The 72,089-nt window shown below is 33.7% G+C and overlaps 2 protein-coding genes and 1 non-coding gene across 18 annotated transcripts; 1 reads left to right on the forward strand and 2 right to left on the reverse strand.

Annotated features, from left to right (window-relative positions):
• Positions 1-1,285: 1,285 nt before the first annotated feature.
• Positions 1,286-11,690, reverse strand: LOC133172457 (ceramide glucosyltransferase-like). The gene is made up of 9 exons (XM_061307342.1): positions 11,500-11,690; positions 7,126-7,264; positions 6,265-6,367; positions 5,764-5,865; positions 5,240-5,352; positions 4,539-4,717; positions 4,278-4,364; positions 3,741-3,930; positions 1,286-3,263 (listed from the first exon to the last, which is right to left on the reverse strand). The coding sequence occupies exons 1-9, from the start codon at positions 11,673-11,675 to the stop codon at positions 3,099-3,101; spliced, it is 1,254 nt and encodes a 417-aa protein (XP_061163326.1). The 5' UTR covers positions 11,676-11,690; the 3' UTR covers positions 1,286-3,098.
• A 731-nt stretch (positions 11,691-12,421) lies between these two features.
• Positions 12,422-54,205, reverse strand: LOC133206432 (CAP-Gly domain-containing linker protein 1-like). 16 transcript variants are annotated; one of them, XM_061306216.1, is made up of 30 exons: positions 54,057-54,205; positions 51,586-51,667; positions 49,421-49,507; positions 46,770-47,379; positions 46,299-46,554; positions 43,967-44,005; positions 42,228-42,287; positions 41,320-41,418; positions 40,830-40,975; positions 40,556-40,616; positions 40,333-40,437; positions 40,027-40,179; positions 39,452-39,568; positions 38,378-38,398; positions 36,465-36,522; positions 35,997-36,080; positions 35,385-35,452; positions 34,029-34,117; positions 32,360-32,525; positions 31,713-31,928; positions 29,232-29,435; positions 27,735-27,872; positions 27,551-27,645; positions 26,801-26,921; positions 25,121-25,173; positions 23,219-23,336; positions 22,747-22,912; positions 22,244-22,421; positions 21,601-21,776; positions 12,422-13,401 (listed from the first exon to the last, which is right to left on the reverse strand). In XM_061306216.1, exons 2-30 carry the CDS (start codon positions 51,665-51,667, stop codon positions 13,016-13,018), a joined length of 4,152 nt encoding a protein of 1,383 aa, XP_061162200.1. In that variant the 5' UTR covers positions 54,057-54,205; the 3' UTR covers positions 12,422-13,015. The 16 variants fall into 16 exon arrangements, with proteins under 16 accessions (XP_061162200.1, XP_061162198.1, XP_061198401.1 ...); XM_061306214.1 differs by having other exon boundaries at positions 46,335-46,554; positions 51,544-51,667; XM_061342417.1 differs by having other exon boundaries at positions 23,219-23,330; positions 51,544-51,667.
• On the forward strand, positions 14,509-14,582 carry Trnai-aau (transfer RNA isoleucine (anticodon AAU)). Its single transcript has one exon. It is a non-coding gene; the product is annotated as a tRNA-Ile (tRNA).
• Positions 54,206-72,089: the final 17,884 nt, after the last annotated feature.

Genomic DNA, 72,089 nt, shown 5'->3' on the forward strand with positions numbered 1-72,089 from the left:
CCCTCTCTTTTTCTCTCTCCAGCAAAAAAGGAGAGTAATATATCAAAAAGCACAATGAAATGGAGGACAATATATTACATCGTATGTGTATATAAATAAATTGGCCCCAATCTAAAAAAAAAAAAAAAAGCGATTTCGAAATGTTGTGACACCTAACCTCGTATCTTTTTCAACAAGGTAGAATTCTAATCTTAGCCATCTAAATAATGTGCGATAACACATCTTCAGTCTGTAAACAAGATACGTCAATTTTGACCGAATAATTAAGTTGATACATTTTAAATCATTGACCTTGTGCAGAGTGAATAATAGTGATATAGAATTTTTTGTAACTAACAACCTTAGTTTCTCAAGAGCGCACCTTAAGTGGACGTTTCACCTAAAATATCAATTACACTTCAAATTCAAATTTCATTGCCAAACTCAAGTTCGAGTGACGAAATAGAACGATACTTTGAAAGAACATATCTATTTTTAACCATTGTAACGACAAATTTCAAAGGCATAGTGTAAACGTATGCACGATTTACACTGGATTCTTAAAACGTATCCCCTAATGAGTACAGAGAGAGAGAGAGAGAGAGAGAGAGAGAGAGAGAGAGAGAGAACACGAAATAAGGGTTAAGTAGGGTGACAATCTATAGGTAGTGGAAGTAGATATCGAAACGCCATGAAGAAAATATAGACGAGTCGAGTCAGCACTATTGTCTTTTTTTCAGTGCCTCAATAAATGTTGCATCGACATCCCAGATAACTTGCATCTTTCAGATGAATAATTCGCGTGCAGCCAACATCCCATCTAGAACTGTAGGTTAATTAATTATAGGGATGACATTAAATGTGTATACAAAACACAACCTCTCGCCATCTTACGTCATAGGAACGATCAATGTCTCCCGTCGGACAATTTCACACCTATCTCCAGAAAAATCTGACACAGTGCCCAATCTGACAATAATGATATACATACTTGAATATCATCTTTAAAAATATTTTTCTTCAGAGAACTCTCTGTAACACGTTTCACTGATTCAAAATGACAGCTGCAGAATGTCCCATTTACATACATGTATCAAAATAGTTAACTACATTTAGCCGAGTCTTCACTATAATTTTCTATATTAGATTAACAATTTCACACACTCCAGGATGCTTGTGATATAAATGCAACAAATAATATATCCGTATTCATAATCTTTAAATTTAATCCTCTTGTTCATTCTTTTCTGTATTTCGATGCCTAATTTTTCATATTATCCACATACAAAAATGAGAAAACAAGTGATTTGTTCAGTATAAAAATTCTTTTTTATTTCTTTTTTGTATAAAAAATGACATGAATAACAAAATTGAACTGCAATAACACATACCAAAGAGATGATCATTTTACCCACGGTTTATTGGTGGACCAGGGTAATTCATCACACAAAGTCATCAAAGCATGGGGGTATTACATGACAACGAATAAACTTAATAGTAGAATCAAACCTCTAGGAATTATTTTCTGTGGATACTAATTGATCAACACATATCTAATTCACAAAGAACAATTATGTATCTTAATTTTGATTCGAAACCAAGAAACAAGAACAAAAACATACATGAATACAATTTCTTAATGGTTAACATTTTTTCATTTATATTACCAAATCACACATTTTTAAGCATTAATTAAAGCATTGTAGAGTTTGTATTAATTAAAGCATTGTAAAGTTTGTGTGTACTAAATCATAGATCTGAGATAAGAGTTTGTAAGGCCTAGTCTTATTGATTTATTGATAATATTAAATACAATATAAAACTATTCTGTATTATAACTGCCCTGTGCAATAGGATGACAAAGGTGAACTCCTATCTCTTAATCATACACCTATAACTCCTCCTGCCATGTCAATCAATTCAAATCAGGTAACTGTGTTAAACACACATGCTTGACCAGACATAAATCAAAGGTTAAAATGTATTATTAGATTTATAAATTTGTACATGAATTATTATTAATTTTTTGCATCTCACAAGATAAAAAAGCAGTAGGGGCATGTTAAGAGTAAATGCATAATTTGAAAAACACATTTATGTTTTTGTCTTAAAAAATAAATACATTTTATCTAGGAAGTGTTTATTTCTGAATGTATTTTTATTTATTTATTTATCTATTTATTTATTTATTCATTTTTTTTTGCATGTGAGCAATTCACAAATATTTGATCACTTTCAATTTCAATGGCATCACTTCACTAAACTCCTGTAACACAGGAAGAACACATATGAAATGCATATTAAAACAAACAAACAAACAAAATGGAAACAACTTTTCCTAATGATGACATATGTAGTAAAAATTCCAGAGGACAAGCACTAAACAGCAGGCACTGAATCTGCCATAGCTTCTTCTCATTTGACAATTCATTTGTGTTAATAAAAAAAATCAGTACCCTGGGTACAGTGGACTGAACACTTAATTAACATAATTCTTGTAAATAATTAATATTTTTGGCAAATGTGAACTGAATATCATCAAATGCATGGCAAAACATTCTACCTGCAGAGTCTCTCCATTGCTAGAGGCCTCAATGCATGTAGTTATCAGTGCAACAACTTGAGTGCTTTAAAAATGAGTATTCAGATCTCACAAAAGATGTAACAATACTGTCGTCATTTAGGACTTTGTCCCCTGAAAAAGCCCCCGTCAGACAGGAATATGGGATTAATTTAAAATAATTTGCTTTTTTTTTTTGCTTTTAAACCACCCCCGTTCCACCCACAGAATTTTGTACTCATATTATGGAACAATTCACTCAAAAAATTCTGTTTATAAATTATCATAAAAATCAATAAATGATCAAAGATAAAATTATCTGTGCAAAGTTCACAAATACGGAAAATATCCAAAATTATTAATTTATTTTGGAATTGGATGAATGGTTGACAGATGTACACTTAAATATGCTCTGAGATTTCTTAGAGGGTCTTCTACTTCCTGTAACATCCCTGTACACGATGACAAATCCAGCCAAGTGTGTAAGAGTTTGGAACGGAAGAGACTGCACACTGTGGAACTTGTTTCTATCCTTCCTTTCTACATGATAAATCCATAATCACACAATTTCCTCAATAGTCCCACCCCACAGAACTTTATATTTCTTGTGTCGCCACTGCACTATTGAAGTCTTATGGCTCTGAATGGTCAACCAGATAGACAACACTTCACGAAGCATCCAGGCAACCAAGAATTCAAATTTGGAAAAAGGAAGTGGTCCATTCTGAAAATTGAGACATAAAAACTTTGAGCTTATACAGAAATATATTAATCATAAGACAAGCTCTACTTTCCCCGTCTTTATGCATGATCAACTTTTTTACCATATTAAAAAAGTCCACAGCTGAAGCAGTTTATTACAATATCATGATACTCAAATATTCGTTCAAATTTTTATAGTAGAAAACAGCAGAAAATTCTTTAAGATTTAAAGGAAAAGGAAAGTCTTTCAAAATGAAATGAAAAGTATTTTTATATTTCATTTATCAATTAAAGGTATCTGAAAATGCATTAGCTTTTTAGATTCCTTAAATGGTTATGTGATTCATTAACTAAATTGAAAGCTTTTTCTAAGAAACACTGTCTGTATCTTGAAGATATCCTTCAACATTTCTAATGAGCATTTTGTGAGTCACTATGCTTCACTAATAAGGGTATTTGTCCAAACATCCTGAATACTTGGTAACCGGTGTAAACTTACCTCGACACATGTGATAAGGGTGTAGTCAAATAGGAACCAGACTAGAACATGCATGAGGAAGAAACCCATAGAACTGATGCCAAAGATGTATTCAGCCGCCCAAGAGGCCACCACGCCCATCAACATACACTCGGACAGCGGTTCAAATAGGATGAGATGAGGTAACAAAGAGATGCGCAGCTGAGACCACCTGTACGATGAAAATAATCAAATTATAATTACAAGTCACAAATTCATGTTTACAACCTTTCAGGAAAATTTTTAAAGATGCTAGTAAACAGTTAAGAAGTCTGGTGTACATTTCAGTTCCTTATAATTCTTCATATCCATGAAAAAATTACATGATAGATGGGGAAAAGATATAGCTTTCTTATTATTAAGATTTCCTTCTTTCCATTTTCCTCATAAGCGAGTTTTTGTAAGCTTGAAACATATTACTTCTGAATTTGATTAATGATGGTTTTGAGTGTAGATTTCAGTTGCATGTTACTGTTGTGCATAGCATGATGAACACAGAATGATGAAATGTATCTGTACCTGATGAGTCTTTGATGAAAATGACTCATGCTGTAGTGTCCAGAATTCTGCTGTGCGGGTTGACTGCATAATACTGTTTTATATCCTCTGCAAAAGAAACATCAAAACTTAAAATGATTGAGTTCTCAACATCAATTATAAGCATAAATTGTTGATATTAAAAAGAATAAATTGTTGATAGCTTCAAGTAAATGTAATATTTTACATGCACAAAAAATTTCATTCTATATTAAATCAAACAATAGATACCAGGGTACTTACTCTTTTCTAATATTTTCAGAGATAAAATAATCCTCAGCTAAATATTTGCCCAGAGGAGCAAGTCCTCCAGATTTTTCTAAAACGTCTTTTCGGAAAAGGCATGACATGCCAGTTGAACAATTAATTCCTACAGAATTAGCACTAAGGCAGTTTCTGGACTGAAATGTTCCAAAGTAAACCTGCAACAGACAATATCAATCATTATTACAAGTGCAAACACCGCAAACATACGCATCAACAAGCAAACTTTCACAGGACCTGAAATTCTAATTGTCTGCTACAGCACAGTGTTAATCTGTTACTTATTTAAGATATTCTGACTAACATCCATCAGACTAATTTATAAAATAAACAGTTTTAATTATTGTAGTTATGTAATTGTTAACAGACTCTTTTACTGTATTGCATCAAAAGCACTTAAAATTTGTTTACTCTATTCTTTAAACAAATTTGTTCCCTGTTGCTTTTTTAAAAATATTTACAAAAATAAAAAGGAGCCAACACTTGTCCTTCATGAAGGTGAAAAGGATTTTCCACTATCTATTAGACACCATATATAATGGACTCAGTCAAGCTTTAAACAGGGCTTTTTTTAATACTGAAATACTATCACCGGGAAGATTCCTTGCAGCCATTCTATCTTTTGAACCTTTCTGCTTTATATGACGTACAATGCATTTTAATGCATGTTTCACACTTACTTTTTCATACACAGCGGCAAAACCTTTGCGATTACATGAATATGGCATCTGTAAAACCAACCCTACATCAGGTTTCATAAAAGACATCATGTCCATTAATGTATCAGGATTCACTGCAAAAGTAATAATAAGGAATCTCGTTAGTATTGATCCCTGCAAGGGAAACTACGAAATCTAATAACAATGATGCATGGGCTTTGCCTTCTCTGCAATCTGACATGAACAATTTGCTGTCCTTAACACGTTGAAAGTTGACCCCCCTTCATTAATCAGGGCTTGTTCCATGTCCATTACAATCATATCAACACAGAAAAATCCATCATTTTCTCACACAACATCACGACCACATTGGGTTGTCATGGTTATTTCACATTTTGTCTTTCCAAGAATCAGGAATTAATATCATTATTCTTTTTTTTTTCTTTGGAATCAATAACATCCAGATTAAAATTTTGTACAGTGTAGAATAGTTTTACATCATTACATTAACAAAAGTATTGAATCTTAATTATTGTAATACTTACTTAAAATACTACTATCAGATATAACTATTAAATCATATTTGGCTGCCTCGTATGCTTTGCACATGTTGTTGACTTTCCCGTTGGGGCCAACATATTTAACACCTGAAAAATAATGATAAGTGTAATGCATATGATAAAATAAATTGCATTCAATTCACTTTATCAAATTAAACCTTGCATATTTCCTTTATATGTAACGTTCCATTATACTTATCAATGAGTTTGTTAAACAACATAAAATCAAAGAAAACATTCCCCTTACATTTTAATCTATTTTACATTGTCAGCATTGTCTAAAAAATTTCTTCTATTAGCAACACCCCCCCCCCCTTTCCCTCCACTAAAGGAATAGCAAGTCTGCATTGATTCAATATATGGGAAAATAAGACTGCTTACAATACCAGTATATTGATTCAATATAGGGATAATGACATGGCTTACAACACATTGTGACAAAATACCCTCTACATTATAACCACTGTAGCATATGTACAACTTTACCTATGAAAATTTTAGCATCTACTTTTGGGTATTTTTCCATTAAGGCTTTAACAACCATAAGAGCAGGATCACTTTCATCTTGTAAGCAGAAAAGAAGTTCAAACTGAAAAAAGAAAAAACAAATGTGCAAGTAATTTGAATATGCAATCATAAAAACATTACTATCAACAGAGTGAATGCACATTCTGAAGATACTGAAAAGTAATGTCCATGTAATTTAAAAGAATATATCTACCAGTAAAATAAATTCACCAAGGTGTGATTTTAATGATCTTCACAGCAGTACAAGTTTTGAAGTCAATTAGACTGATTAATGGGAGGAGATGAAAGCATATACCATGATAAAATTTTTATCAATATCTTCCCCAAAAGACTTCTATGGGAAATAGTATCAGGGGCCCCAACATATGGTAACATATGTGTATTACTGAAGTTAATGGAGATGACTCAGAGTTCAAACATGTCCTGATGGCCAGCTAGTGGAATTTCCCCCCATTCATTTATCACCATGCTTATTCTGCATTTCCCTCCTACTGCATCTATTTATTTTGCAAACATTTCACCATTGAAAACATTCAATATTCAGGAAGCAATTTACTGTAGCCTGCTCTAAGAGCAGATGCATTCATGTCCCCATGGGTTGATATTTGCTTTAATGGAGGAAAATAATGCATCCAGTAGCCTGGAACACATTTTCCTGCAGTAAATGCATTTCTGGTTATAACTTCCCAATTATTACTTAAAGAATGTGAAAATAATTCATGTTACTCTAATCACTGTATTAGTCTGAGAATAAAAACACAAATAAAACCATGGTAAAATTGCTCTAACAATAAAGTTGAGTGTTAATTAAATACTTACAGAGGGATAGACAGTTGTAAAGAAAGACTCTAAATTGAAATAAAGGTTTGGATCCACCCCGACCAGAGGCTTAATGATGGACACGCCCTGGAGGTCTTCCGGGGAGGGAGGCGGAATAGGATGGTGAAGACGATATTTTCTGAAAATAAAAAGTATCATGCATTTCAGAAAGATTACTCAAGTCCATATGTATAAGCACTTCTTAATATATATATTTCCTCTCCTTGATTTGTAATTGTGAATTTATACATGTACAAAACACAAAAGCTAGGGAATTGTATTTTAGTTTTGTGTTAATTAAATGGGTTCATCCACAAACATTCCAGTCATGAATACTGTGTTTCATTCATGTTTGTTCAGTTCACCTAATTCTCATTTAAAGGAGAGGCATTTGGGTCAAGAATTTGACCTGGTTATGCAGCCATTAAATCTCTACTACAACATACATTTCTAACAGACTATCACTGACAAAAGCAATCATTTGTACAGCTATAGTCCTGTCATCCCTACATACGATGAAAACAAACTGTGTCTTATGTACTGCCACTCAAGTCCCAACATGATATTAAATATCACATATAAAGCCTAACAGACCTGTATTAACCAAATATCAATTGCATTTTTATTTTCTTAAGTCATAATTACATATTTCAATATTATATTTCCCCTGGTTCTAAAGCTTATTATTTAGAAATAAATTGGCAGTTTCCATGATCATATATATGTTTGTTGAAGATGGTTTCATTTATTAAATTCTAAAGCTGCAATAAACTGGATCCTATACCAGAGTCCCCATTGAGTAATCCCTTTTATTACTACAAGATATTAACAGAATATTCATTGTATGTCATTTAATATCGCCCACTTTGAAGGACTACATAGAGAGAAAACAAAGCAATGAAATAAGTTATTTAAGATTTCACTTTACTTTTTTTAAATGCCTGCACGGTGAACATGGTGAAGACAAAATGTGTATTCTGGGCATTTAATTCCAAATATCAACAATCTCCCTGTACTGTTTGGAAACCATAGAATGCGCTCCTTGAGTCTATAGCAACCAGAGTCCTTTAGGGTTAAAGACATTTATGCCTGCTCACAGTTCATAACATGACAGAGCCTCAGAGACTAAATGTATTAATCATGCACTAAGGTTTATCATGCAAGGTCAGGAATAATGAAAAATAGGTTTTAAATCGATCATTAAAGAAAAAATATGTTTAAATTTATCATGTTTATGTCACCAGAATTTTTGTTCCTTTTGATACTTCAGTCTTGTCATCTTGTTCTTCAATATACATGTATACCTTTAATAAAACAGAATTGTTTGGAAAAAGTTTTACAATAAGTATTTTTTCAATTTATCAATCTGACAATAATCTTTCGTGACATTTCAAACCCCATGATGAAATTTAACTATTATCCATTCCTTATCCTAATAATCAACTCAAAATATCTCAAATAACCATGTAGCTGTCAAAAGCATCTCGGTAATCAACTTTACCAGTACATGTATTTATCAACCCCTCCCATCTTCACCCTCTCTTACTACTTAATTGGCATCTGCCACTCCCTAACAGACATTGCATGTTCTATCAATTAGCTACTTTAAACCTTGACTGTGAAATGTCTCCCAGCTATCACAGCCCCTCTGATAAAGATCTACAGAAACCATTTGAGCAGATATGATAACCGGAGTACTATCTCTAGTTTAACATACCCAGTACTACCTGGTTTCATTTCATAGTACTAGATATACTATACTTCATACACATTGAGTAACTGATAACAATGCCCATTATCATGTTTATGTGGACAACACACTACATTCCAAAAAGTACTGAACTGATATATGTATAGGTTCAGAAGACGGTTTCCAACAAATTGAGTCCAGTGTGTAACTTCCTATTTAATTGTGTCCCCTGGTGAAAAAGGGGGTGAATGATAAGATTCTACAGAACTAGGAAGGGCTACTTCAATACAAGAAAAATTCACTTGATTTATTACAAACATTTTAGAATGGCACTGACTGTGGCCACAAGGGCTGCAGGGCTCCTTGTTACAATGTGTAAATCTGTTCTTTCATGCTGATCAATGATTCCTTGCCTGGGGACATAGTTTTACTCTAATGCCCTCTCAAATATGCATGATTCACAGTTGTCATGTTGTTGGAACATTCACTGTCACTTATATAAAAGTTTTGCATCATAAAATTTTTTTATGATATCACATTTCTGCAATTTTTCACACTAATGCCCCACAACTGCAGTTTATACATTAACATATTGGATGGAAAGATATTGTGAAAATGACCCATTTCAATATTTGCTCATTACTATCCAACACTTGGTAACATACCCTGGATAACAAAATATACAGACTTTTAGGTTTAATTTATGAGTAACACTCCCCCATTACTCAGGGCCACTTATGAATTTATAGTCCCTCGTACAAACCTTCCTATCTACATATAATCCTCCCAACAGAACGTTTTATTCCAAACACTTGATATACTTCCTACTTTGAACACTCTGTTAATTTATAAAACTGCCCACTTGAACATGTATCCATACTAATTTCCTGTATGTACTGGGTGTACCATGGTAATTCAACAGAATACTATTGTAATTCATGGGATGATAATCCTCTTTAACCTTGACATACGAAGGTATTGTCATCCACATGACAAAAACTGTCCAGAAACAGGTTTTACCTGGCGTCAATCAACTCCGTGTTTACACATTTCTTTTAGAACTTTGCAATAAGATATATACACACCACAACTATGCAGCAGGTTTACATTTATTTTGGTCATTGTCACAGAAATATTTTTCGCGTTACCTTCAATATCTTAATTATAAGGAAAGATAGATGAAGGTAGAGGTTTCTCTGTGTGAAAGCATTTTTAGATTTTGAATACATTAAAAAAAAGTCTATGAAAAGGAGGTTAAATAAACATGAAAATACTTGTCAACAACAGATTTTTCAGATATGCAAATTCTTTTTTCTGAATTATGTCATGAACATACACACTTGAACAGTCTGGTTAACTGAAGCTGTGTCACAATTATCTAGACACTGCTTCTCAGCAGTTAGCAAATAATTAGCAGTCACTTTTATGTAACATATGTGTGTACATCACATAGTATAGATATACATTTACTCAATATACATAAATTACTGATTGTGACATAATAATTTCCATAGTAAATCACCCTTGATTTATGAAAAATGTGTAAGAAGAGAAGTGAAAGAGGGGGGGGGGGGGGCTGTAAAATGAACAATGACCTGGCAAACTGTAGCTGGAAAAACCAACATGCTCATTGTATCTTGCTTTGATATCATTAATAGAAAGTATCACACTATACAAACTCTAGATTACCGGATACAGCCACTTCACATCACCCAATTACTCCACCAGAGTTAATCAAATGTAATATTTAATAATCTATAATTGTGATTTTCATTCCTGCTTACAAAGCTACATGTCTCACAGAAAAAACCCCTTTTAGGATCTCTAACAGTTTCACAAAAAATGTTTGACTCTCCATGATGTGTTTCCTTAGCAGATAAATTATTCTTTGGCTAGCAACCTCATATAATCAATATAAAAAACAGCACATTGAAAATCAACAGATACAGTTGCATTAAAAACTGATTACTGGTTGTGTGTCTTTGTTTTGTTTTCATGCATCTTTTTCTATACACTTCTCATCAAAGAGTATTCCATGTTCAAGGACTCTGGAATGGGGATAATAAACATCATATGACTACCCAAGTACAGGGTAACACTGATTGTAGGGTACTACTTCACTTATCCCCCACCCTTCCATCAGGTCAATAAGATCCAATGAATATTTCAACCAATTCTCAATCTAGACCTAATGAAAATTAAAACACGGGTTGAAAGAATGTGTGATTATCATTTACATCTCTGTCTTCCGGTTTGTAAAATAATAACTACCTCAGATTGTTAATCAAAACGCAGTTAATATATGTTATCTGGACCCTGTCTGAAGTCGATACAAATCAGTTTTTAGTCATACCGGTCATCTGTAATGAATATCTATTTCCAAGCATACCGATGTACGTATTCATACCCCAACACCCCGCCCATTTTTACCGGCATGTCGAAAATTCAGCATTCCTCCATGTTCTGGAGTTGTATAGTACTCAGGGATCATATAATTAATAATTCAATATACTCATCCAAACCTTTTAATCTAATTAATTAATATTGATGATTTATACGACACAATTTAAAGATATTAAACTTGATTATTTGATGTTTTCTCGTCACGACGGTGACATGCCTTGCTTGTCTTTTTTTAAAAAATACTAAAAATACCATTATTAATAAAACCATAATGTACTTACCCATAGATTATGGCCAAAATATGCATAAACCAAACGAAACACCATCCTCCTAAAATTATAATAGCAAGAGAGAAAGCAAAATAGTGAGCTACGCTCATATTATCATGGTGACTTTCGTGTGTTCGCCTCTCTAATGATATTGTAACTGTGACATCACGGACATGCGCAGTCGACATAGTGAAGAGTCTAGCTGTCGGTATCATCAACTTAGTCATTGTTTTATCAGGAAAATCATATTTAATGACCTTGCGTATGATGACTATATATAATTATTTTTTTGTTACTTATTCTCTTTACTAAATGTTAACTTTAAAATGACCACTGAGTATATTAACGTTGGCTTAACAACACTGGACATGTTTGTGTTTGTTTGGGTGTTTCTAAGTTTCAAGACACGTATTCTTATTAACATTGTACAAGTGCATATTAAAATAAAATGTTTGTTTGTGCTGTGCTGTACAGAAATATTGAACGATATCAAAATATGGTTGAACAACCGGCGTTCTTCTGTAGATTAATAATAGTAAATAATGATAGAACTTAACATAGATATTCGATGACACCCCCCCCCCCTTTCATTGAAAAAAAAAGTCAAATTATTTTGTGTTGAAAATTACCCCCCCCCCCTTTCTACAAATGGAACAAAATAATTTCATATATAATAAATTAAATAAAATTATTACATAAATAAATAAATAAATAAATAAATAAATAAATAAATAAATAAATAAATAAATAAATAAATAGAGAATGGTAGTTTTTTTTTAAAGCTATCCCAAAAACTTGCATAACGTCTTTAGATGCTAGATTCTTGCGTATTTATAGGGGAAAATACTATTTTACCGGAAATGATGTTCGTACACCATTTCTTAATTTGATAATGCAATTAACACAGTAGAAGTTTTTAAAACATCTACTACAGTTCAAGTTCAATATTTATTCAGTCAAACCAAAATACTTGTACATGTGTACATGAGGTACAATATTTTGAATAACATATAATATACCTTATATACAACTGAAACAGGGGGAAAAAAATAACAAATCGTAATTACGTGCAATTATTGTAAGAAGAATCTTAATTAACAATATAAACGATGATGAGCTCATGCTGCGAAAAAACCCCAAAACTTTCCAATCTTCTTGTTTATTGACATAACCAATGCATACATAAAAAAGAAAATTATTCCGCAATAAATGGAAAAGACCTGTGCAATATTCCAACAAGCAATGGACCACAGTCAGATAGGATTTAATTATTGTGCACTGCTTTTATAAATAATACCTAAAGTTGACTCTATATTTAGAACTGAAGATGTACATGTTATTGTAAATTACGATATATCTCTCATTAAATATAATCTACTAGTATATCATAATAAATTAATATTGAAATGAAACCTACCTCAGGTTTATTCAATACATACTTTATGTCTGCTAAATAGTATATTTACATGTGTATGGACTGTTATAGAGGTTTATATTGTGGATATTATGCAAAATGTGTGAATTTAAATTAGCTAACACGGCATGAATCGTCCATTTTACCGCCAGTTTCATTTCCAGTTTCACTTTCCAACGGACCTTGTTCTCCTTCCTCTGCAACGTCATCACTTAACATTTCTTCCCCAGGAGGTGCTTCATTCTCGTGACCTTTATCATTTTCTTCATTTTTGAGGTATTTGTAATTAGCCGGCAATCCTTCTGTTTTCGGGTCAGCAGCAGTTAATAAAGAAGTTTGATCACAACTATTCGTATTTTTTGGTGATTGTTTAGTATCGTTGAAGATAAAACTTGCCGAGTTTTCATCTGATATTTCCTCACGTGGTGATGGTATCGTGTTTGCTGGGCTCTCGTCATGTTCTCCTGAACCTGTTGGTGCTTCGCACGGATCATGAAATTCTGAGAGAAAGAAAAAAAAAATAAATTTGAAAAAAAAATAGCTTGTATTTTTTTTACTAAGCTACATTAAAAAATATCTGGTTAGTGTTTCGTTGCTTAAATTTCTACTGATTGATGATCAGTCAACGTATATCCCCAATTTAAACGTGTGTATTATAGGTGATATGAGTTAAAGAGTTCTTTTTAAATGTTTGAAGTTGATTCTTAATGGAATATATGTCTCAATATCGCAAATTGCGCGTATTATATAATACTTATCTGTAATATGTAGTTATCAGACTCAGCAATTTATTGCAAGGTGTATATACGTCTTTTGTAAAAATCAATATATCCCATATTTTCAGGAATTCTTGTTTATTTATTTAACTTGTATATTGAGGATATAACTTTATTGTTCTCTATTTGTGCATACAACAAAATTTTACAGACACTTAACTGGTTATCAATCAGATTGGTCTTATTTTTCCAAATATTATGAACATAATTAATTTATATAAAATTGATTTTGATTATTTAAAAAAAAAGTGCCAGCTCTTGAAGGGGTCAAATGAGAGGTAATGTACCACAGACACTTGTTTCTCTAGTACTTTTTAAACCTATAATATAATTCAGTCATCAAATAGTCAATTGAACAACATAATTCTCTGAATTGCTGGCTGAAGGACACACGTATAGTGCACTTGGGGGAAAAATGATCCCAAATATGGTATCGTACGGTTAACAGCTGGTTATTATTATTTTTTTCACAACCGTTTCGGTATACCCACGGTCATTAAGCAATGTTTTGGAAGTTTATGCTTTTATAGCAGAGACATAAATAATTTTTTATGTCTCTGATTTTTTTTTATCAGGTAATCGCTGGTAATATGCGAATGAGCATGTATAGATTAAAAAAAAAATCTTTTTTTTTTTTTTTTAAAGTTTTAATACAAGCACCTGTAATGTATTAAGAACAAAATGAGAAATTTATGTATGAAAGAAATGGAAGTAGATGAAAAAGTTCCAAGATCCGCACGCTTATATGAAAGAATGCGGTCATTGTTCTAATATAGATTTACGTTGTTAATAGTGAGCTTTATATACCTGTACAACACTTTTCTCTCTAACGGCCGGTTAGCTCAGTCGGTTAGAGCGTCGTGCTAATAACGCGAATGTCGTGGGTTCGACCCCCACACTGGCCAGAATTTTTTTCGCTTCTTTTTTTATTCGATAAGAACTACGAAAGCCTTTCGACCTCAGCAAGTGCTTCCATATATTTTTTTTAAGATCTTTTTTTAAAACGAAAATTTTTGCATGTTTTCATGCGTCTTTATTTTAATTCTTGAAAATAAATTCCTTTTTGTACAATACTCGGTGTCACTGGTAAGCTCTCACTTCATATTACATTATTCAACAAAATAGAAGTCCACCCAAAACATTTCACTGTATTTTGTTCACCCCCTTGATTTACAAAAGCTTTGATATGAATTTGTTTCAACAATTGTAATACCTGCAAAAAGGATTTTTTTTTCAAAGGAGGTGGTAAAAATATTTCAGTTTTCCATTGATTTCTATGATGAAATTCGTGAGTTTTACCAAAATACATGCAGTTGTATCTCATTCTTTTGAAAAATCAGAACGCCGAGCTGCGCGCAAAAGTCAAAGTCTCTTACAGCGCCGCAAAAAGTCGGTGGAATCTCCAAGTGACGTGGTTGGGTCGCCTATGTGAACGCCATGCGTTTCTAAAAGCATGACAAAGTACGCGCCGTGGTACACAGTGCGTACTGTTATGCATACAGGCAATAGAAACGCCGCATAGTCACCATAACATTGCGACAAGGTCTCCAACATCGCCACAAGAGCTGGCGCGCTCATGTGACGCATATACTAGTATATGATCGGAGTATGGACGCAGTGGTATAGTTGATGGCGCTTGCACAGAGACCTTGCGGTCACTGTTTCAAAGAACGCCTTGTGCAAGCACTCAGCCCGCGGTCTGTCATTAGTTAAAACTCCGAGGGAACGTAGTTGTACGCCGCTGGAGCTCCGTAGAAAGGCCTTGGTCGCCGTCATATGACGCCGTGACATCTTCAACTTTTAAAAATTTCATTGAATTTTCCCGATATTTCATGGCGATCCCTGAAATTTAACGCCATGCCAATTGGTACATGTACATGTATGTCTACAGGTAGTGCCATTTTATGATTTTATACAGGAAGTGAACCTTCCTCTTTTTAAAAATATTTGCTAAATAAAATTATGAACCTGAGTTTAGTATATTTGTGTACATATACCAAGCAAAGGTGGATGTAGAGCCTGTGCGCGCTCAGTCCCTCCCCCCCCCCCCTTGTGTGAATTTTTTGCATATAGAACTTATATAATTATGTCCATTATCCTAAAATCAAAGAAAAAACACCTCTTATTTGTAAGAAGTTGTCAGCCCCCAGGCCCCCACCAGGGCTTTATCCTGGACCCACTGAAGACTTCAAAGCAGCCCTAGACCCCCTGCCTTCTATGTGCCCCCTCCCCCCTTGTGAAGTTCCTGGATGTGCCACTGCCAAGTTTCATTGAAATCAGCCAAAAACAGACGTGGAGTAGCATTTTCAGAGAATTAACACATCACATTTGATTAAAAAACTGATATAATGTTACAGCACAGTATACCTTTATGTTGTTAATCTGTATTCCAAGTTTTATTGAAATTGGAACAAAAGTACAGGAGAATAAGTGTTTTGAAAGAATTCATCTTTTTAGTTACCAACATGGCTTGTTAAAATCAAACACTGATCGACAGATTTCTGTAACTTAGTGTATTCTACTCATGATCCAAGTTTTGAATTGAACCAAAATTGTGAGAGAAGTATCATTTTGAAACTATTTCTTAGAAATTTCTATTTTTAGTAACCATAAACACATTCAAAGAAATGACGATCCTATAAATAAATTTATTATCTTAGAGTAGTATCCTTGTGTACCAAGTTTCATTGAAATTGAACAAAAACTATTAGAATTAATATTTTTAAAGTATTTCTCAGAAATATCTTTTTTTTTCTTCTTTTTTTTAGGAAGTAGTGACCATGGTAATATTATTCAAATAAAAAGAGATCATCAAAATTATGTACTTTGATGAAGTCTACTTGTACAGTATATTTTATTGAAATCAGAACAAAACTGTATATGAGGTAGCATTTTGAAAAAAAAAATTGTTTACAGAAAGACAGATAACTGACATCTTACCAACACATAGGCTCAAAATTAAAAATGAAGAAATACTAAACTCCATTTGCTTTGTTTTTAAAATTCATAAATTCTCCTCAAAATTACCAGATAAAGGAAAGTGATCATCATCCGTTTGATTTATTTTTTTTTATTAGAGAAAATCCTAAAAGTGAACATATTGCATTTGATATATTAAACAATAAGCTTGGCAATAATACAGATAATAAATTACAACATTTACAAGTATTATACATTTTATTACATGTATACCCAAAAACTGTGTAATGGCTAAATGGTAAAATGAAAAGATGAAAAGCATTCATAAGCCAGCGTCCATTTCCACATACACTATCAATGAAAAGATCACTATCTAAAGGGAATGCTTTATACCAGAAATTCTTCAGAGTGAAAATAAATTGTGCTTTAGGCAAGCCAACACATAAAAATGCAAGCTAAGACATTAAAAAAAATCAACCTACTTCCCTCTTGAACATGTATTGACATTTTGTCCCAATCTTTTTTCTTCTCAGAACTAAGTTTACAATGAAATAAAATTTTTACATACTTGTATGTATAAATTATAAATTATCTAAATCCCTGAGATTTCCCAAAGTTACAAAACAAAATATGCAAGAAACTTTTAACAAAATATTACTTTATTTAACATCAAGAGAAACTGTATGTTGCTCTCGAGACTTTCTCCAACACTACATTTTCTCCTCAATCAGACCCTATTAGTGGCACCTTACCCCATAAATAAGCACTATTTATACTGACCAGTACATAAGTATATACTGATAAGTAACAGATGTTGAGCTACATTTAAAATTTCAGTCCCAGTAATTGAATATTATAACAGAAGGCAAACACCCCATGTTTTAACTACTTGTGGTTCAAATGTTAAACAGACATACCCCCTCTTTGAGATAAAATGGATGCAGGAAGGTGGAGGGCATAAAAAGCGGTAAACCACACTCAAATCAAACATTATTTAAATATAGTTAGTAATACCAGGTAGGTTTTGTTTTTTGGCAACTACTGCAGAAATCACACATCTTTAGTCTCCATGAATTTATACCACATCTCACCCTGACACGCACATGTAATTCACTGTAACTACTGCTAAAATCATTACTGGCATATTATGAACTAGAATACAATTGATTAATATAAACATAGGTAATCAAAGATTACGAAGCTCACCTCGACGAATGTTATCTACATGTAAGGCAAATTTCACATCATATTTTTTTTCTAGTTAGGGTACATCCCAAGATCAATATCCATGCAAGTTTGATTTAATTATAGACCTGCTCAAAAAAACTTTTGAACTGTTTAGTAATCAAGAAAATTTTGGTCAGTTCCAACATCCAAAGCAAGTCTGGAAGTTTTCATCCTTAGATGCACCATCTATGCAAGTTAAATCATAACAGGCCATAATATTATATAGCTACTCCAAAAAAATTACCCTGGTCACTCTTCTGGAAAATGTACATCAGATTCAGAATCCAAGGCAAGTCTGGAAGTGTCCATCCCTAGATACATCATCCATGCTAATTTGGTTAAAATATGGCTAAAATTCACTCATGTGGAAAATCTAGGTCAGATCCAGCATTCGAAGCAGGTTGGTTAGTGTACATCCCTAGATGCATCATCCATGAAAGTTTGGTCCAGGTAGGGCTTATAGTTACTTGGGAATGAGACTACTCCTAAATCTAAACCTGGTCTCACATGTGGAAAATCTAGATCAGATCCAGCATCTGAACAAGTGTGGTAGTGTCCATCCCTGGATGCATCATCCATGCAAGTTTGGTCCGGGTAGGGTTTATAGTAACTTGGGAATGGACCTGCTCCTAAAACTTTAACCTGGTCACTCATCTGGAAAATCTAGGTCAGATCCAGCATCCGAAGCAAGTTTGGTAGTGTCCATCCCTAGATGCATCATCCATGCAAGTTTGGTCAAGGTAGGGCTTATAGTTACTTGGGAATGGACCTGCTCCTAAAACTTTAACCTGGTCACTCATCTGGAAAATATAGGTCAGATCCAGCATCCGAAGCAAGTTTGGTAGTGTCCATCCCTAGATGCATCATCCATGCAAGTTTGGTCAAGGTAGGGCTTATAGATACTTGGGAATGGACCTGCTCCTAAAACTTTCACCTGGTCACTCATCTGGAAAATCTAGGTCAGATCCAGCATCCGGAGCAAGTTTGGTAGTGTCCATCCCTAGATGCATCATCCATGCAAGTTTGGTCCAGGTAGGGCTTATAGTTACTTGGGAATGGACCTGCTCCTAAAACTTTAACCTGGTCACTCATCTGGAAAATCTAGGTCAGATCCAGCATCCGAAGTAAGTGTGGTAGTGTCCATCCCTAGATGCATCATCCATGCAAGTTTGGTCAAAGTAGGGCTTATAGTTACTTGGGAATGGACCTGCTCCTAAAACTTTAACCTGGTCACTCATCTGGAAAATCTAGGTCAGATCCAGCATCCGAAGCAAGTTTAGTAGTGTCCATCCCTAGATGCATCATCCATGCAAGTTTGGTCAAGGTAGGGCTTATAGTTACTTGGGAATGGACCTGCTCCTAAAACTTTAACCTGGTCACTCATCCGGAAAATCTAGGTCAGATCCAGCATCCGAAGTAAGTGTGGCCATGTCCATCCCTAGATGCATCATCCATGCAAGTTTGGTCAAGGTAGGGCTTATAGTTACTTGGGAATGGACCTGCTCCTAAAACTTTAACCTGGTCACTCATCTGGAAAATATAGGTCAGATCCAGCATCCGAAGCAAGTTTGGTAGTGTCCATCCCTAGATGCATCATCCATGCAAGTTTGGTCAAGGTAGGGCTTATAGATACTTGGGAATGGACCTGCTCCTAAAACTTTCACCTGGTCACTCATCTGGAAAATCTAGGTCAGATCCAGCATCCGAAGCAAGTTTGGTAGTGTCCATCCCTAGATGCATCATCCATGCAAGTTTGGTCCAGGTAGGGCTTATAGTTACTTGGGAATGGACCTGCTCCTAAAACTTTAACCTGGTCACTCATCTGGAAAATCTAGGTCAGATCCAGCATCCGAAGTAAGTGTGGTAGTGTCCATCCCTAGATGCATCATCCATGCAAGTTTGGTCAAAGTAGGGCTTATAGTTACTTGGGAATGGACCTGCTCCTAAAACTTTAACCTGGTCACTCATCTGGAAAATCTAGGTCAGATCCAGCATCCGAAGCAAGTTTAGTAGTGTCCATCCCTAGATGCATCATCCATGCAAGTTTGGTCAAGGTAGGGCTTATAGTTACTTGGGAATGGACCTGCTCCTAAAACTTTAACCTGGTCACTCATCCGGAAAATCTAGGTCAGATCCAGCATCTGAAGCAAGTGTGGTAGTGTCCATCCCTAGATGCATCATCAATGCAAGTTTGATCCAGGTAGGGCTTATAGTTACTAAGGAATGGACCTGCTCCTAAAACTTTAACCTGGTCACTCATCTGGAAAATCTAGGTCAGATCCAGCATCCGAAGCAAGTTTGGTAGTGTCCATCCCTAGATGCATCATCCATGCAAGTTTGGTCCAGGTAGGGCTTATAGTTACTTGGGAATGGGACTTGCTCCTAAAACTTTAACCTGGGACGCCGACGCTAACGCCGACGCCGACACCGACGCCGACGCCGACGCCGGGGGTATAGCATAAGCTCATCTCGACTTCGTCGAGGTGAGCTAAAAAATGATTCTTTTTTGAACAGAATGACAAAGGGAATCTCCAAAGGCAATAACCACTTGTAATGCCCAACTGGATTTTGATTATGGGGCAACCACAGGCAGATAACAGAAGACCCTAAACTAGGATAAAAATAATTCTTGTGACAAAGAAATTGCTACATTCATAAATGATAACCCACGATTTGTGTTTGTTTCATTTTTCAGCACTATACAAACTCAATTTTTTTAACACTACACAATCTATATTAGCATTCAGGATTAGCATCTCATCAGTATTTAACTATCAGCTATAGCACTTTCATAAACTACTATCACATACTAAGTTTTCTTTATCAACATCCCACAAAGAAGACTTTTTTTTCAGCACTGATCTTAAACCAGCCCCCAACTTGTTTTTGTTCTTCCTTTTTTAGACGAAGGCTCTCATTTTTCAACACAATAACATAAGTGCCATGATTCATAGGTGACATACAATTTCACAAAACAATCAACAATTCAGTACATAAGACTCTCTAGATCGTGCATTTAAATCGAAATGCTCTACAGTCTTTGCAAATCTGCATCATCTCTAATATTCCTCTGATACAAATGTACACGACCTTTATACAGATCATCCAGATAATAAATTCTGCAGCTTTGCAATATGCATGGAATGAATAGTCTAAATATCAAAAATCTTGATGTACATTCAGTGTTGTGAATCTATTTATATTTTCCAGTTTAATAGTTTTATATCCACTGTATGATGGGATCTACAAAACAGTGACAGGAGTGGATCATGCAAGGGTGTACATGTAAGTGTTTTTATATGGAGCTGCCAGAATGGTGTTAGTGGAGTTGGCAATCCATTCTCAAAATGTCTGCTCATCATCGCATTCATCAGTCCAATGGCCAAACACTGCAATAAGAAAGATCACATTCACCTCTGATCCCGAACACTACCATTAATCAGCCAGTCATCCATTTGCACACACATACAATCACTGAGAAATTTTCCAAAAAAAATAATTCCATTTCCATTTTGTTTTTAAGGATTAAGTTCATTTTAAGGGAAAATTTTAATTAGTATATGTGTGCAAATTATCAGAAAAAAAGATATGCAAAATAATATAATATGGTAATTCTATAATAGGTCTAGGACAAACACTATAAATAAAGCTATTTCATCCTCTCCCTAAATTCATGCCATGCTTTATTTTTGTTTAACTGACATTTTCTGGGAATAATATCAAGCATGTTAACTGATGATGAAACCATGACTTGTGATAGATGAACTGCATACTAACCTTCACATATATCACAGTAAGGACGGGAAGCTTTTCTGTCACCATGGTAATGGGTGGGGGAGGGGGCATCATCCTCGTAGTCCATGGCTTGTAGTGGGCAGTCATCAGTATCATGCTGATCAAAGACATCACATATATCACAGAACAAACGAGGCGGAGCTCGGGATTTGGGAACCCTGGAAAAAAAGATTAGCAAAACCTTATACAGCTGTGCAAATATTTCTATATCTAAAAGAATAAAATCCTTTCCTATTTCAAAGTACTTTTTACACTAAATGAATTTCATATATATTAAAAAAAAAGATATTTCCTTATGCATGTTCCAGAGCTTTTATATGTTTCAAAGATTATGAAACCTGAAACCCAAAATCCATGTTGAAAAATTTCTCTTACAGTGTATCTTTTGTTTCTTGACAAACTAAATTCACTTTTTTTGCTTGACACTTAAATCATTAACTGTACAAATCAAAGTGTATGGATAGTCATTACACAGCTTGAAAAAAGTAATTAGTTGAAATACTTTCACAGACATACCTGGTACTTTATACATACAGAAATTGGCCCTAACAGTACTTTATTACCAACAGCTATTCACTAAAATTTTTTTCTAAATTTGTTCTTTTATACAAGGGAAGCAACTCACTCAGATTCCATGGAGCTATCCCCGTCTCCATTGGTAACGACCCCAGACTCCATTATCTCCAGTCTTGTCTTCAGTTCTTCATTTTTCTTTTGTAGATCAACAATGACTGAATTTAGGAAGTCCACTTGGCCTAAAGCTGCATCCTTTTCCTCTGTTAACCTAGATACTGCTGGGTTCCCTACAATAAAGTTTCAAGGACGGTGTTTACTTTTGTTCTAAATTTAGAAATCTTATTAAAATTACTACAATATCAAGTTACACATGTATAAGTGACTTTCAGTATCTTGCACTTTCAATATTTCAGACAGTTGAAATATCAAGGATACATCCAAGAAAACACTGTATGTTCAATGCGAGTCTAAACTTTATATCTCTGATCCTTGGATATCTCTTGTAAACAGTCAATCTTAGCTCCATCAACAGCAAGCAAAATTTATCAAGCACTTTCATTTTGACCTAAAACTTTTTACCCCATTACATTATTTTCCTGTCCTTAGCCATACCTGAGGTATCATTACTGGCCATGTTAGAAGCATTGGTCTTAGCCTCCTTCAGTAAATTCTCCAGCTTACTGATCTTCTCCAAGAACTCCGACTTCTCCGTCTCCATTTTCTGGACCTTTGATCTGTACACTTCTAAGGAGGAATTCTCATTCTGCAGGTTGGAAATCTAAAGAAATAAGGAGATCCCCTTTATATAATGCAGGAAGAAGAGACCGACGTGATATTTTTCGATATTAATATTTACAAAATAAGGTAATGCATCGCAGTGTCTCAATACAAACAATAGATTATAAATATATAGGGTAAGTTTAAATTAACACAGTACATGCTCAAAACATGAAACATTTTGAACAGCCTAATTTTTCCATAATCATGGGGGGGTGGGGGGTAATGAAAGCTTTGCTCTAGTTCATAAGTTAATGATATCTGCCACATGACCACTCCCTAGACATTGTGCTGTGTCAGTGTATACCTGTTTCTTCTGTCTCTCGAGGTCCTGAGCTCTCTGTTGTAGTTGTTGTGTTGTGTTGTCCAGCTGACTCTGTAGAGACGTGTTGGCGTTCTGTAGCTCGTCCAACTCTTGACTGTGTCTGCAGACAAAGCAAATACTCTATCATAAAGAGCATTTACAAAATATCAGACAAATAATATAATGAACCTATATGTAATACATCTCTATTTACTACTAGTATTTGTAAATAAAGTCTATTTATAGTCTACATTCTCTAGTTGCTGGGGTAACTTGTATATTTCAAGGACCTACTGGTCATTTGAAAAACGCTCAGTTTTCCAAATTGTTAAAATTTTTTTTTTTTTAATTTTGATAAAGAAAACACGTCTGACAGTTGAAAACTAACTTGGCCAAAGAAACACAATCCCTAAGCTAGTCAACATAATATATTTAGCATCTAAATCAGCATCTAGTAAATTATGGATCTTTTTAGCACTGGAGGGTTAGGGATGCAATGCCCAAGTTTCCTTTAAAAATTTCATTTCTATCTCCTTGTCATTTTGAGAATGTTATATTATGAGATTATTCTGAGTGATAATAAAAAAAATCATAAGTAAACAAACTTTATCAAACGATGAATTGCATGCATATAACTTGTCTGAAATTACAATATGAAATCTTATATCACACTCCAATCTAACATCATTTTTACAACATTCACAGGTAAATTATATAAAAAAGTTTTTGAAAAAAAGAACATCAGAGGTTACTCTTCTACAAAAGGAAAAGAAATACAGTCCACATATACACTGAGAAATATTTCTCCATAGCAAACTATACAAAAAAGAAATTATAAACCTGTTTATGATAGAATGTACAGTACATTCATGTATAGATAGGGGAAGTTTCATTCTTTTTAGTCTTCGTTGCAGTTACCATACTTAATGGTGAGGTGCATATCATACATGTACATAGTGTAGTGTTTAGTAGCATGACCAGATACATTCAAAGCATTCAGTTACTGTACTGTATACGTGTCTATATGTATTTTTCACTTATTTCTAATCCTGATACATATAAATTGAGGTGCTGAGTATTGATATCAATCCAGATAATCTACATTCAGATATTTTGTTTTTAAGGCTTCTTTTATTGTATGGATAATGATGGAAATGATTGTTCTACAAATACTGAGAAATTGCTAATTGTCATTGGGGTTTTATTTAGTATGAAGAGACCACAAAATTAAATCCCCCCAAAATACACATTTTTCCCTCTAACCATGAAAATAAATGATTTAATAGTATTATTTTGCCAACATAAAACCCTGTGATCTTCTAAAGAGATATCATTTTCCAAGACCAGTATGCTGGTACACATGTAATTCCTCTTAATGTGTACAAACACCCCTATCCCTGATCATGAGAGGAAATTAAGCTTGGACCAGGAGTTAGATGTTATTATGGGATTTAATAGACACTTATTTTACATCCGTATATGTATCTTTAATGTAGGCGTGTGATACAGACATTGGGCCATAAATAACTAAACTACCATGCATCATAACATATATACATGTATAAACAACCAGAGTCAAATCATGCTGCTTGAAACATGGGACTTCCAAATATATGCAATACAAAATTGATGCTGTTTTTGAGAGATATAAACCCTTACCATGTAAAAGATTGTCATTGTAGATACAGCCATGATAAAAAGAAAGACATAAAATATTCATGAGAAAATGAAAATTATGGCTATATATATCACATTTTGAACAATACACATTTACATGTACATTTATGATATGTGCAATGATATGTTAATGTGGATCTCAGAATTACTGAGCATACATTTTCCCCCAATTGCCTTTTTTTTCTTTTTTGTCAAGAAAATATTAGATCAAGGGAGATAACACTTTACCTTGTTTGCATGTCCTCAACTTCTCTGTTAAGTTTCTGATTTTGGTCTTCGAGCTACAAAATATATTTAGTGCATAATCAAGAATCCCAAATAAAAATACACTTATAAACATTTTCCCTAAAATGACATACACATATCATTTTCATTTCCCTCAATCTTTTTGATTCCCATCCCAAATAAATTGCTTACAAAAAGGTTGAAGTCTTTACCTTGAAACATTTTTAAGTTGTTTGTACAGGTGACTCTCGATCTCTCGAAGTTCAAGGGACCGTAAGAAAAGTTCGAGAGATCGAGGGGTTCGAGAGATAGAAAGTGAATAAAATCCGGAATTTTCATTTCCGATCATCATTGTTCAACTAATATAAATACCGGAAGTATATGTTGATAATATCATTGCACATTTTCATTCGTATTTTACAGGTAATTCACTTGATTTCAACAACAATGATCGTATTTTGAATAAATAAAACGATCTCTTTAAGTTTCAATATTAATTTGTTCTCATTTCATGATTACATAAAACCTGAATAGCAATCGTCGGTGTGGCTACCCCCCGGGCTTGATCGGGTCCTTTACCATATTTCTCGTATTAAATCGGTATTTAATTCTAGAGATAGGATTTCTTGTGCAATGTTTGTCATGCTGGGATTATGTATACTCTAATAAAACTTCATAATCTATGGAAAATTATTGACACGCCTCTTAAATTATTTTCTAAAAATTTTCGTCTCGCTGTCCAGTCAAAATAAGTTGTGAAGCAATTCGTTTATAATTTACCAATTATAACCAATTACTAATTTATATCAACACTCTGAAGCTCACAGGTATAGTGTCATCTATGTAAACACCCAATTAACATCTCCACGCCAGCCCCAGGCGTTCACTGTTATCCAGGTAAGTCCAAGCTGCATAAATTTAACGCTTGATTGGCGTGTACACACGCGCAATCAAAACTTCGAGAGATAGAGAGTAAAAAACAATGAAATATGTGTAACGGGACCCAGGTCTTGGTTCGAGAGATAGAGAACTTCGAGAGATTGGAAGTTCTCGAGATCGGAAGTAAATTTGCTTAGTTATATAGAGGGAAAAAAACGGGACCGTAGGTTCACTTCGAGAGATTGAGAACTTCGAGAGATCGGAGTTCGAGCCATCGAGAGTCACCTGTACTATATTCAATAAAAGATGTACAAAGGACTGATTCACAGATACATAGGTCAATAATTGTCATGACCAAAGGGACTAAAAGCCTTTACTTAAACAAGTCTTTCTCAGCTATAAGTTCAAACTGACTTTACTAAAATTTATCATTAAGAAATGGAAGAGATCATAACTACCATGAAATCACCAATTTTTGTGGGAGTTTAATTTGTTGTTTTCGAGGTAAGAAGAGACCCGCAAATTTAGGTCCACTACGCAATGTAAAATTTCGTATAATTCTTCATCCATGAAATTAAACCCCAATGAACCAATATTTTTCCTTTAAACCACAAAAATTAACCCCATGAAAATATGATTTTATGGTAATTGAATTTTAGATAGCATGAAATACTCTTGTTATTGAATGAAAAAAAAAACCAAAATCTTGTAAGCTACACAGTAAATAAACAATCGTTTCAGTCATGTCTATAAATTGAATACTAAAGTATGTTTCTGAAATTTTATTTTCTAGTTTTTACCCACCCGAGTTCGTTCCTCAGTCACCAGGTTGGCAAAGGTTAGTTGGGCCTTCATGGAATCTCTCTCAGCCTCTAACTCTCTGTAGTTCTTCTGTAGATCTGACAAGGCCTTCTGACTTCCCTCTCTATAATAAATGAATATCACACAATTTATCAACGAAGTGCCCCTTTTACATAAATTAGTCATTTTCCTTGAAGAATTCTACTAAGTATTTAGACATGGTCAATTCACCCTAGACAAGGATATTACTTCATGAATATTCATACTCAATCAGAAATACTGTATGTTACACTGTATATACTGTAAGTAAATGTGGCATGTATGAATTTATTTTGGGTGGAAAGGTGAGGTGGCCGGGGGGAGGAGAATATACATTTGCCACCATTAAGATATAAATGTACATAATGCAAGAAAATGCAAGTGCTCTTAGCTTGCAACATACATACGTATACATGTATTAGCAGAAGAAGTCAAGTATCAGTTCTACTCAAGTTACCCAGCTATATTTGATATATTTCAAGTATTACTGTACATGTACAAAAATTGGCATATTCAAAATTTAGCACAATCACTGGGTTTGGAGGAGTTGGCGTAATCATGAATTAGCGCTACACATGTACGTGCTGTGTATTGTATATATAAATGATTTCTTAGTGGTATTCATAAATTAGCACATCATTGACTGCGCCAAAGCCGCTAAAATATGAAGCCTGCTTTTTTAAGTACACATACAGTATCTTAGGCAGTACTTACAGTCGCTGTTGGAAGTCAGAACTCATAGACTTGTTCTGTGACACCTGAGCTAACGCCTCCTGCTGATCATTTACCTCCCCTTTCAATCGTTCATTCTGAGAAAAACAAAGGCAATGATTAAAAACTTTCATTTTTTTACCAAAATTACAGAGACATCACTTTGTTTCTATGAGTACAAAATTACCTCCTTTTGAAGCTCTTCAATATGCATGTCCTTCTGTTGTAGAGATGCTTTTGTTGTAATGGCATCATCCTGCAATCGGCCTTTTTCTTCCAATACTTTTGCCTTCTCCTCTGTAATTACATCCAGTTCTTTCTGAATCTACAAAACAAAATCTAAGCTTCAGTAAATACAGAAATTACATATTATACATGTTTATATACAAGAGTATTGTAATTCATGAGGAAGTGAAAACACTTCAAGCAAATCAACAATGTGATTTTAAAGATTCAAAAAAATCATTTTCAATTTAAACTTTCATAAGGCTCACTTCTGATAAATATACATGTATGAATGGATGAATTTTAGTTTCTTCAAACATCAATGCATCAAAACAGGGGGATATGTTGAAGGAGTTTTGCCTTTGGATCACACAGTGAATACTAAATGATCACATTAGGCCAGGTAAAATTAATCTTTAGATTCTCATCCCCGCCCGCCTCTCTCAAAGTGCCCCGCCCCGTTGTTTTTTATTTTGCTTTTTGGGTGCCAAATGTATTATTTTCATGTAATTTTTATTCAGCAAGAATCTGGGTCAAAATTTAAGAGTTATCTCCCGTCTGTATTAAAAGTCGCGTGGCGCTATTTATAGCAAAAAACTATGTGAAGAATGGAGAAAAATCGGCAATAAAAGCAGTTTAAATATGTAAGGAAAAGATAATTTGTCAGTAAAGAGAAGGCAGAAAAGCAAAAATAACATATAAACACATCTAGATACCATCACTGGCATGGGCAAGTTTTTAAAAAGATTTTAACCAAGTAAAAACAGACGACGAAAATACACATGGTCAAGTTTTAAATAACGATCTCCAGTTGTATGTGATTTTGCATTAAAAAAATAAAACATCGTCCAAAGACTTTAGAGAATAATAGTGCTAAGGAAATGTTAAATCTTAAAACTGTTCAGGCCAGGCTTTTCAGTAGAAAATTTTACAGATTTACACAACCCTGTTTTGCAAATATGATATATTTTAATGTCGAACATGTTACGTCTCAAGAACGATTGAATGTATCAGGACAGTGTAAATCTGTGATATCTGTATATCATACAGAACAGGAGTTGTTGGTAAAACTATAAGGTATCTGGGAAAAGGCCGATGAGAAAACATGCATATGCAATTTATTAGGATCAGCACCTCATTTTGTTTGGCGTGTGCCGTATCCGTGTACTTGATAATTTGTTAATAAAACTAACGTTATATATATTTTTAATTTTCTATAATAAGAATCTTCTGTAGATATTTAAAAGAATATGAAAACAATAAAATCTATTCATATTGGCATTAACATATGTTAAATTTACGTGTACTAATGTTTTGTTGATACTTTCAATTATAAAAAATAAAAAATAAAATCCGCCCACCCGCCCCAATTTTTTAGCAAATTAGGATGAGAATCTAAATTTTAAATTTATATTGCCTTACATCTGTTACACCCCTGCCAGATTTAAATAGGGTTTACCTGATTTTTGGCTTTCTGAGCTTTTTCCATTTCCCCTCCCAAGTCGAGCAGTTTTTCCTCCAAAGCATTAAGGTCAGCTGTGAACTTTTCCCTCTCGGACTGAGCCTTAGCTACCTCCACTCTGGCCTGTATTAGCTCCGTGTTTGCAGTATCTCGCTCTGATTCTAACCGCTTAACTTGCTTTTCAGTCTTCTCTTTTTCAAACTACAATTCAAATTTTGGAAAATACTTAGTTGGTTTCAAACATTTTTCTTTAAATCAACCACTATGAATGATGAATAAAAATGAGAAATGAATGAATATTCTAATATCAAAACTATCTTACTTTCTCATTTTACTGTTCTTTTTTTTTTTTTTTGAAATATGGATGAGTTAGGATTAGAAGCAATGTAATCCAATTTTAATTCAAGCGATCTAATTCTACTTCATCTTTATTTGATCATTTTGTAATAATGGATTTGGTCAGTTATGTTTTGATTAATTATTTTACTGAAATATGTTTCAATATAATGATTCTAGTGTGTTTATTACATTTGAGCTTTGATCTGATTTAATTCTGGGTTGGGATATCATATCCAATCACATGTGTGCAGTATTAGATGATTCAATGGGTGCTATTTAAAGATATTGGCTTAATGTTGTAAATCTAATACTGGTAAGTGAATGGGAAATATAAGGATAATATACATGTAAATGATTTATGATCAAATTATGCAATATGACTAAATTCAAGTAAATTTAAAATTAAGCATTAAATATAACACATTAATTCTCCTTTAAAATTGCTTTTCTGTGATTTGGGACCAAGGAATTTACTTAATACCAAATTTTTTTTCTACTAAATATATAAAGATACCATTACCAATCAACCAAAGTTACATAGGTCCTTCTATAAACTTAATTAATATTAACAGAAATTAAAAAAAAAAAAATTGAAAAAATACAAAACTACAAAATGAGACCACCAGTCTATTCTACAAAAATCAAATGTCAGCCACAGAAATATATACATTTACATAAAAAAGAACTTAAGGAGTCACACATATTGTAGAAATCATGATAAACTCAAAATAATACATGTTCTGAATTTAAAAGAAATGTGCACATAGTTTTTTGTGATTTTAAAACTAAAGCTGCATATTTCTCAACTAAAAGAACTGGAGAGGGGTGTCTAAAGAGTCAGAGGTGTATAGCTCTAATTTTGTAAGATTTCCATAAATGGACTCATCACAGTCTTCGCATATGATCATTAACAAGTATTTCAGTGTAATTGAATAATAATTTCAACTTTTTGCTTATGAACAAGGATTTCTAAAACCTAAATTTTACTTTATATGTACCACCAGTTGCTTAATAGTTACAATATTATTTAATGGTATAATAATTTTGGGAGTTATGCTTTAAAGAAAAGGGTTGGTAATTGTGGTGAATGTGGAATAAAAGATACAGAATTACCAGATGTTTGGATGAGATGCTGACATGAACACACACAGATTAGAAAATTGGACTTCTCTCAAACAGAGTTGACCTTTCTTCTGCATATCAAAATTTAAATTAATATCCCAATAAATAAAATTATACCAACAATTCCATTTTTTTAATTCATGTTTTTCCAGAATTTTTTGATATGAAGACTTTTGGTTAAAAGTTGCAGAAGAAAGATGTCCAGTGCGATGTCTGACACTGAGTGACCACTCGGGACATTATGTCCACCTACCTTCCATGTTCTAAGATGCTGTGGAAAAGCAATAATGATTGTGTGATTAATGTGACACAATGTTTGCAGGATTTCAATGATTAAAAATGAAACAAATGATGTGCCTTATGCGTATCTATGATGCTGAAATGAGATTTGTAAAAGCAAAACACAGGTACAGATTTTTCTTGACTGCTTGGACAGCAAAGCAAAACTTTCATTTGAAGATTGATAATAATATTCAGTATCAAACTCAGTTGAATTTAAAAACTTACTTAAACTTTTAATAACGTTATATCTATAGATCTTTTCAGTAGTAGATCATAAACTGACCCCAATCAAACTCGATTAAAAGTTACCCTTAACACCCCAGCCCACCCCCGACTTAGAAATGCTTCCAAGTAATTACATGCATTACCAAACCCTCACTTATAGCCTCTCCTAAATTACCATTAACTAATACTGTACCCCTTACACAGCCTGACCAAGAATTACTCTTAGTCTAAGTTACCAAGAACACAACCTTTGATCTACAAGACTTTTAGTTACCATTAACAGAGTCTCAATTTTATACTCTTACTCCTGTGTGACCCTAAGTCACCTTTGACACAAACTCCTGTCCTAATGTTACCCTAAATTAACCTTCACATAACATCCAGAACTCTATGATAAATAATCTCCTAACTTAATCTAACACTAAGTTATACTTAACAAATTTACCTCTTCAGTTCTAGAACTGAGTACACAAAAGAATGACCCTGTCCCCTAGACAACCCCCCTCTCACCTGTAGAGCCTCCTTCTCCATTGTGATTTTCTCCAGCACCTGTTTGTGGGCCTGTGTTTGTACAGCCTGTCTTTCCTGTTCTTCTATACTCTCCTGAAGCTGTTTCTTGAGTTCCTCTATCTCTTTGATTTTACGTGATAGTGCGTCTTCATTGTCTTTTTTGTGGTCTTCTGTCATCTTCTGCATCTTTGTCTTTGCTTTTGTTAATTCCCTTTGCTGTTGAAAAAAAAACAAACCCATCAATCATTTCACTTTAATATAACTACATTGTACTGTTTATAAGGACTCTGACGATGCAGATATACTGCTATACAAAGCATATCATGAAATGATTACTACATTATTCACATTACAATATTTTTCAGTACGATTACCAATATTCAGGTTTAATACCCCCAAAAATATTCACAATCTTTTCTAGTTAAGATTATATAATATTCAATACTGGACTGCATGTATCCATACAAGTTACAAATAGCCTCATATCACAATCATCTGAGCCATATGCTTTTTCTTGTATTAAGTCTTACCTGCAATTAAACTTCAATGATGCGATTCTGGGAGAATTGATTTTTTAAAAAAAAGGTTTCAACATCTTCAAAAGCATCACAAATGCAAAATCTAAAATATCATTTTTATTGACTTACTAATTCCTCAATCTGTCCATTCTGAGTTTTAGTTGATTCTTCATATCTAGCAATAATATTTTCCCGTTCCCTAATTGTTTCCCCTTTGAGATTTTCGATTTCATCATTAAGTCTTCCCAATTGTTGAGTAGAATTTGACAAGGCGGCTTGTAGATCCTGGATTTTTCTGAAAATAAGTTCAATGACATACAAAAATTAAAATTTGGGTTAAAAAATCTTTTTCAAAGACTAATTTTTTAAGTTTTCATTTTTTCTTTCCTGTGTCAAAAATAACTGTAATAGATGCATAATTTGAGTATATTTTAGCTTTGTCCCAGATACTGTAGAAGCACTTTTTCCAACATGGCATTTAAATGATGCTATGTGCACAGTCCCCCCCCCCCCCCCTTTTTTTTGGCGGAAATTTGTCCCATGTTCTTAAAAATACATGTACAATTAAGGTATATAATGGCAATCAAAGAAATCCACATAATTTTCTAACTGTGGATTGAACAGAAATTGTGATTCCATGGAATTATTACCCTGTGGAAAAATATGTGTTTACAGAATATATATACATTGTATAATACAGTTGCATTTTTCCTTCATGCATACAATTCTTATACCTAAATCAAGATGCATGTTAATCTTTTTTTAATTTTTTTTTTTTATTAATTCAGAAAATAACTGAAATGTCAATCTAACAGCAGTGAAGAAATGTGAAATGAATTTGGCAGTAATTATTTGTACATCAGATTTAAACCTAAGCCATTAAAACAGAAATGTGAAAAAGAATATGTTCTTAACACCCAGTGGTTAAAAGCTCTGAATCAATGATCTAGCAATGAAATGACTCAAAAGCAAACTTTTTTTTATGCTCAGAAATTTCATAAATCATTATCATTTAACCAAAATTAAATCAATGATACCAAAAACTTTAAATGTGAACACATCAAAATTAAATTATGAAAAAAATATTAAACACTTCTGCTTCCTGCTAGGCATTGTCTACAATGTTACTTTCCATATTGTATCAGTCATGGCATCAAAATGCTTTCTCTTCAAAACACAAGCAATGTATACCATCTTTCAAAGGGTACCATTTCTCATATGTTTAGTGTAATAAGAAAACACTACCTACAACACCATTAATTCTTTGATCTCTAAGTCCTTGTATTGCATCAGGTTGCATCTCACTTGCACTTATTAAATTACTTAAGATATACTAGATTTTATTTCATTCTCTTTTACAATTTCATCTTTAACCTTGTCTTTTAAACCCCTCCCCCAATCAGTATGTTTTTTTTCCTCTATTGACAAAAGATCTCAAGAAAAAAAACTGTAAGGTCAAGTGTAAACTAAAAGGTGAATGAATAAATGGTCCTTCTTGTATTATGCCCACACTGCTGTTACAAACTTAAGATGCCAGCACAAACAAGGTGATCAAAGTCAGGTAATATCTATATCCCTCAGAAATTCTGCAAAGAGGCATTTAGAATTTATGTAGTACTCAAAGACGAGGTAAAGACTGCTAGGAAAACTAAAGGATTAGTCTACAAACCTTTTACAGATAAAAGGTCAGAAGTGTTATTTGTTAGTAAGGGGGGAAAAGTAACTCTGTGCAGCCAATATATATGAAAGCAAATTCATGTAAAGCCATCCAACTATAAAGCGTTAAATAAAGACTGACCTATTTTTCTCCTGTACTTGTTCGTTGAGCATAGATAGCCTGTTTGAGCTATCTCCCGAGTTTTTCATCATTTCACTCATTTGGTGCTCCTGATACATAAAGGGAGGCAAGAAAGAAAAAAAAAATCAAACTAACTAATTGTTAACCAATTTATAAAATTAATTTAAATTTCAAACTGTCTTCAACTCCATGTGCCAACTGATTCTACATCTACTTAAGTTCTTGCATGATAACCAAGGATTTCCTGAATTAAATTTTTGGTTTCTAAGATTACACGATGATACATGATTGTGCAGATATAGAATATTGTATTTTTAAATTACATGAATAACTTAAATACATGTACACTACACTATGATTTAGAAACAAAACTCTGAGCTAATACTCATTACACCAATTCTAAAAATATCACTAGCAATGTACTAGTACATATACTACTTTTATGTGCTTTTTGTGTGAAGTTTTTGTGCTTGATGAATTGAAGCAATTCACTACAAAAATTGCCATTAACTATCTAGTGACTACAAAAGGGATATTTTAAATTAGATTTACAAGAATACAACAAAATAAATGACAAGCAATCAAATCTAGGAACCCAGAAGGCACATGGATTGGAAGAAAAACATAAATATCAAAATGAAATCAAAATGAAATTTTATAAAAGAATGAGAGTGAAAAAAAAATTGACTTCCATGATTTTGATTTTACTCCACTAGCGGCTCTATGGAACATTTACACAGCTTTGTGAAAATGACTAGCGTATACAACATGTATAGCATATCCAAGGTGATTACAAAACCCTCTCAATGTGAAAATAATAATTGATGGATATATAAAATAAATGATACGATATAAAAAAAGAAAAATCATATACACACTGACTGCCCACAATGAAGCCAGTATCTCACAATGACACACCAGTTCACACTTTTACAAAAGCTTAGGAGAGGATATATATAACACTGATATCTACATAATATTGGGATGAAACACAAAAATATGCATGGGTCTCTGTTCCGTTTTTCCTTTCAACAGAAAATGGCTTTAATATACTTATAGCAGCTACATACATTAATATATCATATTCTATATTCTTTTGATTACAATCATTTGAAATCACATAATGTACACCATAAATCCTGGAATATTTGATCTTTCTTTTATATCATAAACTTGAATGACCATGCTGCATAAAAACAAAAGTAAACACATTAAATCAACTCTGATGAACCTGTAACAAATTTTCAAAAAAAAAGTAAAGGATTCTCATGAACACACATGGAATATGGCCCTAGGACTGACTATGGTAATGCTGTGAACAGAGCCCCATGAAATCTTTAGTGCACTCCTACTTACCAGTTTTATTTTCTCTTCAGTTATTTGGTTGTTCTTCTCCTCACTAGAATCTAGCTGTCTCTGCAATTCTATAGAAAAATAATTACAATCTCTTTATTGTATATATGCACTAGAATCTAGCTGTCTCTGCAATTCTATAGATAAATAATTACAATCTCTTTATTGTATATATGCACTAGAATCTAGCTGTCTCTGCAACTCTATAGAAAAATAATTAAAATCTTTTCAGTGTACAATTTGCCGTGAGTTTTAAATTCACTTAAGCATACTGTAGATTCCTTATTTTTTCGCAAGTACTTATTATCATGAAATGGTTCTTAGACATCAAATTGCGAGAAGAATAATTCGCAAATGGAGGGTTGAACAAGAGATTTTACATGGATTACAGCACCATAAAAATAAAAGGGAGTAATTTTATTTCGTGAGTGCTACTTCTCACAAAATTAAGCAATAATTTATTTCTTGCCTATATTATGGAATCTTCAGTATATAAGTACAACACAATACAACACTACTATTGTACCATACTTTACCAATCATTTTTGTTGATGGTGGTTGTTGTTTTTTTTTTTTGGTTTGTTTGTTTTTTACAGTTGGTAACAATTTACATACCACTAAGCTGGGATTTCAGGTTCTGTAACTCTGAACTAAGCTGATTGGAAGCGTCATCTCTTCCTGATAATTGTTTTGTTAAATCTGAAAAAAAAAAACAGCAGAAAAGAAGTAAACAACAAAATTCATGAATTCTTTTCTCATTAATGGACCTAACCATTCATTTGGTATCATCTATGTTTCTTTCTTCACAAAAACTACATTAAAAAAATGTAGGAGCCATTCCTAGTTCATTTATTTATGTCTACATCTAAATTTCTCTCTCTCTCTCCAAAAAAAAAAATTAACTGATCTTCCTTGATTTAGAAGAATATGAAGTTTGAAATATAATCAAAGAAACCAAAGGCATAGCTCAAAAATTGACATGAACATGTTCTGAGGAGGAATATATATGCATATCCTAAGATTTGTACTGTATGCAGCAAAAGACTGATTAAACCATCTGAGTTCCTGATAAGTTTTACTTACTATTAATAGTTTCTTGCATCTTTTGTTTTTTCACTTGATTGGCACTTAATTCATCATGCTGAAACAAAACAAAATTTCAAATCTGTATGGCAACCCTTGTGAATTTTTAATTTTTTCACATCAGACTTCTAGAGACTTTCCAAGAGAAGGACAGAATACATCAGTCAGACGTTTTAACAAATGTCAAGTTTCTTAATACACAGACTGATTGTTATTCTACAGGATACAATTACTATCTGCAATGTCAATTAATAGCAAATGATTTTAGAAAATGAAAATATATGTGTCATGGTGTAGTTAAGTGTGAGAAATTAAATTAAATCCTTCTCCAGCAAAAAAAAAAAAAAAAAAAAAAAAAAAGCACAGCCACATTAGCAATTACCATGCTTTGAAATTATTTGTATTCTATTTATAATTATTAATTACACATAAAACTAGAGGTACTGTGAGCACTGAGCTCATAAAATGATGCCCCCACTCTCATTTGAGTATAATGGCAAAGTCCATGTTTTACTAAGGAAAATCCCAAATATCTGTCTGATCAGAACATAACATAGGAGGTGCACAATGGGGTTATGTAATAATAAAAGATTCTGTAAGTCTCATTAAATTTTATTCAATGGTATAGAAGGAGTTGCAGACAAGAGATGGGTACCCCCAATGTTATAGAAAGAATGGCACTGTCCATGTTTTGCTACGGGAAATCCAAAATATCTGTCCAATCAAAATGTAAGATAGGTGCACAATGGCACTATATAAAAAAGATTCTATGAGTCTCATTTAATCTTATTCGATGGTATAAGAAGAGTTGCAGATAAGAGATAGGTACTCCCAATAATATAGAAAGTGCATGTCCATGGTTTGCTATGGGAAACCCCAAATACATGTACATGTGTGTGTCTGATCAAAACATAAAATAGGAGATGCACAATAGCATTTTGTAATAAAGATTCTGAGAGTCCCGTTAAATTTTATTTGGTTGTATAAAAGGAGTTACAGATAAGGGATGGCTACCCCCATGTGTAACAGGTGTACAGAAGGATGTACTGACGGAGGGGTGTACGTACAGACACCCCCATCACTAAATACCCCCACTTTTCAAGTGGGGGATAAAAAAGAAAATAACCAACCAAAAGTAATCCCATATTTGGAAAATCACCAATAAACCCAAAAATACATTCAAAACAATTCAAAACTACTGTCTTAATATTAATGTCAATATAATATTAAACCAACACTGCCATTACACTGAAAGAACAACCGTTTCATTATATGATTACAAAATACAGGGGGTTATAGTATTTTACTTGGGAAAGGTGTGGCATACATTTCATTCAATGTAGACAATACATTTCATAGAATGAAAATAAGCAAAATGCATCAAAGCACTATACATGTTAGAGTAATAAAAGTGGCAGGCCATGCTTTTTCTAAGAATACTAATTAAAGTCCCTGACTCTATGTGCACTTAAATGTAATTCTCCTCAAATTTTACACTTTCTAATTTGGTACATAGAAGTAAACTTGGACAGAAATAAATACATTAGAAGGTAGGTAATATTACAAACTATGACAATATAGTCATAATGTGAATAATAAGTGCTATGTGGCATTTCTTGTTTAAATGTGCAAGGGATTAGTGATTTTCAGGGGAGGATCAGGCTTCTGTCCACTGCAACACAACAACACTGACAAAGGCACTGCAAAATTTTTCAATTTCACTTCAATCAGTCAATAACACTTGGACTTCTTCAAATTTTCAGCAGAGTTTTTAGTCTTTTTTTTTTTTGCCTTTCAGTGGCCTAGGAAAATGCATGCAAATTTGAATTCTTGTCTTTCTGTCTATAAGATCAAAACAGGTAGAATTCAGTAGGATAAGAAAGGATCATCAGATCCATCCAAGATATGTTTACCTGAGCTTCGAGATAAAGCACCTTCAAAAGGAAACATACAGTAAGCATACAAATCTAACTCAGAAATCTTGTTTTTTAAAAAGTGTTTCGCAACTTAAAAATCTACCATGTGTAAGCAAAAATGAAAAAAAAAAAAATTAAAATAAAAAATCTATAGTACCAGTTACGCTAAATCCAATTTCAAACATAAAAGGTCAAATTTCACCACAAAAAGTAAAAATACTATAAATATCTAATAACGACCTATTTATCATTTCCCCCTGCACAAAAAAAAAAAAAATCACTCCACAATCTAAATCTGGTATGTCAGTGCCATCATTCCAATTCTGCATGCATGTCAGAAAAAGCCAAGCCAAGCTCGTGCAACTATAGATATACAGCAAAAGAGTGACGTAGTCTGTCCTTCACTTACAAGTTTTATATAAATTTACAAATCACCGCAACCAAACAACAGTTCCAGCCGACAAAGACCAATTTTCTACAGAAAAAAGATCAATTCAGAATCGTGATCCTCTAAAGAAAATTTGTGCAGAAAAAGTTTTTAAAAGTTCGAAAAAAGTGAATTAGCTATTTGCAGAATTCTTCAGCATAAATATTTCCATGGAAAATAGTTTAAAGCTATTAAATGAAACATCACTATTAATAAAAATTCTGTAATCTGAATTGCACGTATGTGAAAGTGAAGTATGTTGTTCCTAAAGCTACTACTCTATGTTATGAAGAATTAAAAAATGTAAAATCAAGATGCATGTACGTAAAAATCACAATTGTGTCATTTTAAGCTTGATTCAAGGTGCGATTATTAGCAGCCATATTTACTACAGTCATTTACTAGAGATGTTTATTTTTATCAAATAAACATCTAGAAATCATCAATTTTTAAGCAATACTAGTAGTCTTAAAAGTTTTAAATGTGGGATAGTACCAAACACACATGATATAAATTGCATGTCTACTGTAAAGCTATGAAAAATGCATATGATACAAATGCTTGAATTTCACACACTGATAGAATGGGGAAATGACTTGTGCTATGGTCATGCTTCTGCTATGCTGCGCAGGCAGCATACATACCACTTCATGCAGTTTGGAATGAAGATCTTTAATTTCTTTGTCACGAGTAGAGAGAATATCTTCTAGTTCCATAAGTCGGTTAGATTTCTCCACCAACTCAATGCTTACTTGACTGGCCTGAAAATGTGCATAGTTGATGAAGAAAAAAGCAGAAGAAGACAAAACATTCAATTTTCAGTATCATTGCAGTAAGAAATCATGTGCACCGAGTCAAGACATAAAAGAATATAGTAAGAGAATGAATTTCCAAAAATCGTATTTGAAATTGCATTCAAGAAAATATTTCAAGCTGGCTTAAAAAGTATCATAATGCATATTTTAATTAAACAAACTCTGCAGAAATAATCATTCATTGCTCTTTGGTATATTGCAAAAAATTGGCAAAACCTATATTGTTTGTATATATACAGATGCCAAGAAATTTTCGTATATGTTTCAATACTTCTCATTAAAACTCCTAACTTTTCACAGAAACACACAAGAGAAGTATCCCTACAACAAAATACACAAGACTTCACCCTTCAGTCATTATCAGAGGAAGGTTAAAATTAACTGCAAAACCCTAAAAGCTCCACCTTGGCTCCCTCCTCTAATCGGGACGATTCAAAACTCTTGACTTTGGATTCGGCTTGCGAGAGTTTGTGGGTGAGCTCCTCTATCTGATCAAGGTAAGACATATTCATCTCTTCTGTGGATGTCAGTCGATCTGTCTGGTCTTTAAGCATAGCCTAAGAGTAGAATTATTTCTTTTTTTTTTCTTTTTTTAATTTTTAACAAAATAATTAGTTCAATACCTTTTTTAGCATCCTCCTACCAATAAGTAAAAAAAGCTTAAACATTTCAAAGCTGATTGCACTGTCAAAGAAATGTAAGCTTAGTACCTTTAGTGTAAAAAATTCTTGTTCATTCCTATCAGCCCTTTCTTTTTCTTTCTTCATCTCTTTTTCTATACTTCTTAATTTTTCTTCATCTACTTCTGTTCGTGACTGGAATAGAGTACACAACCTATTGATTATCGAGGCCACAACAAAAATTCTTCTCCTGAATAGTAAGAATTTACACCGATTTATATATCATTTTTATAACATGAAAATAACACCTCACCTCTAAATCATCCTTTGATATAGCTTCCTCCTCAATTTGAAATTGAAGATCTTCAACTTTCCTGCATGTTAAAAGACAGATTGAACAGAAAATGCTTTCAAGTTTGACCACCAAATTAGGCATCAATTAAAGTATGAAACTACCATTATAGCAATTTTTTTTTACATAAACAAATTTTTTCATCCATAATACATTTACATGATATTTCCACAATAAGTCCTGCTTGATTGAATCACAATAAATTGTTACAGTTTCTTTGAGGACAACATCTGACCTTCGTTCATCCTCCAATTTACAGTTGAGGTCATTTCTCTCCTTCTCTAGCTCCTCCACTTTTGTCCTCAGCCTTTCGACAACCTCCTCTGTGTTCTCACGGAACCGATCCTGCTCGCTCCGCATACTGGCCAGTTGTCCTTCAGCCTAGAAAAAAAAATCTCTGGGTCAAGAATATGATCTTTGTATAACATCTGTGAGCGCTATCTTATGTCAATCAACTCTATTCACAGGTACATGTCAGGTAACTTTTATGATTCAAGGCAATGCTACAATATCATTTTGTGATATAAACCAATGTTTTTTATGGTATGGAGTTCTGTATGAAAATATTTGGAGCAATGAGAGAACACAAAATGTACAATGCATCTTTCTACATCTATTTTTATAATTCTGGTTTCCATATGTAACCTTAATAAAACAGTCTAACATTAATTTTACACTGCCAGCATTGTGAAGCAGTATGATGGAGATTATTTAAGAGGGAGCACCTCGTCGACTTGCGCGGCTGCCCGGGCCACCTCCGCCCTCTCGAGGTCACGTTCTTTTAACAGCTGTTCTATGTGCTCCTCTTTTTCCTTCAGTGCTTTCTAGAAACAGGCGTGCAAGAGGAAAAGAAGCTGTGTTAATTACAAAATCACTTCAAACAAAGCAATTAAAAACTGTGGAATACACATTATATATGAGATCAAGGTAAAAAAAAAAAAAAAAAAAAAAAAAAAAACAATAATCATATTACCAAAATGAAATAATTTGTGTTAAAATATACCGAATCCCAAGAGAAAGTTATATGGAAGAAGTGAAGTTCCCTTTACCAGAAAATTTTGTTAAAGTGGAATTTTTAAAAGTTAATCAGATAAGTTTCTGTTATAAAACCCCATTACATATAAAAAGTCTCAAGTAGTCCATTTCAAAATATTATCATAATAAAAAAATAAATGCCTATACATCAACTTATGCATTACATTCACAATAATTAATGCTCTCAAATTTTTGTCCATGTCTTCTTGAAACTATTGATTCTTTTTTTCTACTAAGTTGACAATACAGTGTAACTGCAACCCTGCATGAAATAGGAGTTCATTAGCTTTTCCTCTATACACAGAAATTTATCCTTATATTTTTTTTTCATTCACTGATAATAAATCACCATTTTCTTGTACCTTCCTATTCAAAATATGGAATACAAACATCAACCACCATAAAATTTATAATTTTACTTTTAAACTGATAAAAGAAGAGAAAACTAACCCAAGAATGTGAAGATAAATCTTAGGAGGGGATAAATTGATTTTTTTTTAAATTTAAATCTTATGAGAGGAGGGGATAAATTGATTTTTTTTATTTGGTATTTTGTAAAGTGGGGGTATAAATAAATCAGGTAATCAGGTAGACTCACCTGGAGAGCCTGGGTGGTGGCAGTCAGGTTTAGAGAACTAGGTCGTTGGCTGGTTTTGGCCTGTATGTTAATGGTACACCAAAGATTATCCCCCTTGCTTATAAGTCTATTAGTATCATTAGATCACACGTACAATAAATATGAAATTTTACACAACACTATTAGGCTAAATTAAGAGTTGATGTCAGACAGCTCCTTAAGTTCTTGTTAATGTTATCCAATTTCATACAGTGTTAAGCCTTTTGACTTTTAATATGCCAAATCTATATATTATCACATTTGAATAGGTAATTCATAATCATAAGAATGTCTCCTGGATAATCTTCATCTCAGCATAATACCTATGTAAACACACATACTGTGCATAAATGACTCCAGAACATATAGGACTTAGATAAACAGAGCACCAATTAGATGTACTTTAATTCTCAGCATGTCTGCATCTCCTCTTTGTTATTGTGTCATTAGCATATACATGTATATAAATCATCATATAAGCATAAAAATATGATTGTAATATACAGTGATCCTGTACTTTACTATAAAAGTATACACATTATGAGCTACTGCAATGCATTATATCTAAGACTTGATTAGACAAGTATGGTACTTTTCAATTTCTTTTCCCACACCATTGTGCTTATATGACCTTTAATTAAATGTTATATATACAATCTAATTAAGTTTAACTATAAATGGATTAAAATATAAGAAACTAAAAAACACATGCATTGGCTGCATGCATACCAAGCTGAGTATAAAAGGCATGCAGCAGGAACAGGGGCAGGTAATCAAGGTTTTTTCTGTAAATGTACAATGTATTAGGAGAAGAGACTGCTCAATACAATTAACCAATTTAAAAAATCAATTTCCCCCAAATAAAAAATCCAATTAAAGCATTTGCATCAATATTCATTAAATCTGCTAGAAATTTAAAATCCTTTGTAATTCATCCCCCCCCCCCCCAATCATGATAAAACTTTATGAGCAGTCACCCTCTGAGAAGGTATTTCTAAAAAAAATTGTGTACTTTTTCTTCCAAAGAGGAAATTTATACAGAACAGATAGATTATATATATATATATGTCGGAGCTCAAATTGGAAATTAACAGTATTATGCTGCTGCAATAAATTACAAGCATACACAGCATTATAAAAGCAGAAGAAAGCTTTGACAAATAGCAAGTTAGATCTAATGTCAGGCCAAAACTGTACAGGAAAGTATCTAGTCCTTTATAGATCCACCAGATTAACTCACCTTGTGGGACAATTGTCATACAATTTGGGTTTGGGGTGGGGTTCTTTTTCCAAGTAATATAGTGTTATAAGCATTACATCTTTTTTTCTGTGAAATTCATATTTTCTGTGTAATTTATGTTAGTGCATATGTATTTCTTTTTTAAGTAAAAGTTACAAAATATATATTTAACCATAATATTTTACACTGCATTTTATACCCCTTAACTATATTTCATCTTCTGACAATTTATTATGAAATAGTGAAATAGGTCTACATCTACTTCAAAATAAGTGATTGCTTTCTGAATTACTGGGTAATTTCTACATGAAGTACCCTTTTCTGATTATTAGGGCTGTAAAATGCTGGCCACCATCAGAGCTATGAGCCAAATTTTGCATATGAACTAAGTCCTTTGACAGATGCCAAAAGAAATGCATGCATATCTCCAAAGAAAATGCTTGCCAATAGCTTCAGTAATGGAACAAAAACTTTTTTTTACCGGTGATAACTGTTGTTTACGAGCCTTGAGTAAGGGTAGCTGTATCAAATAAAATCACGCTTTTATCGCAAAATGAAAACTAAAACTTGCATCTGCTTCATAACAATGAAAAAGTACTTGCAAATAGTGCACAATTATGCACAAAAAGAAATGCTCAAGGCATGTAACATGCTTAGGAAATTGACATCAGAAACAGTAATATTCATCCTTAATAGAGAAACATTACAAAAGACATTCCAAATAGAGGAGATTACTTTTGCATCAATACAATACAGCATACTTCTTAGTTTTGTAGAAAGGAAAGTTTTTATTTCTATTTCTATACACAACATTAACAAAAGTTCATTATGACAGGACACACTGGTTGGCAATTCTATTTATACAATTTTATATACATGTATGTAAAATTGTATAAATAGAATTGTATAAAGAGAATAGAATATATTATATATGTTCTAATCCAAATGTGGAAATAAACATTCTCAGAAAATAGCTCTTTTTACTATGGAGATTTTAAGAAAGAGGAAGAAGAAAAAAGTGTTCAAAAGTGAAAGTAGCTGAAAATAACAAAAGGTCAGGCAACAGCGCATGCAGCTTACCAATGCAAACCAATTTTCAATTTATTTTTAAAGAGTGCAAATTCAGCACAGAAATTAATTATTTTATCATATAAACACACAATACGTGAAAAACAATACTAAATCAAGGTCAGCATCAGGACCCACACAACGAACAAAAATAAAAATCATGAATATTAATTAGAAATTATTAAAAAATAATATTAATTGGAAATTATTAGTTTTATTCTTTTATTTTAGTTCACTTTTGAAGAAATGAAACCCCCAAAACTTGGGCACATCATCCAGTGACCAAAATGTGTGCAATAAAGGACTAACAAACCTTTTTATGCAAGAGATTCAACTGAAAATATCAGAGTTATCAAACATGAGCACATATAGAAGGTTGTTTCTTGTTCTGAAATATTCCCTCTAGTAATATTATAAAGGAAGACATTTACAGTCACCTAGTTTTGACTTGAAATTTCCTTCAAATGGTATTCTTCAACTTATTTTGACAACAGACAAGCATTAATGTAAAAAGTACTTGATTCAGCTCAGAAAATCATGAGGAGACATTGGGATTTTGAACCAGTAACCTAAGCTTTCAACTGCCAGGCAAGCCCAATAGGCTACTGAGCAATAATTCTCCTGGATAGTACAGTGTTTGCAATGATAGTGCTATTGGACACTTTTGAAGTAACCTACCATAGATATAACATAAATATGCTAAACTTCATGCAAACTAAATCCCTAAGACTATTATGGATAAGAATGAAATGAAGAATTGAACACAACAGTTAAAACATGCAAGACAAAGTTAGGTCTACATGGAGAGTTAATATGAAGCCTATAATATATTTCATTCAGTTTCAAAGCTGCATAATAGATAATTATTATTATTATAATTAATCAATTTCAGTAGGAAAAATTGTGTTCAATTCAGCCCCTATGAATCTAATGACATTTGATTTTGGAATTCCACAAAACACTCCACTTGTTATCTAATTTGAATTTGTCATGAAATCAAATTATATGTTTTTGAAAGAATGATGATTATGAAATGAATCTTGATTTTGTCAAAGTTCAAGTAATTCACAAATAGGAGTACATGTTGTGTTCATCATTCAAATTTATACTTACAAATTTATAAATCAAACCCATTACTGAGGTTTCACATAAAATCAGTCATACAAAAAGCCATCAATGTTAAGTTCAAACAAAAGTCTATTAGGATTTTTCCCAGTGAAGAACGAACCAAGGCGTTATAGGGAACAAATTTAGCCCCTCTGTGAAGTTGAGGAAAAAGATCAATTTACCAAATTTCCACTTTTTTAAAATAATACTTAACAAAATTTTTGGGCCTTTAACCTACCCTGTTCTTGAATCAAAACAAGTATGCTCTTCAATTATCAAATATTCAAAATAATTCTCTCCTATTTTGTATATTTTTATCTTTAGAAATCTTCCATATGATATTTTGAGGTCAAATGAATTTACAAGAACTTTGACAAACTAATGGAAATGAATTAAGCAAAAAATGGAGTGCTGGTGTGAGGAAAATGTGAACCGTGAGGCTGACCTTGGTTGTTATACATAAAAAGAACACAAAAAGTTCTTCAAATAAAATTTGTTTAAATGAAACTTTAAAACTTTACAGTAAAATTGCATGTAGAAAACTTGTGCAAAAGTGACTTTATTTTTGGAATAACCTGTAAGAGCTAAATGAAAGCATGGAGAAAGACTTTTGAGAGCATCAGTATAGCTGCATGTACCTGGTTGCTGCTGAGGGAGTTGACACCCAGCCTTACCCGACTGCGGGACACGCTGGATGCCGTCGAGCTGATAGAACTAACGGAATCCTGACTGCCACTGCGTTCTCTTGACATCCGCAGACTGGTGTTCATCAGGGAGCGAGACTGAGGACTAGGCGTTGAGGCAGACATACTGGAGGTGACATTACCTGATGTCAGGCGTGTGATCTTGTGGACTGGGGCAAATAATCCAAACATAGGACGACATTCAAAGTATCTGTAAAAAATGCAGGCATTCAAAATCAAAAATGTACCATTTCATAAGTAAAAAAAAAATGACTGTCTGAGGAGCAAGGATGCACTATGAAAGATAATCTGATTGAACCATCTAAAAACCAAATTGTTTGAAAATAAAATTTTTGTGAGAGAGAGAAAATATCTAAGCTATCCTAAAAAGTTAACAGAAAATGAACTTCTTTTTTATCTTCAAACCTTTTCCCGGACACTGCTCCATCATTTTTTCCTTGTTTTTCGTCCAGTTCTACTCCTGCCCAGTCACCTTTAGCGAAGTCTGTTGCCCCAATGTATCTCAGGGTCCCTGTTTTCGTCCCACTCACTAAAACTCTATCACCAATTTTCAGTCCCGGCTTTTTGGTGGCAGGAGTTGAGGACACTCCAGCCTTGTTAACACTAGATGAAGATGTCGACAATGCCCTGGTTCCTGCAAGTGGCTTAGGAGTTGTAGGTCGTAAACTAGATGGTAAGTGAGAGGTGCCATTGGTTTTTACTGAAGTTGAACCCCCAGTTTCTGACATGGCATCTTCTGGTTTGGGGGTCTCTGAGGTTAAACCTGGAGTTCTTGAAAGTTTTGATATTCGTGAAAACACACCCCTTTTTGGTTCACATTGAAAGTATCTGACACCTTGCACTGCACCGTCATTTTTACCCTCTGGGTTATCTAATACAACACCGGCCCATTCTCCACTGGCAAATTGGGTCTCACCAATGTATGCAATGTGACCCGGTTTTGTCCCACTGACCCATACTCTGTCTCCGATGATGAAGTCATCAGTTGGGGGAGGGGGAGGCAGGCCATCTGGACCTTAAACAAACAACCATTTGTAATTTTAATACAAAGAAGGCAACAAAAAAATCAACTATGGATGTGTTAAATCGTTATCTGTTTCAATAACTATCAAAAATTGGATGGTTGTAATACAAATTTCCTTTATCAAGTATTTACATCAGAGATGACAAGAAATCCTTAAAATTATTGTTTCAAAATCATATCCTTGAATAAAAATAAACTTAAAACTAAAGTCCGTGTAAATTCCTGATAATCACTTGGAATTTTGCTATATAATACATGTACAAAAAACACCATTGCATTGGGAATTTGTGCAGGGAAATACATACATATAATATGATATATAAATAGCAATAAAATCTTATGATGCTTATTCTAACAACTAATGAAAGTTTATTAAATCTAAATTAAGTATATATATTTCTATTAAAACACTTAAAATTAGAAATTCAACAAAGAATGATTCATAATACTTTTTAAGTTAGGATTACACGGCTTACAACCAAATTGGTATTTCAATAACAAGTACAAGTACATGTTTAGGTACTTAAAAAGGATGGTGATTCCCACAAGGTATTTCTACTTTTACGATACAAATGTAAGAATATTATATGTATATCTACATATCGGAAAGCTTCCTTGTCTAGATTACATCAAAATACCCCGGCCAGTACAGCATTTTATATTAGAGCACTACATTGTAAAAATTCTATAGAGGTTGAAATGCTGAATGCTGCCCAAACCTATTTATGTTTATTAATAAGGCCATGTGAAAACACACGTGTAACATTCTTTTACAATAATAAGATAAAACCAAATCACGAAAAAGCTTCAACAAAATTAAATTTGATGCTGAAAAATTTTCATTTTTACTTGTTTTAATATATAAATTTCTTTTCATGTTTTATAATCATGGTTAATACTCTTTTTTTTTTTATTTCTGGAATGTAATATTTAAAAAATTCCATTGAATTAATCCTGCCTAAAAGAATAGGTGATGGTACTGTGCATCACAGCTGGACATTTCAGTGAAATGTGGCAACCCGGCCCTTAGGCATCCAGAAGACAAAACAAGTAAGCTGTGCAGAGGGACTATAAATAAATATTCACCTTTTGTTCCAACTGTTTATAAATATTACTTAACCAATATTTATGTATTGTTTACGTAATTACGTATTCCAACATTTACACTTTGAACATCATGAATGAGATGAACACAATCTTTATTGTTAAAAATTTCATTGTAATCATTTTAAACTGTTTAGAAAGCGATTACTTTAGTTCACATCAGTTAAAATGCAAAATCCCATTCACTGACTGAAGTATTTAATTAAAGATAAAAGAAAGTTTTAATCTTGATTAAAGGAAATTAAACAGAGACAGCCCTTAATCTTAAACCAATTAATAAAATGTAAGTGAAGCATTAATACACAGAATTCAAGTTGACCGTTTACAGTAGATTTCTTACCTTTTCGACCTTTTAGTGAAGTTTAATAAAAATGAATACATTTAATTACATTATTTGATATGTACAAATATCTACAATGCTTGTATATTGTTGAAAATAACACTAAACAAAGAGAAATCCATGAATGACAAGGATTTTCATTCATAAATAATAAATTTGCAAGCTATGAAGCCTGCGTTTAATTACAAAGCATCTGCAAATGTTCTATATGAAAACAAGATGGTCTAAAATAAAGCAGCTTTTTACCCAACAAAAATTTTAAAAGACATATGAGCCAAAATGAAGTGCAAAAACAGAATCTAATCTATTAAACAAACTAGAAAGCAATTAACATAGCAAAAATGATTGTTTGAGATGGAAGAAACTTGTGATATATACTGGGTATGAAAACTTCTATCTGCAAGATTTTTTGGCGATTAATATATATTTCTTCTGATCCAGCTAAAATATCACACATTAAAAAATTCTACTATGAATTTCCCACTAAAAATACATCTAATTGAGGAAAATCTACTGCATCATAAATATTTTTTTCAAAAAAAAATGTCTCAAAAATATCTGTTTATGTCTCTATATATCTGTCTTTACCTGGCAGTTTTTGGACCATCTCGGCGGCATATTTTTCTGCTAAATTGGCGTTAATACCTGCAGCTCGGGCGCTCTTAGCAATAGCACCTTCAACAAATCAAGCATACACAGCAACTAGTCACAACTTAGGGAGGGATAATACAGGATCCAAACTCAACTTCGTGGCTTTGACCCCATCCCCTTCTGACTCTGAGTGACCCAGCCCCTTCCTACATTGACTAATTGATAATTCTTACAGAATGTGTTTGTTCATGTTGGCTATACTGTGTATGACACTAATTATAACTTTCTGAGATTTTTTTTCAAAAAAAAATGTGTTTACATAGTCCACATACCCTCTTAAAAAGTAATCTCAAAAAAATATTTTTAGAGTCTTAGAAGTAAGATTTCAGAAGTCCATGGGTGAAAAGTACAAGTAAGTGCCATGATGCTAAAGCTTGCTGGAAAAAAAGGATTCATGCACCAGAACATCAGATATGAAGCCAGAAAGTTGAGTTTGAAAATAAAAAAGACAACAAAACAAGAAAAATAAAAGAGCATTTCCCAATAACTCCATGTTTTCTAAATTGAATTCTATAGGACAGTTACACATGCATTGCACACAGTTACTCTTGACAAAATTTCACTTCAACATTTGCAACAAATTATTACTGCACTGCAAAACAACAATGAAGGCCCATCTTTCCCAATTAACAGCACAAACATCAACCAACTTTGAAATTTCAAACGAGAGACAGATTTCAAAATGGTGCAGAGGTGCAAAGATTTCGATTGGATAATGTGATGTTTGCACCATTAACTGCAAGTGATCTAAAGTGCCGAGACGCAAAATCACAAAGAAAATCAGAAAATAACAAAAGCACAGCAAATTCAGCTTAATTCAAAATTCTTCTAAAAACACATTTTCGTAATATTTTGATCAACTTATTAACGTCTATGAATTTGCTCATTCAAAATGGGGTTCAATATCTACATACAGTATGTTTAACTCCATACAATCAAAATTATTACATGTACATGCTAAAATAAACGTTTGTTGAAATTTTCTCAAGTGATCACTTATAGATAAGGCCAGGGCATGGCAAATTTTACATGTAAGTATGAGATGAATAACTGATTTCCTATACAGATTTATTCTTTTTCCTTACCAATAAACTTAAAACAGTCAGGAGAGGAGACTGAATCCATCATTCTGAAAATTGATGGATTATCATCATGTTAACTAACTATGAATTTTCATCATTTTTGGTAACAATACTTACCATTACCATATTTTCATTTCCAACTTTAATTTTTCTACTCCGTTTATACATAAGGGAGTTTTGAATTTACCACTAGAAGAGGAGTGTTTTTTCGTGAGTTTCATTTCATATGGTTCGCTAATTACTGCTGACCTTGTGATTATCATCTTGGAAGGTGAATGTTGTGATTTTATTGGTAACAATATCATTTTTTTTTAGAAGAACTGATTCCCTGTTTTTATATGGCATTTACCACAATACTATCATGTAATTATGGTCTTACAATAGACTTACATGTAGGGAAATGTCTTGACTAAAAATTAGAAACTAATAAAAAATAATCCACCCTGTAAAACAAGCAAGATATTTCAATGTAGCTAGACCCTCCATTTTGGTAAAAAGATGAATTATGGTAAGTTTTGTCTTCTTCATTATTTTGTGCAAATAAATTGACAGATAACTCTTCCATTCTTCTTTTTGCCTGTGAATTTTGCACTGTCAATATTACCAATATTGTTCTCAAATATAGAGAAAGGGAATTTGTTTACAATGTTTTCTGAACTTTTTTATTTGGTGAATCTATAATATTTCAAGGAGAAGTAACTCAAAATTTTTATGACTATTTTTTTCATCATTTTCTTAAAAATGATAAGCTTTAGAAATAACCAAAAAAAATTTATGACTTTCAGAATGATGGATTTCAGTCTTGCTCCTAATTGTTAAAGCTGTATTTATAATGAACCCCATCTTGGGTCAACTGCAATATGCACTTCTCTCATGGATGAAGTCCTTGTCATGGGTCTCTGACAATCAATGAGTGAAATGCAGACCACAGATGACCTCGCTGGTGTAGGAACAACGACAACGTGAGGAAAAGCTTACTTTGGGCTTTGTGCACAGACCCAGGGGTGGGGATACCTGTACCTGCCGAGCGGGGCTGGGGGAGCCCTGTGGGGCGTCCAATTTTGGAGGGGGCCTTCAGCCCCGAAGGTCGAGGCAAACTCATCTGAAAAATCAAAAGAACTGGACATTATTATTATCGAATACATGACATATTATACATGAAGAGATCAAAATTAAATAAAGATCGAGGGACAACAAACAAGGTTAACAGGTGACGTATAAAAACCTAACAAATAAAACAATGGATCAATAATTCACATGTAAAATGATACTCTGACTTCATTCCAATTATTGATTCACTATCTCTATATTTAACATTCTAGACCTCAGAGAGTCAGAACTAAACTTTCTCATACAGTCTGTTCCCAGGATATTAGTGGTAGGCTTGGTAACAACTTCTTTACAAGACACATCTGCCTTTCATTTTTAATATTAATTAACTGAAAAAAGTATCAACTATAAAGAAAATATGTATTTAACAATACAACATGTACTGCGAGCTGAACACTTTTTTTTTTCAGCTTATTGAATACAACAATCAGTCAATATACGACCCAAACTATTGATATTTTTCTAGCTAAACTGCCTTCTTTTATTCAAGCATAGAAAATACATGTATAGAGCATTGTATCTAAGCCATATGCAATAATATTTGTGGCATTCTTCATGAATGAGCAAGTCTGCAAAATGCTCTCACTGTGGGTCAACAACACATACATGCATGTCCCTTTAGCAACTGTGTAATGCAAAGTAGAAATAGGCTCATGAAATCAATCAGTGTATTTTTGAAGTAAATCAATGGATTTAAATGTCATATCAGAATTCAGACATATTGTTTATAGGGGATTACTGTTTGACAAGCCTGAATAAAGATGTACCAATGTATAATGTCAAATTTACTCTATCATTTAATCCCAACTATTTGACCTTCTGGCCTCTGTCTATATGTACACCAAATCAATGTACCATGTATGAATAACTACAAATCATAGCTGTGACCAACTACTCCACTGGGTATTTTTTAAGGGGTCAATTACAACCAATGTCAGATAACTTACAATTGCACTGAAGAAGAAATAAATCGATCCTTGGTGTTAATTAAATTGTCCTGTGATATCTGATGAAATCCTCTGAGATCCGAGACAATAATCAAAAGCACAACTAAGTGTATTATCAATCCTCCTTTGTACACTGATTAGTGGGATAAGAAACCAACAGCAGAAATGATATACATTGTGTTTTGGGCCTATCATTCATCACTGTTTTGCCATTGGATGTAATCCTTTCACTCAAGCTCATCTGCTTAAAGTCTCAATATTAGTTCACAGGGAAAAAAATTCCTGAACTAAATTTGAACACCGGTATTTCCCTAATTAATGTTCTTCTTCCTAATATTTCTATTTTTTGGAATTGCAGCACATGATCATTTGTTTTTGTATGCAATACACAAGTAATAAAAAATAAGTAGGTACTATTGCTTTTTATCAGCACATACAGAACAGAATTTGGCACCAAGGCAAAGATGATGGGGAAACTCCTCCAAAACATCTTAATGCTGCCAACAGGAAAAAGAAATTATACATGAAGTTCATTAGCAACATTAATAGTACAAACACCACATATTGTGAAAATCCAAAGGAAAAAAAAATGAGGAAGCTGTTAGCTTAATTATCAATAAGTATACTTCATAAGTTGGAGGCGAAAGTTCTCAAAATAGAAACTCACACTTTAATGAAATTTTCACCTTAAAGTTCACATCATGAGACTGCAGGCAAACAATGGCTTGAAATGTTTACAAGAATGGCAGGCAAAAACACTGATGAAACTATAGGTCGTAAAAGGTCACATTCATGTGTATTCACTGTGTTCCATCCCCTAGGGCACAAAGGACCCTGCTGTGACATAACCTCAGTGTACATATTTCACTGTCCATGAAATGTAATACACACCTGTTTACAAAACAAACGAGCTCCTGTCTGGGGTCCACTCACCTGACAACAAATGTACCTCTTCCCACTAAGTTTAAAAATTACTTGACATCAAGACCTTGTCACTGGCTTCTGAGGAATTTTAAATACTTTGTGTAACTGATAGCTGACTGATGAATTTAACACCTCTTTAGAAAGAGTTCTCCTACACTTGTACGCAAAATGCAGTTTCTAAATATACAGCATTTCTCAAGGGTATAGAAAATAAATTTTGAATCGTTCATTATTTGTCTTTTGGCAGGTAGTCATACTTTATTTACATAAACATCAGAGAGTGTAAAATATTGTCTAATTATGTGTTCCTTATAAACATTCCGACAGTCACTTAATACAAAAACATCCACTCATAAGGGAAAAATCTGCTTCAATGTGCAGAATCAATGAAATACTTTAAATGAACCCCTTCATGACAAGACTTGACACACCACTAACAACTTGTCAATATGTGTAATGATGCAGTCACGGGATTTGGCACACAATAGCATTTATAACCCTTATACCTACCTCTGTCTTCCACAACTAATTCCAAACACACCACAATTATTATGCTTTACTCTTCACATTTTAACCACTGGTGAGGTCCTGAAAATACATGAAATTAAATTTTTAATTGAGTAATACCACCACTTACAAACAACTTGTACAAAAATTATTAACGATTCAAGCAATCTCTCTGCAAATCAGTTTCTGTCGTCTAAACTTGGAATGGATTTCTACCTACGCTAACAAACACACGTTCAGAGGTCCTCCATTAAAAAAAAAGCTTTCGAAACACAAAACAATCAAGGCCTTCATTTATCAATGAACTATTCGGTGATTCATTTGCTCAAGTGCAGGTTTATCCAGATAATAATCTGCCGCTTATTTTATATATAGAGATATATTAAATCCCCAATCATTGTTGTAACATATAATTGATAGGCGGTGTCATCAATTTCAATGACTCTGACACTAAAATTTGTACTTTCTCAATAGATAATTTCCGAAAGTAGTATACACATGGATGTAATTCTGTGGGAAACATTTCCAAACTATCAACAGTACTTCATACTCCCAAGTTTTACATCTTTTTAAAATTCTTTTTATATAAAATTCATTCTGAATTTTGACACTGGAGCTATATAACACATGTACAAATCTGCCCTATTGTTCAAATGGCTGGCATTTAAAATAAAAGAAGCTCTACCAGTCTACAGGGGCAATTAAATATAGACATGTCAATACTTACATGCAGGTGATAAAGTTATCAAGATTACAATTCAAATTCCAATCTGTGATAATAAGATGCAGACATTTTAAAATGAATGCATTGCCAAGCTGCAGAGCTTAGTCATCTTACGATGACAAATTCAAGAGCTAGTCAGACTACAAAAAAAAAAATCCCCAGAACAGCTGTTAAAAACTTCTGTAAACTCAGACAAAAAAACATAAAAATGGCACAGTGAACTTATGTGGACCTTCAATTTTCTTGAGGAATTAAAATAAAAAATACCAGTATATTTTTAATTAGTATAAACAAAATACTCTTAGCAATCCAGTTTAGCTTCTAAGGTCACACAAAAATCAAATACACATATCAGATATGACCTGCTTCTTGGTACTTTGATATTCCAGGAAATGAACTCATGGAGTATAAATAAATTCACAATTTCACATTATACTCCAGGGTGGTACACTGTTTATTTCACCTATTTAAAGTATTATACACATTTAAAGTATTATACATATAGAACAATATTCTGTCAGGCTAATTAAATGTATCTGAAATTGAGGAAGCTTACTCCGGTATCCACAAAATCATTGAAATTTATTTCCCACGAAGATTTTTGTTTCTAATGCTTGTAAGCACAAGCAACTTCCTACTAGGGTCAAAAATAAGTCCCCATACCTCTAAACATGTCCTGTAGACTTATCAGCTTAGGTCAACAAGGTCATGCATCCATCAAAAGAGGAAAAATATATCTGAAGTCAATGGAAGAAAAAAAAAACCACTAAAAAAGGAAGCTAGCAAAAACTATGATATGCATCTGTACATATAATATACTGCTTCCTAGTGTATAAAACTGAAATTTCCTTAAAATCTTGGTCTTAATATGTAAAAATGAGCAACTGATATTCTAAATATAAATCTCTGTAGAACCATTATTACACCTTTCAAAAATCAAGATGCCTACAGTTACACATCAATGAAAAATTCAAATTTAAAATATTTTATAATCTAAGTTATTAAGCATTTCTATACATTGACAGGCTTATTTATACCTGAATTATCATCTTAAAAATCATTGATACATGATCAATGAAATTATATCATGAAATATATGTATTAAAGTGAACTCATCGTTTGACTTTGATCTGACATCAACCAAATGTGCAGTGATGTAGAAACTGCTGGTCATGGCAACAGGACTGATTTAAAATGCTTTAGACCGGTAAAAATGCCATCGCTATTGGTCCAAATGACTGGCATTTATTTTCTGTTAGCATTGGTGTATTTTTCAGTGCAATTTTCATGTAAAATAACGATGCAATTGCATAATACATATTTCTTTACACCAGATTGAGACTGATTAAAGTGAAACTAGCATGGTCAATGAATGGTCCATTAAATTTTACAGCAAAATTGGATAAAAGATGTAGGGTTGCTGAGGACAACAAAGCAATATATGGAATTTAAAGAGAAATACAAGGCAGAGGAGCAGTGAGGCTGAATTTTACATCTTGAAAAATGACATGCAGCATTTTGATTGACAACAGCAGTACTGTACTAGTTTACAAAGTTATGTAATATGTACATGTACCAAAGAACCACAACAAGAATTTCATCGTCAGATCAACAAACGATTTTTTTTTTATGATAACAGGTGTTGTATTAAAACAGATCATGAAAATTTTGTTGTGAAGTACCTGAGGTTTGTTGACCTACAATGAAATTCTCTGATCACAATTCTTGGTTACATAACTCGTACGTACTGCTGCTGTTGTAAATGATAATGCTGTACTTTATTTTCAACAGTGAGGTTGCTAAGAGCAAGACTGATGAGGACCTTGAACAGGATGTTGAAGAGAATTACGGCTTTATGAGGGGGATAAATCATAAATGATAGAAATAAAGTACTTAAAGTTATGAAGTATAAAAGTGTTTAGGCTATAATAAAAAAAATTCCTAGATTCTCCTCCCTAGCTGCCTGCCTTAATTTTTTTAATTCCTGACAGCTTTCATTCAAGTTCTGATTTGAGATCGGTATATATGCCACTTACCATTCAACTTTTGTTTTAAATCCTGCGAATGTAGGCGTATTTTTGGCTGCTGACAAATGATGTTCGCTGAATATGTATTAAACAAGGACAACTGTATGGTAAATGTGAAAGACTGATGAAAATTCATGATCAAAAAAGATATGTACGCAAGATGGGAAAATGACTTTTATTCAGGTGTAATAGGTTAATCATTTGATGAGGTTAGCAAAAATATCTGTATACAATAAAATCTGCCCACCTGCCACAATTTTTCACAAATACAAACACTACATAAGATACGCAAATCCTGAATTCTGTTTCAAATTGGGGTTGGGGGGTTGGGGTGTTAATATTGGTTTGATGGCATTGAAACTTTAATGATCACATGATCACTTCATGGGTTTTATTTGACAATTGTCTTATACAGAGACATTCAACTGTTGAACATTTATCTATTCAATTTTCTATATTTGTCTTCATAATCATATCTTACAAACTCCACCTGTCTGTTTAACTCACAACTGACGATCAGTTGTCTGGTTTCTTCATGAAAGATATGGTATATAAAGTTTACGTAATTATAATGAACAGATATTTTTTCTGTGATGAGAACTGACCAGCAGGCAGTGAACTGTACAGATGACATGAACATCTGAACAAACAGATGAAGGATGTACAGTGACACATCACTAAAGATCACTTCAAGGAATGGCATGAATCGGTGACAATTTAATCGTGTAACAAGATACAACAGCACTGACATAGTTGCAACAATATGATTTATACACTGACATTCATATACCTGACAACTTGCAATGTAAATCCCCTCGAAAGTAAATGACAGTCACAGACACTGAGACAGGAGTGGAAATTGAAAATAATGCAATCGCGCATGCTCCGAGAGCAAATCACTTCCTGCGAGGGAGATAACTGGAACTGAGAGAGAGAGAGGACAGATTTATTAAAGAAGATTATTTAATTAAATTCTGAAATCTCATCGAAAATTAATACTGAATTTAAGATTGTTAACTGTGCATTTTCTAGAAGTAGGTATATATAAGAAGTATTCAAGAAAAGTCATGAGCGTAAAGTATAACGTTAGGCCTATTGAAAAAAAATCACTCCTGTCGAGGAGGGGGGGGGGGGGTACTGATGAAATGAGATCAATATGGAAACTCCCCTTTTTGCAAATATTCCTAAATATTGATATTTTTATATTATTTATGCATAATTCTCAGTTTTCTCATAATTCTTAGTTTTCATTTAATGTGGCACGTAGTGCTACTACTTTAAAACAGGGACGTAGCATCGGATTTGAAGGGGGAGGGGGGGGGGGGCAGCCGGAGAAAAAAAAAATCAACTTTCTTAAAAAAAACTTGACAAACAAAAAAATAAATTATTCAAACTTGAAAATTCTATTTCGTGAGGGGGGGGGGGGGGTCTTTCAGTACCAAATTTTATATATACAGTGACACTACTACATTACCCTTATTTGACTATACTGCAACAAAAAGTGGGCAAAAAGGCAACCGGCCGTTCATGAACATTTTCATTAGTAAAAAAGTTATGTTTGGAAAAATGGGGGTGGGGGCAGGCCCCCTTTGCCCCCATGTAACGTGCCTGTAAAAAATAAGGTTACGTATAAAATACTGCGTATCTTCTACAGTGCCTCTTCCTTAGTTTGTTTCCTCTATTCCCTCTGTGTTTAAGCATCAGGATTTTTAAAAAATAACGGATCTCACTGAATACCCTCTCTCCATATGAGAGAGTGCACCTTTACCAGACAAATTCCTGATTGTGGCAGAAAAAATGGTTTATTCAAGTATTTTTCTAATCTGGAAAGTAGGAGGGGTGATTCAGACGAGGAAGAAGTGGTACGGATGGTGTCCTACGAAAGTTTCCGAGGAATGAGGGTTATATTTATGGGTATGAGGGTGGTACTGGCGAGTGTTGATTATATTCACGATTTTCTGGACGATGTTATTGGACGCATAACTTCCAGTATAGTCCATCTGGTAATGATTCCACGCCTCACGTCTTCCGTGATCGTCCTCGGTACAGCAGAACTTTACACCAGGTACCGTAGGTGTCTCCCTGTTATTCATCAGAGTGAGGGTAACACTAACGTCCACGCCTTGACTTTACACAAGGTACTGCGGATGTCTCCCTGTTATTCATCACAGTGAGGGTAACTCTAACGTCCACGCCTTGACTTTACTCTAGGTACTGCTAGTGTCTCCCTGTTATTATCAGAGTGAGGGTAACTTTACACAAGGTACTGCAGGTGTCTCCTTGTTTTCTTATCAGGATGAAAGTTGCACTCACGTCCACGCCTTGACTCGGTATTCTATCAGTATAAAAAAAAATTAAAAAAGATTTTTAGACCAAGTATACATTAATTTATTAAGAGTATGACCAATCGTATCGAAAAAATTTGGCATTTGATTGCACACACCTTAGTTGTATTAGATTTTTGGTTCTTATATAAACGTACCTACATAACCACAGTATTTTTCCAGAGTCCTAGGGCATAAAAGAGTTTTTCTCCTTTTCAATTTTAGCCTGCTATAAAATGTCTATAAATTTTACACATGCATGGGCATGTTGTACATATGAACAGAACAAGTAAATTTTTAGATTTACTATTTACATTTTTTACTATAAAAAAACAAAAACAAAAACACGTCCTTTGGTAAAACTATATACCCCCTCGGGACAGTCGACTCTCTTCACATTCATAGAGGAGAGGCACATGTCCTCTTTAGATAAACAGTATCCAAAGCATGAAGTTCGGCCCTTTAGAAAGAAATAATAATCATTTTATTTTAAACAAACACGTTAAATATATTCCATATCTGCTAATAGCTATTTAAAGAAATTTCACTCCGACACACAATTTGCATTCCTTATACAGTTTTGATAGCCATCTTACAATATTGTAGGCGTCCTTGAGTGTATGGCTTTCCATTTTTCATTCCCACTTCGACTACCACATCATAAGTATCCCAATCGTCTAGATCCTTGCCTTTAGTAGGCTTTGTTCGATTTGTCTTACGCGCCAAATGACGTGTTTTGGGAATTTCCTCTGGAGATACAATCGAAGATCGAGTATAAGAAAACTAAAAACATACGCCAAGAGTACATGTATTTGCAACAACAATGACAATAATAAAATAATATTCTTTTCCAATACTATTAAATGATTAAGATTTGAGCACTGTAAACAGCTAATACATATAAAAATATCAGAGACAAAATATTTATTTTTCAAAGTGGGGGGGGGGGGGCATGGCAGCCAGAGAGAGAGAGAGTAAAAACAAGCAAAGAATAAATAAATAAATAAATACACATACACAAAACAAATTGAAAACTGCCCAAATACGAAAAAAGGGTGAGTGTATGTGGGGGGCTGGGGGTGTTTCTCACTCATTCCATTCAAAATTAGAGACTTTTAGTTACAAGAGATTTGTTACATGTACGTGTAACCTACACGTACACGTTTACTTCCTAGACGTGAGCTAAAAATTACTTTAGTACGCGTAACACCGGAAGTGCTTGTAGCAGACGTCGAAACCTCAGGAGTAGGAGATTTGAGGTAAACAATAAACAAATTAACTTTGTTAGTCTTGAAATAAGTTATGAAAGAGGAAACTAGAAATTATTTCCGAATTTTAGCGAATATTTAAAATTCGAAAAAACCCAAACAGATTAGCCAGTCTAGTTGCAGTGTTTGGAAGGAGTGAATCTGAACTTTGTCTCATCTTTAATTCGGTATAAATTATGTCTCCTAATTCTAAACGTATGTCAAATCGTATCACAGCAATTAAGATATTTTTAATTTATTTCTATAATGTTTATGATAAATTTAAAAAAAAAAAAAAAGATTCCTTTTATTAGTGAAACCACTTCAATCAAAATTGGTGACGTTAAGTGCATCTTTTTTGACGTCGGAGATTGCTCCGGGTGTTAAGGAACGGTAGTACTGAAACTGTAATTACTCGAACTGGTTTTAAGCAATCATGTTAAAACTTAGTAATTTACCAACCAATAACACACTTCATCCACCCAGAAATTTTTACAGAGATATGTTTAATTTTGTTAAAGATATGAGCTCTGTCTACGGAATTTTGGGACAACCCTCGTACATGTAGGCTACTTTATACTCGGTCTGATCCAGTTTAATTTAAAAAAAAAAATCTACATCTCTGTTTTAATTCAAATTATCAGACGCTGGATTTCATCTATACGAAAGCCCATTGAGGTCATTTTGGTAGATAAAAAAAATTTATTTTTCGCGTTAGTTTCGCGTTATAACTCGAAAGTTACGCGTTTATTCGCGAAAGTTTCGCGTTATAACGCGAAAAAAATATTTTTTTACCTACCAAAGTGAGCTCAATGGGCTTTCGTACATCTATGCCACGCACGGAAACAATTTAAATTCTCTAAATCAGAGATGGATCCAGAGGGGTTTACCAGAATTCACGAAGACTTTAGCAAATCCCTGCCCCCTGCCCAACTGTTGGGGATTTATTGACGGCACACTGCGCCCAATCACGCGTCCTTCCCGTTTCCAAGAAATTACTTATTCTGATACTCTTCTGGTACTCTCTCTCTCTCTCTCTCTCTCTCTATATATATATATATATATACTCCAGCATGTATATAAAAAAAATCACAATCAACAACAAAAATGGAGATATATGTGTACAGGATTATTTTTTTTTTTCAGGTCATAAACGGATTCATGGTTTAAATTTTCATTCAGTGACAGTAGTCACACCAAATAGTTTGATCCCAAAGGTTGGGCCTTTCGAAGGTAAACGGCATGATGCAGCGGTTTTTAGGGAAAGTGGTCTTGGAGACGAACTTGTACGCTACATGAACTCCCCTCACGGTGAGCCCGGAGACGCAGCTTATGCCGTCAACCAGTATGTACTCGGGTCAGTCAAGGGAATTCGGGTAAGTCCAGAAGAAGCGGAATTTAATCGCATGGCCGTAGGAACCGGGGGGCACGGAGGGGCCGTGCCCCCCCCCCCCCCCCCAATAATTTTGCCGATATATAGACTACTATAGAAAACAGAGCTACTATATGCTTGTGCCCCTCAAAAAAACGTTTGATGACTTTTTTTTTTTTTGCTTGTCAAGGAATTTTTGGTTGATAGTGCCCCCTCAACTGAAAATGCATGTGCTCCCCCCCCCCCCCACAAAAAAAAATGAAATTGCTTCAGGGAACTACGGGCCTGAATGCGTGGAATAGGGTTTGAACAAAGTTATTCAGACATTTGCATTTCTTGATTACAAGAAAATTTGAAACTCTACCTCCATCCAGTCGGAAAGTACTACGCTGTAGGAGCGTTCCTAACCAACTGTCACACTTGTTTGTACGGAAGTCCTACGACAGACTACTTCGGAATTCACCCTCCTTCTTTAGAACAATATGTTAACAACAGCTAAAGTAAAAGTTTATTAGCTCTCATTTTTAACATAATGAAAAAAGTTAAATACTATGAATAATTACTGACAACAATTAAACAGTAAGTTTTGTTTTTGCTGAATGAACTGTCTAAATAAATTAATTATGGCAGACCTATCCTCTTTCTCTAATCTGAACCTTTCTTGGTCCAACTGCTCCCTCTTTTCTATCTCAATTTTTTCTTTATTCAAGTTGTTTTCGCTCTCAGCCTTATGATGGAGGAAGTCGATCATAGTATTAGATTTTCTTCTCTTCACTGAACAAGTTAGACTGTCATCGTTCTCATCAGAGGTAGCTGAAAAATGAATAACAATTTGAAAGGATGACTGCACTTAACGCCTGTTTTGGGGTCTTTTTCGGTTGCTTCTGTTGCTTTTATATCTAAACATTATCTCACTTTTGTATGTTTATGAAAGAATACTGTCAATTTGGAACCACATTTAAATCTTAAAATGATTTTAAACTATGATACAATAAAATTATTCAATGTTTTTTGTCCTTACTGCTTTCCAAATATAGTGAATTCACACTTACCTGCCCTTGACTGAACATTAGATATGCATAAGAGGTGGAGCTAACGTTGTAAGAATGGGTCTAAAATTAGACTTAATAAATAACAATGACATGTTTGGAAAAGCGAACGTGATCACTATTTCCAATCTCCCTCTCCATTCTGTATGGCACAAATAACCTTCTGACAAAGGTTTCAAAACGAAATTAACAATATGAGCACGTCAATGTAATTAAAGCAGATTTTATATCAATGCCAGATGACTTAACGTGTTCGAACACAATGTCCTAGTTAGCACAAAACATGCTACCTTACAAGTCACGTGACGGAATTCGTATAAGTTACCTGAGGTAAGAAATCACGTGGTGAATTATAATATTCAACATGTCACAATCCTTGGTTGCAACACAGAGAGCGAATGTAAGAAGAAGCAGTTTTTTTCCTCCTTTTAACCATGATCGCATGTTTGTTTATTAATCTCCTTTTGACACATTATTATTCATGCAAATATACAACTACTGTTAAACGTAGAACAATAGACAAACATGCGCTGACTATGTATAAAGTCAGTAAAAAAGTGGGCGTCCCTTTGAAAACAGATTCGAACTTCGTAAATACACACTTTTATTAAACGTAATTACATAAAGTTGTAGATTGGATGTTGACCATTCTTGCAATGAAAAGAAAAATGCTTGTTTTGAAAGTTTATTTTGTCGCAAATTCCGCATGTCCTTAAGTGCAGTCATCCTTTAAAAAAAATATATACAAGTACCTGTTTTCATGTTTTCGATCGCCCTTTTCCGTATTAATTCAGCTTTTTAGCTTTCATCTTTGCCTTTTTCGTTGTTTGAATTTGACCTGCTCAGACAATTCCAGCACTTCCTGTAACAACTGCTTCTTCTCGCCATACTCTTCCAGATCTTTGAATGAAAAGTAAAGTATAGAATAGTAAAGAAGAGGCCCATGGGCCATAACGCTCACCTGAGTCACTTTGACCCTGCTATTTTTCAACAGCTGATTTTCTTCTTTAATTTCATATTTTGGAACAAAATCTAGCCTTAGGAGAGCTATAATTAAATTTAAGTTGATCCACAAAATATTTGGATGCTTCACTATCAATACAATCAAAATGGTTCTTTTGTTCTGGGGAAGATTTTTTTCCCTGTACACACGCATTATATAAAATGTTGCATGATCTCTGATTTCGGCCCAGCCCTAAACCCAAAGCTCATAATCAAAAAAGGGGTTCTGCATATTTTTAGTTTGTTTGCTCTTTAATATTATTGAGTATGGTCTTGACACTCTTGAAAAAAAATCTTTCTATATAATGTGTTAAACTCTTTTATAACCCTGATCCTTTATAGTAGATCTTTAATTGTGGTCCAATCCTACCCCCTGGGGTCATGATTTCAACTTGAATCTTTACACTACCGAGGATGGATCAATATAAATATAACTTATCATGGCTTTTCTGTTTCTGAGAAGATTTTAATTTTTTCCCTGTATATCTCTATGTAACAGTTTGATTGCTTATTGTGGTCCCACCCTGACCCCGCGGGTCATGATTTGAACGAAATTTAATCTACACTGTCTGATGGTGTTACAGTATAAATATGTCTAATCAGGGCTTTACTGTTCTTGAGAAGATATTTAAAGATTTTCCCCCTATATATACGCATGTAAAAGTTTAATCTCCGATTGCTATCCCCACCCTATCCCAGGGTCATGACTATCCATTGCTTTGCAGTTCTCGAGAAGAAGATTTTAAAATGATTTTTCCTACATCTTTCTTTGTAAAACCTTTATCCCCTGTCTTGGCCTCACACTACTCCCGGTGGTCATGATTTGAACAAACTTGAATCTTTTTCACTATGTTAAGAAAAAGATGGAAATACGAAAAGTTTACAGCAACGAAAACGCCGACAACAGAGAACGGATAAATTTTGATCAGAAAAGCTCACTTATACCTTCGGCTCAGGTGAGCTAAAGAGCTGTATAAAGACATCAATGAACAGTTTAAAACTTAAAAAAATAGATGTTTTAAGATTTGCCCGATCCTCTGGGAATGCAATGTTCTGTGAAGTACGTCAAGATACATAATTCGAGCGAGGTTTTTTTTTTTTGTTTTGTTTTTCGTTTTTTTTTTTTTTTTTACTTATAATGGGCCCTGACAAAAAGGAAATGTAAAAAAAAAAAATTCAAAAAATATATGTGGCAGGCGAGGAGATCAAATAAAAACAAGAAATCATAGACAGTTCAGTTTGAGGAGACAGGGTGGGGGTGGGGGTGAAGGAGACAAGATGCAAACGATGTAGAGCACAAGAAAAGTGCGCAGCCAGAAACCTATTCTGTCGAGATCGACAGCGCGCTGGCATCAGTTCTCTGGTTGTCGGTAATTTGTTATCGCTTAACAGGAACGGACATTGTACTTGGACGAAAAAAGGATAAATAATTCAAAAATTCTAATCCCTTGGTTATGCATTAAAAAAAATCACCAAAAAGTGTAATGGTACTTGTAAGTAGAAAGCTTAAAAATTCAGGTATAATAAAATATACTAGTAGGTCGGTGGAGTTTGATTAGAGCAAACAGATACACATGTAACGCGCTCTGCATGTTATTGCTTATGCAAATCGGGAAGTTATTATGAGCAGGTACATGTTAAGTTTACGATATGTATTAATACCTATTATTTAGGGCGAAACTTAAGCTTTTGGTCAAATTATTTGTACACAGGTACTCAGTCCCCTTTTCTCTTTCTCTCTCTCTCTCTCTCTTCGAAAAATCAAATATTAAAAAAATCGTCCAAAAAAAAAAAAAAAGAAAAAAGAAAAAGAAAAGAAATTTTATTAACATATTTTGATTATTTTAATTTTCAATCAACTGTTCGGGTTAAGATATTCAGTGCAAAGTTGATTTCATTTATTAACCTCAGTTTCATACAAGCGCATTTACACACTTCCGGACAGTGAACAGTATTCTAACTGAGTAGTGTTATGAGTCAAGACTGAAATGGCTGACAATCCTCTTCCAGATATTTCACTGATTTTGAATATTTCAAGACACGAATTACTCATAAAAAGGTTTCTTTGTGAGTATTTATTATATTGTTTGTTTTGCACAGGCCCGTAGCAACGGTTTCAAAAGTGGGGGGCCAACTTCCCCAAAAACCTGACCAAAAGTGAGGGGGGGGGGGGGGGCAACTTCCCAAAATTATCTAACAAAAAGAAAAGAAAAAACTAATTTACTGTACAAATCCGACAATTTCCCAGTACTCGACCTTACAACGTCAAAAAGTGGGGGGCCAACCAGCATCTAAAGGAAAATTTACTTTAACAAGATACTATACTCAGAAAAAAGTAGGGGCGGGCGGGCCCCCCCCTTGCCCCCCCCCCCCCCCCCCGTTCTACGGGCCTGTTGCACGTGAAATGTATTTGTAACAGGGAGAGAGATTTCCTACATGCGAAGTAAGTTTAACGGTAAAGTTAATCATCGTATCATACCAGCGGCCGATGGATTTATAAAGAATGCATGGTTTAGTATAGATAAAGTAAGAACTGGGTCTATTTTTGTTTAAGTCACCCCTTAGGATTTTTTTTTTGTGGTTACATTAATTATACACTTGCATAGATCTGACGAAGTAAGTTTTACTTTGTCATTACTACATGTAAGCGCATTTGTTTTTATAAATTCGTTTATGTAACCCTGATCAATACAAATGGGAAAATAAGGTATGAGGCCTAATATCCAAGAATTTAAAGTCGCTTGATCTGATTATCTAAAAAAAAAAAAAAAAAAAAAAAAATCTGATCGTTCGTGAAAAATAATTCTTCCATAAAAAGTTTCCACTTTCGTTAAATTTTACTCTCAGAGTCAGTGTCTTTTGAAAGATATATTAATATTAAATTTATAAAATTTTAAAAATATAATGTTGGGTCACACACACACACACAAAATAAATAAATAAAAAGAAACGAAAAAAAAAAATCGAGAGAACGCAAAGCTTGCGCAAGTGCAGTGGCTTTGTATGCAAATCGCACGATTTGCATGATGGAACTCAAACGAACACGAGATAATCCAAAATAACTGGTCTTAAAAAGATGACCAGACAGTGAAAAAAGACAAAAAGCAGTGGATTTATATAGGAGAGAACACAAAGGAGGAGATGCGGGAATCACCGGGGCTGAACTGCAATTCAGAACATAATTCAAATTATGTCAAACGGTAATTTCACGTGTTTCTCAACTCAGGGTTGTTTACTTGTTTAGCTTTTGGAAATCACATTATTTTAGTTACAGTTTACTTATCAGTTTACAATATTATTGCAGATCCGGTTTTATCTATAAGCCCACACTTTTTTAAAAACACGCATTTGTACAAACTTCCGGCACCATGAGCGGCGTACCGTGAAGAGTACCTTGAATGGCGGACAATTCTTTTCTAGATATTTCTATAATTTCAGTGCTCCTGAAGATTTCTTGATATGGATTACTCATACAGAGGAGAAACATCGTTTTTGTGAGTAATTTTGTGTGTAAAATGTTGCCTTTCCATGTGATATGCATTGTGTAACAATGAGAGGAATTTTTAAGTGGGTTTAACGGTAAAGTTAAACGAACAATCATACAAGTGGCCAGTGGAAATTAAATAAATCACGTTTCTGTGTAAATGGTTTAACAAAGACATAGTTAGTACCGCCTTTTCTCATTTTTCTCCTCTTTTCCTTAGTTTTTCGGGTTTTTAAAGATTTGGTTGTTGTGAGTTTAACAAGATTTCTGAAGATTATTTGGTTTTACGGATTCGCTTGTTAACCCTGGTTAGCATTGTTAAGAAAATGAGGTACATTTGTACATACATGTATTATAGATTTACAGGTTCCTGTCTATATGAGATGTATTTATTTATTTACGCTATGTATTCACAGGAGCTACATCTATAATTGCAATGCAGTGTATGAGTTTTTATTAGTTAACAACATTTAAAAAAAAAAAAAAAAAAAAAATACCGTTATTTAAATGTTAAGGACCCTCTCTACACTAGTGCAAATGTTTTTTGGACATCGAGAAAATTATATTGAATAAAGGTGTAAATATTGAGCTTATATATTTAATTTTCAATATATGGTACGTGGCATTTACCCCCAGGAAAAATGTTCAAACACAACACAGTATCAGTGAACAGAACTCGCTGTTGTTTACTTCCATGGAGAAAATACATGTAAATAATGTGTTCAATTAATTTATCTTGGCCTTTTAAAATGTTAAGAATACTTGAATTGATTACAAATTGAGTAATATACTGTAAATTTCTATTTATTGGAATTTAGATCTAAGGGCAGATCACTCTAACTGCAGAAAAATACCATAGAATCAGAACTCTTTAGTGTGCAGTGTAGAGAGGGTTCTTAAGCTTTTAACTAAGTTATGTACAGATGTAGCCCCCTTCCCCTCAAAAGATAACTATACCCAAAGCAAAAAATCACATTCAATAATAATTTTTTTTTTTTTAAAAGCGGGAGACCGGGTTTCTGGAAAGGAAGTTGCAGGGGAATGAGGACAGGGGGTGTCTTTGAGGGGAGCTAGAATTTTTTTAATGGGTACCATTTTGAATGCTTCTGTTGGATTAAAAGTCTTTTTTAAAAAACTTGAGTGAACAAAATCTAGAGCATTACTTTGAACAGATGAAAAATGAATTTATTTCGTTTCAGAAATAATATTTTTTCGAGATTTCTTTTTGAAAAAAAGGGGGGGGGGGTATGACCTTTTTCTGAAAAACTTGAAAACCTTGTTATCGCTACTCCTTCAAAATCGTAAACCATAGAGTCACCAAACCTTCACTAATGTCTCCAGGGTCTTTAGACACAACTTCAATCTATCAGTGCGAAAGGATCTGATGACCCCTTACATGAGTTATTGCCCTTTTAATCTTCATGCTTACTGTTAAACCCCATAACTTTAAAACCAAAAGACATAAAAACAAGAGACCAATTGCAAAAGTGACCCTTTACCTTTGACCTTGAATATTTGTTCATGGTCAAAGGTCAAGGTCATTCTATTTTTTTAATCTTCATTTTTTTCATCTTTCAAGCCATTTCTGATTTCTTTTGAATAAAATAAACTGTTAAGAATTAAACATGAAAAAATATGAAATTTAAAGAAGGTGGAAAGACCTCTAATTGTTCGAGAACAATTCGTTTACTAGTTTTATCCATACCATGGTATTTTGAAATTGATTTCTATTTAACTACTGACTTTCTGGTTGAAATGGTCTATTGTTGTTAATGTAACTTTGTTTATATACCTATGTCATCTGTATAAACCTGGATGTGGAAACTAAGTTCATATACCCTCTAATATTTTGTAATTAAGTGGATTCACATTCATTGCTGGGGCATGTAGATTTTTTCACATCCGTCTTTCATCTTTCCCTGTTCTTTAATCCTACCATCTGTCCGCCTGTCACACTTTGCTTTAAACTCTCCTTATTTTCTGTCAATTTATCTTATCAAATTCTTGAATGAATACTTTACACAACTTTATACTCAGATAAACCTCTGTGAGAGCATACTTAAGATACAAGAATCATATGTAAATTTGCTGTCTCAAAACTATGAGATTTAATTCATTTAGCTGCTAGTTTAAGCTAAGATAATTTTAGTTATAATAAAAAAACAACAGTACTATTTAAAATGAATGTCAATTAAAAATAAAAATTATCCTGATCTTTCTTCACTGGAATTTTGATTCCTTGTTGTAGCTCACCTGAGCCGAAAGCTCAAGTGAGCTTTTCTGATCACATTTAGTCCGGCGTCCATCTGTGACCGACTGTCTGTATGTAAACTTTTCACATTTTTGACTTCTTTTCAAGAACCACTGGGCCAATTTCAACCAAACTTGCCACAAAGTATCCTTGGGTTAAGGGGATTTAAGTTTGTTCAAATGAAGGGCCATGCCCTCTTCCAAGGGGAAATAATTACAAATTAGTGAAAAATTATTAGCATATTTTAAAAATCTTCTCAAGAATCACTGGGCCAGGAAAAATGAAACTCATGTGGAATCATCCTCAGGTAGTGTAGATTCAAATTTGTTAAAATCATGACCGCCGGGGGTAGGGTGGGGCCACAATGGATGATCAAATTTTTACATAGGAATATATAGGGAAAAAATCTTTAAAAATCTTCTTCTCAAGAACAGCAAAGCCATGATTGGTTATATTGATATGGAAGCATCCTCAGGTAGTGAAGACTCAAGTTTGTTCAAATTATAACCCCTGGGGGTAGGGTGGGGTCACAATGGGGGATCAAAGGTTTACATAGGAATATTTTGGGAAAAAAATTGAAAAATCTTCTTCTCAAGAACAGCAAAGCCTTCTTAAGTCATATTGATATGGAAGCATTCTCAGATAATGTAGATTCAACTTTGTTAGAATCATGACCCCCAGGGTTAGGGTGGGGCCACAATGGGGGATCAAAGTTTATGTAGGAATATATAGGAAAACACTTTAAAAACCTTCTCAGCAACAACAAAGCCATGTTTTGTTATTTTAATATGGAAGCATCCTTATATAGTGTAGATTCAAGTTTGTTCAAATGATGATCCCTGGGGGTAGGGTGGGGCCACAAGGGGGATCAAATTTTTAACAGGGGAATATATAGGAAAAAATCTTCTTCTCAAGAACAGCAAAACCATTTGTTATATTGATATGGAAGCATCCTCAGGTAGTTTAAAATTTAAGCCCCCCTTCAAACTTTTCAATACTGAACTGATTTGTGCTTTTTCCTAGCCAATGTGCTCAGGTAAACGATGTGGCCCATGGACCTCTTGTTTTTATTATAACTTGATCAAAGCATTTAGGTTTCTCCTTTGACATCCTGACTCTGTTTTAATAGGAGGATGGTAACATACAACGGGATCCCAATGTGAGGAACAACGTTAACTTCCATAATTGTCAACAGAGGGTGGGGAGCAGGGCAGGGAATCAACTGCAGCCAAGTAGAGAAGAAACGGTAAGATTCCTGTGATAAATTCTGTCATGTCTGGATTTTCTTGGCTCTTTCTCAGTAAATTCCTTTGACATCTGGATATTTTTATATTCAGGAAGAAAGAGCAGAAGAAGGGCCAGGATCATCATCCAGGGAACCTAGCTCACAGAGAAGTTTTTTTCTTTTTGATTAATTTCTTTGTCTCCTTTTCTGTCTCCTATCCCCTACCTACTCTAACATGACTAACAATCTCCATTCTCTTCCCTTACCCCCTCTCTTACATCCTCTCCCTAGCTAACTGTCCTCATTTGCTTACTTATTTTTCAACTAATTTTCTTTTTCTCTTTTTTTAAATTCTGTTTTTGTGAATTTCTGTGATATTTGGAATTGTTTGATTTTTTACTAATCTTCTGTAAGTTGTGTATTTTCAGGGACTCAGACAAGGGACAACACAGGATGACTAAGGCCGGCCTAAAGATGATAAGGAGCCCATTGTCCAGCTATCAACAGAAATCAGAATTAGCCAAAGCGGTACGTAATATATACTGCTTCTGTTACAAGTTTGATTTCTGGTTTTTATTCTAACTTGATCAAAGCAGTTTCATCTTTGACCACTTGACTTTGTGTTAACAGGAGGATGGTTACACAAGCCTGGATCCCAGTGTGAGGAACCACTTCCATGATTGTCAGCATGGGGTGGGGTATAGGGCAGGAAATTATCTGCAGCCAAGGAGAGAAGAAAGGGTAAGATTCGTGTGATCAATCATGTCATGTCTGGATTTTGTTGGCTCTTTCTCAGTTGAATTCCTTGACATCTGAGTATTTTTATTAGCAAGGCGAAGTTTAGGACCACATGAAGCACATGGTGAGGAGGAGTCTGTCTCTCATTCAGCTGCAGCCATCATTGAATGATTAGGTAAGATTTGGGCTCTTCTTCCTGTACTCTTTCCCCATTGTTTACTTGCCAATTGATGTTGACCTGGTTGAGCTTTGAACTCTTGATTTCCAATTGACAGGATGCAGAAGAGAAGGACCCATTCCAAGGAGCAGAAGATGGACCCAAGTCATCATACAAGGAACCTCACAGAGAAGTTTTTTTTCTTTTTGATTAATTTCTTTGTCTCTTTTTCTGTCTCCTATCCCCTACCTACTCTAACATGACTAACCATCTCCATTCCCTTCCTCTACCCCTCCCTTTCATCCTTTCCCTAACTAGCTGTCTCTATCTACTAACTTATTTTCCCACTAATTTGGTTTTTTTTTCAAATTCTGTTTTTGTGAATTTCTGTGATATTTGGGATTGTTTGATTTTTTACTAATCTTCTGTAAGTTGT

Source organism: Saccostrea echinata, unplaced genomic scaffold (assembly GCF_033153115.1).
Source record: "Saccostrea echinata isolate AGI-Se365-2 ecotype Australia unplaced genomic scaffold, CSIRO_AGI_Sech_v1 ptg000054l, whole genome shotgun sequence".
Taxonomy (NCBI): domain Eukaryota; kingdom Metazoa; phylum Mollusca; class Bivalvia; order Ostreida; family Ostreidae; genus Saccostrea; species Saccostrea echinata.

What these genes read in the sequence shown, in the direction of transcription:
- LOC133172457 (XM_061307342.1), bottom strand. Translation starts at nt 11,675, where the DNA reads ATGTCGACTGCGCATGTCCGTGATGTCACAGTTACAATATCATTAGAG. An exon ending in ATTTTGGCCATAATCTATGG is followed by an intron (nt 7,265 to 11,499) that starts GTAAGTACATTA and finishes TTTTATTTTCAG; the next exon opens with AAAATATCGTCTTCACCATC. An exon ending in TTGCCGCTGTGTATGAAAAA is followed by an intron (nt 4,718 to 5,239) that starts GTAAGTGTGAAA and finishes TGTCTGTTGCAG; the next exon opens with GTTTACTTTGGAACATTTCA.
- LOC133206432 (XM_061342415.1), bottom strand. Translation starts at nt 51,667, where the DNA reads ATGAGTTTGCCTCGACCTTCGGGGCTGAAGGCCCCCTCCAAAATTGGA. An exon ending in AAGAATTTTTTACACTAAAG is followed by an intron (nt 40,180 to 40,332) that starts GTACTAAGCTTA and finishes TTCTACTCTTAG; the next exon opens with GCTATGCTTAAAGACCAGAC. An exon ending in CTCAGAAAGCCAAAAATCAG is followed by an intron (nt 27,873 to 29,231) that starts GTAAACCCTATT and finishes TTTGTTTTGTAG; the next exon opens with ATTCAGAAAGAACTGGATGT.